This window comes from Eulemur rufifrons, chromosome 6 (assembly GCF_041146395.1).
Source record: "Eulemur rufifrons isolate Redbay chromosome 6, OSU_ERuf_1, whole genome shotgun sequence".
NCBI lineage: Eukaryota > Metazoa > Chordata > Mammalia > Primates > Lemuridae > Eulemur > Eulemur rufifrons.
The window spans coordinates 91,211,029-91,283,117 of NC_090988.1; the positions used below are offsets into that span (position 1 = coordinate 91,211,029).

A 72,089-nucleotide genomic window follows, 5' to 3' on the forward strand; every position below is an offset into this window, starting at 1 on the left:
GACTCGGGTGGGGCAAAGGCAATATATGCAACCTAAACATTTGTACCCCTGTAATATGCTGAAATAAAAAAAAAATAAATAATAAAAAAACCCAAGTGAAACCTAATGGGATGGATTGTGGAAAGGAAGACAAGCTGGAATAATTACATAATTCTTAATCACTCCACTTCCTTTATCCAGGGTTTTCTAAGAGCAATACCATTTTAGAATTAAAATATTCATCAGATATAAAGAACCCCTTCTTTTTGTCAGATGATAGGGATATTTTAGTGTTAAAACTTTGAAAATGGAGACTATAGTGTCCTCATGGTTTATGATCACAAGATTTATGATTTTAAATCATTTAAAAGGTTATTGACCAAAAGACACTATGTTGTTCCAGATTGAATACTGGAATAGAAAAAGGACAGAAATTGACAAATTAGCGCAATGTGAATAAAATATGATATTCAGTTAATAGTAATATGTCAACGTTCTTTTAATAGCCTTGACAAACATACACATGGTACTGTAAGATGGCAACAGTAAGGGAAACTAAATGAGTAGTGCCCAGTAACTCTCCAAGGTATCTTAGCAACTTTTGTGTTAATCTAAAATTACTCCCAACAAGAAGTTAATTAAAAACAAAAGAGATTCTTCAATTTGTGCTGTAAAGCACTAGCAATCTCAGCTTCATCAAGCAGTAGACGTGTCATTGAACAAATCACCACGCCTCTGCCTCCTCTACTGTAAAATAGATGGTCACACTTGTTCAAGCTGCCTGACCCATGAAAGTAAATCAGACCGTTATTATTAATGTGTTTTGCAAAGTAGAAATCAAATATTGATATCAGCATTATTTTTAAACAGCATTTTCCTTCAGACATAAAGTGGTTTGGAAAATTGAATCAGTCATAAGAATATAATATGTTTTTTACATTATGCCATTTTTCAATTATGCCCATTCTAAAATTGCAATGAAACTGCTTTATCCATGTAATCCTTTTGAAAAAAATTAGTAAATAATTTCAGAATCATCAACATGTTTGTGATTTTTATACAGGTAACCTCAACTCTAAAAATTTATTCTGCAGGTGAAATGAGATGAAGTTTTATAATGAAAGATTGTGCCATGTCATTCATAATAGTGAAACTTGAGAAACAACTAAAATATTCAATGATAGGAAGAAGTTTATCTAAATGAGGACATTATAAATTAATATCACATGGTACTTAGAAAAAAATAAAATGGACATATTTAAAATCAGAAGACTCCACTCTCTAATGAGAGTCATGATTTCTTACCCTTAATGTCCTTCCCTGTGGCATTTGTCACGGTGTCATTGTGGAAAGAGTAAATGCTGTATTCTTTTTTTTTATTTCAGAGCATTACGGGGGTACAAATGTTTTGGATACAGGGCACTTGCACTTGAATATTTATAACAACACAATTCACAATCTCAAAGATGTGGAAAAAAGCCAAATGCCACCAATACATGAGTGGATTAATAAAATGTGGCATATATATACTACGCAGTACTCTCCAGCGATAAAAAAAAAAAAATAGTGCACTAATACCTTTTTATTAACTTGGATGGAACTGGAGACACTCTGCTGTATTCTATATCAATAACTCTGTAAATTTCAGCACTTCAATTTGCTATGTTACATCAGTGTTCTTTAAATGGCCTCAGAAAATTCTGCTCTTTAAAACATCAGGATGCAGAGGCCATTAGAGAATAAATGATAAATGAGAATATTTTAGAAAGAATAAATAAAATGCTATTGGGGAGCAAGGACAAAAATATGCACTTGTTGCATTTCTAAGTTATTTAGATTTAACTTGAAAATGTAAGGCTGAAGATAGGTCTAATGTCATTAGACCTGTAGTAATTAGGAGCTCCTACCCACCTCCCCCATTAACCACACAGGAATTTGCATTCTACCAGCTGTTGTTCATTGGACACCTTATGTATCAAGTGCTGTTCTATGGACTCCACATGTATTATTTTATTTGTTTTGACATCCTTTCTGCTTGGTAATGTTATTATCCTCCTTAAGTATGAGCAGTCTAAGATCCAGAAAGGTTATGTAAGTAGCCCAAGTGTGCACAGTTCTTAAGTGATAGGCTCATGGATTGCATTACACTTTATAGCCTGACCACAACATCCACACTTGGAAACACTGCATCACAATTTGAAATCCTTTCTGAAAATGCAAAAGTGTGAATTATAAATCTCACCATTTATCAGTTCATTGAAAATCGTGGTGTTGGTAATCTCCCATTCTCCTTAGAGAAAAATCCATTAAGGGGCTGGCCAAAACATGAAGGTTGTTTCCAACCATTCCTTGTAAATATAAGGGAGACAGGAAGACCATCTCTCCCAGAGGAGGTAGAGAATGTTCTTGGCTGCTTACCAAGTACCATCTTCTACATGATTTAAGAAAAATAAATAAACAAATGTTTCATCATTGGTTTCCCATTGCAATTTATAGACGTTTCCCTGAGAAGTCATGAGCCTGTAGAATTTCTTCTCAGCTTCCCTAGGGTTTGCTCATCAGTACGATTTTCCAAACACAATTTTATATGGATTGTCTTGCTCAAGTGTTTGGAAAACTTTTATGTCTCTGATGAATTAGGGTTTTTTTTTTTCTTTTTTTTCCTCTCTAAGTTCTCCTGGGTTTCTTTTTGAAGATGCTTTCATTTTCCTTCATGTTCAGGACTAGGACACTGTGTACACTGTGATGGAATATGCAGTGTCTCTTCAGAATTCAGGCAATTGTACTTACTAAATACAAGAGCTGAATTCTGGGATAGGACAGCATGAATCCATAAGGACAACGTACATTGTTTTGGGACTAGGTAGCAATGAGTGCTTATTGATGGATAACACTTTATGTATAAGTATGCAGAGATTAATAGGTTAACCAAAACTTCCTTTTTTCCTCTCAGAAAGTGATGTTGAGATTCCAAGACTTTAAAACTATAAGCACCAGTTGTAGAGATTAAAGATTTTTTTCCGTATTTATTTTATTTGAAAGGAAGATATGTCATGTCTGTTTAAGAAAAAATGTAGCATTGAGACTGAAACCTGAAGGACAACTTTAATTTAGCTCTTCAGGCCCAGGAACCGCACCAAAAAATTTGTTGCTGTATACAGTCTTCAAACATTTTATCCTACCTATTTATAAGTCTATTTACATCCCATGGAAAAATGCAAAATTGAAGTAAGTTAAGGACCAGAGTTGCTATCACTTCAATTGTCCGTGGAATTTAGACAAAAGTGTTATTTTGTTTTAATTGAAATGTTATATGTGTGTCCTGACACAGAAGAATCACCTTATATGGACCACAGTCCTAAAAGGTGCTATTTTGTAAATATCACTCAGCAGCAAGACTTCAGAAACTCATTTTGGGACCCTGGTTCTCACTTCAAGCCACAGTTAGCATCTTCTACTTTATTCTATGTCTTTCTTGGTTTATTATTTGTTTTTGTTTAAAGACAACTGAACTTGTACGTTTATAGCAGCAGAATTCACAATGGAAAAGATATGACAATAACCCAAGTGCCCATCAATCCATGAGTGGATTAATAAAATGTGGTATAGGTATACCATGGAGTAGTACTCAGCCATAAAAAATGAGTAAAAAATTCTTACTTCTTGGATTAACTTGGATAGAACTGGAGTCCATTCTTGTAAGTGAAGTATCACAAGAATGGAAAAAACAAACATCACATGTACTTACCATTAAATTGGAACTAATAGATTAACACTTATGTGCACATATGGATATAACGTTCATCAGAAACAAAGCAGGAGGGAAGAAGGGGGATGGGATGGGTAAATTCACACCTAACGTGTACAATGTACAGTATCTGTGGGATGGGCACACTTATAACTTTGACTCAAAAGGTACAAAGGGAATTTATGTAAGCAAAACTTTTGTACCCCTGTAATATTCTGAAATACAAAAAGAAACAAATAAAAATAAAAAAATGCAAAAAAAAGTAGGGCAGATAATATAAGAAATGCCATTTTTTGCACCATTATGAAAAAATAGGCTGAATTATTTTTAATGTTTAAATCAGAAAAGAGAAAGAGACAGAGAGAGCCACTGCCAAGGAGAAGAAACAAGAGGTAGGGGCATAGTAATTTGCACTTCCAGAATTTATCCAATAGTCTGCTCATCCTACTGATTAAAATTCCATTTCATCAATTATTAAATTATAAAATTTACATTAAGTTTCCAAAGATAGATGCCTCAATTTCTGGACAAATTCTTCTGTTCATTGGAATCCTGTATCACTCAGTTCTTACCAAAATTTTTTACAAACTGGAATCTTAAGAAATGTTCTGATATCCAGTGGATCTAGTCTTCTATCTCTATGCTTCTCATATTTTTTAATTACCAAAGGCTGGTGTTCAACACAGGCTCACATCCATGTACATTATAGAATTGGCTTCTCAGTTTATGTGAAAAAATGTTTTGTCACTGGGGAGGAAAGGATGCGTGGGTATCAATTCATCACAAAATTATTATCTCTAAAATTAAGACCTCTGATGGGGTGTGCAGAGTCAGCTAACATTTTTTACTGTAGCTCTGTTTATATAATCTGTTTGATGTAAAAAAAATAAACAATTTCACTGAAGAGTAATGAGTCAGTGTCAGATGTAGTGATTTACTGATGGAGATTTAAAACTGTGAGCAGAAAGGAGGCACCTAGGTATTTGTGTGGTGTCCAATCAGAGCACTTGAAGATTCTTCTGGTGTGCAGGCACTTGTCTTTTTATTCAGGTCCAGGAACTGTCCCATCTTGTTCTTTTCAGATCTTGCTTATGTTGAAATAATGCCTCTGAAATTCCTTAGTACTATTTATATAACTCTATTTTACTTCATTAATCATAATGCTTTATTTTTTATTGGGCTTCCTGTGAATACTGGCTTCCAATGACTCTCTCAAAGATACTCTCTTAATAATGATCACAGGCACAAATATGGTGAACAAAGTATACAGGAAAATGTGAATAATTGTTTTCTTGTTCATGTCAAATCTCTCTTCCACACACCACCACCAGGAGGGAGGATAGATATAAGACCAGACTGAGGATAAAGAAAAGTGATTGGACTCATGCAAAAGGCACGTCCCTCGTCACAAATGGCTTAAGAACAACACAGGAGCACAAAGTGTTACCATATCCAATGGAATCAACAGAGAACACCAATTTGGATCAAATATTGGAGCAGGGGATGTGGAGATAAAAGTAGGGAGAGTAGGTGAGGGGCAACTAAAATAATCCAGGTGAAAAATGATGGCAGCTTGAAACTAGGTGATAGCTCTAGAGTGACTAGAAGTGGTTGAATTTGGGATATAGGTGAAGGTTGAGTCAGTAGGATTTCCTGATAGACTGGATATGGGGTATGAGATACAGATATCAAATGTGTCAGCAGCTGAGCTAGCAAGTGTTTTGAGCAGAGTAGGTTTGGAAATGGGGGCAGAACCAAGAGTACATCTTTAGACTTGTTCATTTGAGAAACCTATTAGTCATTCAGGTGGCAATGGCGTGAAAGAATTTGGATTTCCAGGTCTTAACCTCGAAAAAGAAGTGTGGGCTGGAGATATTAATTTGAGAATCTTGGTCATGTTAGGAGAGTGTGTCCATGAAAACTGGGTTAAATGTTGCTACTGGATTTCATAAAATGAGAAATGAGCAATGATTATTGAATTTAATGATACAGGGGCCATTGGTGTCCTATACAGTAATTTACTAGTTTAATAACATGTTTGAGAATGTGTGGTGTGTAAGGAATTTTCCTATCCATGTTAAAGGAGACAGAATGAGCACATATGAAACAATGCATACATGATGTAAGTTCCAGAATGGGAAAATATCAGTATGATCTACAGATTTCAAAGAATATGAAATGAGCTAGACCTTGACATGAGTGAGAATTTAGAAAATTCTAAATTTACAAATTTGCAACTTATGAAATGAGCAACAAGGGCAACAGCATTAGCAATGCATGAAGACAGAAAAGCAAGGTGTACATAGCTGAAACCTATGGACTTTGACATTACAAAAACTTAGATTATATGATAGCTCTTTCAGGGATATAATTAACTAGAGGATGGACCCTCTCTCTTAGTCTCAGTTGCTTTTCTGAGAGTGCATATTAAAGATACTAAATATCTAGCATTATGGTATAAATTTTAATGTTTAAACTTATGTATTTATTAAATATTACAATGTTTTTCATGTTGCTTATATCTCATAAAGTTAGTCACATACACCCCTGCTGGCCATAGGTGCAAGGTGCCTTGCGTACGTGCACCCAAGTAGACTGGCAATGAGAGCTATCTTTGCCTGTGTAATATTCCTGATTTTCCACATTACAGTTAGTTCTTACGTCTGAGTAGCGATTATATGACAGACAACCTCTCTGTGCCCCAGTTTCATTTTCTATAAAATGGCAAACTAATGTTACCTATCTTCAAAGGTTTTTGCAAGGATTAAATGATTTTTATCAACATAAAAGGCTTAGATCAGTATCCCCATTTCTTTTCCCAAGACGTGGAGAATGATACTGAGCACAAACTACCTTCAAGCAGGCCCCCCACCTTTGCATGGATCCCACAGACATGTGCTTACGTACACTGTTACTAAGTGCTCACCTGGTCAGCAGGGTATCAGCTTAATACTCCCCAACACACAGCTGGATGTAAGTGTTTGAATTGACCTTAAAAGACAAGTCTTCCAATACCATTTCCTTAAACAGCCTGCAGTTCTAACCAAAAGCAAAATAGGTTAAATAAAACATAAGGGTTTTCAGTGTTATTTTTATAAATTAGGAAAGTAAAGCATGGCCTATTAAAAATATCTTATATACAGTGATAAAAAGTTTGAAATCAAAGGATCGCTGCCAACCATAAGCACTAGTGATGGATAAAATTAGCTTGATTTAATCATTATGCAATTATACATACCTCAAAACATCACATTGTAGCCCATACGTGTGTATAATTATTGTCAATTAAAAATTAAGAAATAAACACTTTCGTGCACGTCCTTCAGAGGGGCATTTATAGACATATTGTATATGTACAATCATTTATTTATTTTATTTTATATAAAAGTATAGAAAATATGATGCATGAAATTTTTTTTTTATTTCTTTTAGAGACAGTGTCTCACTCTGTCAAGCAGGCTGGAGTGCAGTGGCACGATCATAGCTGCTCACTAGGCTCAAGCAATCCTCCTGCCTCAGCCTCCTGAGCAGCTAGGACTATAGGCACATGCCACCACACCTGTCTAATTATTTTCTTATTTTCTTTTCTTTCTTTTTATTTTTTTCTTTTCTTTTGCAGAGGCGGGATCTTGCTGTGTTGCCAGGCTGGTAAAAAACTCCTGGGCCAAAGTGATCGTCTCTCCTTGGCGTCCCAAAGTGCTGGGATTATAGACATGAGCCATTGCACCTAGCCTGAAATTCTAAGCTAATAGTTTCATGGGCCTCCTCCTCACTCCTACCTGCCTGATCCCTGATGAATATTACTTTCATATGTGCACATAAATGATGATCAATTAGTAACAATTTAATGGTGAGTACTTGTGCTGTTGGTTTTTCCATTCTTGTTCTACTTCACTTAGAAGAATGGGTACCAGTTCCATCAAGGTTAATACAAGAAATATTAGTTCACCATTTTTTATGACTGAGTAATACTCCATGGTATACCTATACCACATTTTATTAATCCTTTCATGTATTGATGGGTACTTGGGTTGTTTTGATGTCTTTGCACTGATTTAAATATTTCTGTTGGAGAAATTCCTAGAAATGTCATGACCAGGTAAAAAAATTCACATGCTTAGCTTTGATATATTCTATAACATCATTGTCAAAATCCTATACCAGATTTTATTCCCATCAGTAGTATATTAAAGAGTAATTGTCCACACAGACTTACTAACAGTAAATATTATTAATCTTGATTATATTCAACAAATGAGGTGAAAAATTATACTTCATTTTAATTTACCTTAATTCAATTATTTATTTATAAAATTGTGTGATAGCATAAACAATATGTGTACTGTTGGTCTTAAGATAAAGCTAAATTAAAATCAATATAAGATCTATATAGAGATATGTCTGTATACGGTCATCCATATCACACTAATGATAATTTTTAAAATCTTTCTGTGCATTACAGGTTTACATATATCACAAAAAGTATCTATCTTGTCTTCCTTTATTTATTTATTTTTTTAATTTCAGAATATTATGGGGGTCCAAACGCTTGGTCACATAAATTGCCTTTGAACCTTCCAAGTTAAAGCTGAAAGTGATCCCATCACCCAGACAAGTGCACTGCACCAATTAGGTGTGAATTTACCATCCCCTCTTCTCCTCCCACCTCTTCCATCCCCGATGAATGTTACTTCCATATGTGCACATGAGTGTTGATCGATTAGTACCATTTTAATGGTGAGTGCTGTGATGTTTGTATTCCTATTTTTGTGATATTTTAGTTAGAAGAATGGGTTCCAGCTCCATCCAGGATAATATAAGAGGTATTAGCTCACCATTTTTTTTTTTTATGGCTGAGTAGTACTTAATACATTAGTTAGCACCTGCTACGGACCAGACATTTGCTAGGACTTTATACATGTTTTCTCATTCAATCCTCACATCTGGCAAAGTGGTGGCACATTTTATGGTTGTGAAAAAGCAAACTAACATGTACCCGAATGTTTATAGCAGCACAATTCACAATAGCAAAGATGTGGAAACAACCCAAATGCCCATCAATACATGATTGGATTAGTAAGCTGTGGTATATGTATACCATGGAATATTACTCAGCTATAAGGAATAATGAAGATACGACATCTCTATGGTTCTCCTGGAGAGAGTTGGAACCCATTATATTAAGTGCAGTATCCCAAGAATGGAAAAACAAGCATCACATGTACTCACCAGAAAATTGGTTTCCCTGATCATCACCTAAATACACATCTGGGAACGACACCAATCGGATATCAGACTGAGGTGGGGAGGGGGGGAGGGGATGGGTATATGCCTACACAATGAGTGCATTGTGCACCGTTTGGGGAGTGGTAACGCTTGAAGGTGCTGACTCGGGAAGGGGGGGTGGGGAAGGGAGGGATATATACCTACATGATGGGTGCAACATGCACTATCTGTGGAACAGACATGCCTGGAGCTCTGACTTGGGGGGAAAGGCGGTACATGGGCAACGTATGTAACCTGCAATTCTGTATCCCCCATAACAATAAGATGAAAAAAAAAAAAAAGACTATACAGTTAGTATGCTATAGAGTCAGGATCTAAATCCAGGAAGTTCACTTTATAGCTCATGTGTGTATCTGGCATCTGAATTTCTTATGGGGCTAAACAATTTCTTCAATAAAATCTTGAATTGTAAGAAGGTGATAGTAATGTGTCTAGTACGGGCTCCTGGGTTGCCATTTTTTTTTTTTTTTTTTTTTTTTTTGAGACAGAGTCTCACTCTGTTGCCCAGGCTAGAGTGAGTGCCGTGGCGTCAGCCTAGCTCACAGCAACCTCAAACTCCTGAGCTCAAGCGATCCTCCTGTCTCAGCCTCCCGAGTAGCTGGGACTACAGGCATGCACCACCATGCCCAGCTAATTTTTTCTATATATATTTTTAGCTGTCCATATAATTTCTTTCTATTTTTAGTAGAGGTGGGGTCTCGCTCTTGCTCAGGCTGGTCTCAAACTCCTGAGCTCAAACGATCCGCCCACCTCGGCCTCCCAGAGTGCTAGGATTACAGGCGTGAGCCACCGCGCCCGGCCCTGGGTTGCCATTTTTAACAAGCAATCAGTGGCCCTGTGTCCTCAGAAGGTTTGTAAGCTGAGCACATGTATCATCAATAGCCTGCATCTCTAATTAAGGGCTTTCAAAGGATTATTACTGTTCATAAGTCTTCTTAATTCAGTTTGCTTTCCTCGAGAGATGAGTGGAGATAGAATTATCTACACTAGCACTTTTATAGGATAAAAGTTACTACACCATTGTAGTACAAAAATTAATGCTTTCTTGGAATGCTCCTGGATGGAGAGGGCTTAGTCCCTGAACAACCTCCCTTGATATCACCACCCCCTCCCCAGCAAATCATTAGCATCAAACTCAGCATGAACGCAGCTGCTCACAAATAAATGTGTGTTTATATTGATAAATATGTTTATAATCCAATTCATCTTTGCATTAAAAATGAAAGCCAGAATTTGAAGTATCGTTAACTAATTACAATAGACAGGGAACTACCACATAACTTCTTTCTCCAGAACTATTAGTAGACAAATAAAGATGACAGGTACGAGAGGAAAGCAGAAATATATATACTTTTTATATATGCATAGATATACATATATATATGTAGAGAGAGAGAGAGAGAGAGACACAGACAGGCAGACAGACTGACAGAATCAAGTGAAAGAAGAGAAACAGATGGTCTCTCTAAAACCATCCTAGACATACGAGTTATTCTTATTCCTCCTCTTCCTAAGAGCGCATCTCTGCAATATACACACTCTTATTTGCTAATGTTAACTACCTGGATAGAAGCCAAAAGGAAGACGCTTAATTTCTGATAACTTGCCAAAAGAGATTAAAACAAATCAAGCCAGAAATTATTGATAGCTCAAGTCTCTCCATCTCGGGAGCACAATGTGTGTATATAGATAAAATGAAAAAGTGAATTAATGACACATTTTAAATAGAACTGTGCATGTATTTAAGTGATTTTATTATTTCAACAATTTCAAAATAGTAGCTCAAATTAATAGGAACATGTTTAATCTTCAAATAAATTCTTAAGGCCACCTCCAAGACACACTAGAGTTTCAAAGTAAATCAAGACCAGCACAGGGAACAAATCATCTAATCATTCAATGGGGAGTTATTTGATAGGACTAGAGTTTATAATGATTTTTAAAAAATATTGAAAACAGATGAGTCAAGTGTCCCAGGACTTAAATAGAAAACAACCTTTGTGGTTAGCAGGGGAAATTAAATTTCATCTCCATAGGAAAAGTTGCCAAAATAATAGCCAGCTAAGCTGTTTACAAAATCACTCATGGAACTGTGCCTGCCATTTGGCTGTATTTTGAGCTTAATTTGTAAGCAGTTTCCAATCCAACTGTTAGAAGAAACATCATTGATAAGATGTTTTTCTTTGGGTAATGGACCTGGGCTATAAGAGGGCAAAGTGCCATTTTCAAAAGGCACAGAATTCCACAATGTGCAGACTTACATCATTCCAACCGCATCCCTTTGAGGCTGTGTCTCTACTGACTGAGCAGCTCATCACAGTACCAGGGAATTCCCATCCACCCTGCAGTGATTGGGTTTTCCCAGGGGCAGGGCTCCACTGGAGCCAGGCCAAGCTGATGCACCACAAGCACAAATCCAGGTCATGGTCTTATCCATTCAAAGATTCGCTGCACAGCTAAGCTCTGTTCTTCAGCAACACATGATCCTACTGCCTGAACACACAGATGAAGAAAAGGGACTAGTACTCATTTGGCCACCTAGAAATATCAGGACCGAGTTTTTCTGACATGTAGTCTGGTGCTCCCTTCACCTTTGAGATGATTATCAAAATTGTGTCATCTAACTGCAGGGTAGCTACAGTTACTAAGGATTAAAAAATGGACCTCAGCCAGAAGAAAATAAACACTAAATTTCTTCTCTGTCCAGATACTCAAATAACATGTTTTCAATTTAGAAACATTGTAAGTCACGTAAGTGGTTTAGCTGAGAAATATTTCCTTTGGTTTACCATGCAGTAATGATTCCCAATTTCTTTCCATATACCTTACAAACCATTTCCTAAAGCAGTTTTCAAAGAGGATACCAGATTCAAGAACTAAATGTACAACCAGATTTTTAATAGTGAAACTATTTTATGGATAAATTTTACTATTTGCTGTTGTAAAAAAAATTCACTTAATTGCCACTGATAATATGTAATCTAATAAATTGTCACTTTTCTAACATGTAATCTAACATATTTTATATACATCATAAATCATAATTAAATATTAGTCCCAAGATATCTGATAGTGAAAATATCATAGGATATGAAGTAAGCACATTTGGGCTCAGGGATTATGTATATATTCTATGATTAATTAATAGTTATTTACCTGTTGATCCTCCATATTTCTGTAAAATTGGAAAATTAGGTGTCAGTTTTATAAAGTTATTGTAACCATATCAGTATCTTTTTTTTTTTTTTTTTTTTTTTTTTGTTGAGACAGAGTCTCACTTTGTTGCCCAGGCTAGAGTGAGTGCCGTGGCGTCAGCTTAGCTCACAGCAACCTCAGACTCCTGGGCTTAAGCGATCCTACTGCCTCAGCCTCCCAAGTAGCTGGGACTACAGGCATGCGCCACTATGCCCGGCTAATTTTTTCTATATAGATTTTTAGTTGTCCATATAATGTCTTTCTATTTTTAGTAGAGACGGGGTCTCGCTCAGGCTGGTCTCGAACTCCTGACCTTGAGCAATCCACCCGCCTCGGCCTCCCAGAGTGCTAGGATTACAGGCGTGAGCCACCGCGCCCGGCCCATATCAGTATCTTTAAAAATTTCTCATAGGTTTAATGCAATTAATTTATCTAATCACTGACAACTTTTACTCAGTAGAGGAAACCCAACACATTTTTAAATATAAGATATATCAAGTGTGTGCCAAGAGAGTATTGGCAAGATCTCCTTTCTAAATTATAATATTAATATATTCCACACTGTCCTAGATACCATTAGGCAATACTGCTTGAATATAAAGGCACATTATACAACTCTGAATTAGAATAGTAATTTTTTTATTTGCTGTAATAAACAAGGGTTCTTATCTAAATGTTCTCTTTTTTTCCTGATACCTTTTGATATGCTTGTTTTTTATTTCAGCATATTATGGGGGTACAAAAGTTTAGGTTACCTACATTGGCCTTGCCTCCCCCTCCCCCCACCGAGTCAGAGCTTCGAGCGTGATATGTTTGAAAGAGCATCAAATTTGGATCTAGATCAATGCAGATCGGAACACGAGATCGGTTTCTGACATTGGGCTGGCTAGTTAACTTTTTTGAATTTTGTTTTCTTCATCTGTAAAATTGAATAATCATAATAGTACCTACTTTGCAAAAGTGCTGTGAGAGTTGAGTAAAAGGTGGGGAAAAGGCTTTGAAGTAATGAAATATAAAATTGAAAAGATCATGATGGAAATACAATCTTCATATTAGATAATTTATTACCTGAAATTACATTCCTGTTTCATAACATTCTGAATGCATTTTTTAACTCTGCATTCCTTACTGTGTAGATAACTGTATTTAACATGGGAGTGACGAGAGTATAAAACACTGCTATGGCTTTATCCATGGGAAAGGTGGCTACTGGTTGCAGATACATAAAAATACAGGGCACAAAGAATAAAATAACAACTGTGATGTGGGAGTCACAGGTGGAAAGGGCATTTTTCCTCCCCACAGAGCTGTGAGTCTTCAAGGAGCACAGGATGAACACATAGGATATCAACAATGACACAAAGGTGATCACAGGGATTAGCCCACCATTGGCAGCAACCAGGAGACCAACAAGGAAAGTGTCAGTGCAGGCCAGTTGTATCAGTGGGAAAATGTCACACATGAAGTGATCCATGATGTTGGGGCCACAGAATGGGAGCCAGAAAGTAACTAAAATCTTCCCGATAGAGTGCAGAAAATCTACTGTCCAAGACACCCCCACCAGAAGACAGCATATGTGGTGGCCCATCTTGGTCACATAGTGCAGAGGTCTATAGATGGCCACATAGCGGTCATAGACCAGGACCACCAGGAGGACAATCTCTGAAGCACCTAAGAAATGTTCAACGAAGAGCTGTGTCATACAGCCATTGAAGGAGATAGCTTTTGTCTCAGAGAGCAAGTCAGCTAGCATTTTAGGGATTATGGAAGAGGAATAGCATGCATCTATCAAAGAGAAGAAAACCAGGAAGAAATACACTGGGGAGTCCAAAGTCTGGCTACAGATTATGGTAACCACAATGAGCCAGTTTCCTAGGACAGTGACAATGTAGGTGATAAGTAACACCAAAAATAGAATTCTCTGCGTTTGAGGATTCTGCGTGAGTCCCATTAGAATGAATCCAGTCACATTCATTCTGATTTCTTTTATTTCAATGCTGATGGCAAATTCAGAAGTGGTGGATTAACCTGTAAAAACAAAATTCTTAATGGAAAAGGCACTATTTATTTTGGGTTTTCAGATAAGCCAAAGACATTTTAACAACAGAAACTATTTTCTTTCATGGGATGCCAGAAGAGAAGAAACATGCTTTTCTTTTTCTATTTTATAAAAAGAAAACAGAATAAATCTTTGAAGCTCTCTAATTCAGCTTCTAAGGAGGATGCTGAATTCCCAGCTGTTGGAGGACATCCAGGCAGAGAGCACTCACCTGTAAAAATTCTGACTCCTTCTCAGCTGGTAAGAAATGTTAGAAAACTCCTCCTTAAATATATTTTGAAAAACTCTTTTACAACTCTTGGTTCATGTTCAGCACACTGTTGATATACAGATTAATTCTAATTCACCTGCCTCCCTTGTTCTATTTAAATGCTCTTTAAATAAGCTGCAGAGAAGAGGGCTCTGTCTGTCTTGTTCTCCTTTTTATGCCCAGCACTTGGTTCAGTGTCTGACTCACAAAGGTATTCAATAAACATTGATTGAATAAACAAATAAGACAGAAGTCTCTACTTATTTCCTGTGTTTTTAAACTCTGTATAAGGCTTTCACCCTTTGGATCTACTCTCACTCTTTTCCACCTTGGGTGGTTGTTTTTCAAGGTCAGCTTTAACCAGCTGCCTTACACTCTGGCCAACAGGTGGATGCTAGCGATCAGGGAGGGGAGGAAAGGATGACAGGGTATTTATTTGGTTGGTTCCCTCCTTTGGCTTATCAGTGGCTTGGGTGCCTTTAATTAAGACTCCAGCCCTTTGGGAAGAAAAAACAAAAATTTAAGTATGTCTTTTTAAATAAGAACTTGATATAAAAGTAAAAATTATTGTCCACCAAAGAATCTTAACACAGTATGATTGCATAAACAGTATAAGGGATTAATTAAATCTATGGAATTCTCTTGGTCTCTAAGGGATATAGCATATTCCATTACAATAAATATTAATTTATATGGATGTTTAAGAATAAATAGGCTAAATAACCAAAAGGAATGATAACAATTATAGTGAAAGTATTCCTTACTTCTGTGAAAAAAATGAATGTCATGTTCTGCCAATAGGGATACATCCCTCATCCAACTAAGGTCACTTTTTTACTCCACAGTTTCCTCATGGCGTTTTTCATTTCTGCATTCCTCAGGGTGTAGATTAGGGGGTTCAGCATGGGAGTTATGAAAGTTAAAAACACACTCATGAATTTATCAATGGTGAGGGTAGAATTGGGCCTTGCATATAGGAAGATACAGGGGACAAAGAATAAAATGACCACAGTGATGTGGGACGCACAGGTGTACAAGGCTTTGCGTTTCCCTTCCAAACTCTGAGCCTTCAGAGAGCGTAATATGACCCCATAGGAAAGGAGGAGAATGAAGAAAGTGACAGTACAAATGGCCCCTCCATTAGCCATCATGGAAAGTCCAATGAGGTAGGTGTTGGTGCAAGCAAGTTCCAACAAGGGATATATATCACATGCAAAGTTGTCAATGACATTGGGGCCACAAAAAGGTAGCTGATAAATAAAAATAAATTGAACTAACGAATGAAGAAAGCCTCCAATCCATGCCAGCAGCAGCATGAGAACACGCACGTGCGAATTCATGATGATCAAATAATGAAGCGGTTTACAGATGGCCACGTAGCGGTCATAGGCCATCACCACCAAAAGAATGACTTCTGCACCAGCAAATAAATGATCTATAAAAATTTGAGTCATACATGCCTGAAAGGAAATGGTCATTTGCTCAGAAAGCAAGTCCGTGATCATTTTGGGAGCAATGGTGGTCGAATAGACAGTATCTATAAATGATAAATAAGCCAGAAAAAAGTACATGGGGGAACCCAGGGACGGGCTGGCCACGACGGTCACTACGATGAGCAGGTTGCCCAGAACTGTCACAATGTAGATGAGTAAGAACACGACAAACAGAACTTTCCGCCCCGCAGGGTTCTGTGTGAGCCCCAGGAGGATAAATTCAGTCACATTGTTCCTCTTTCCCATGTTCTTCTAAAGATTTTGAACTCAGGTGTCACAGCCTGCAATAAAAGGGCGGATGATGAATTTGAGATGATCGCAAGCTCCATGTCAAAAGTGTAAAGCCTTAGTCAGCAGTGTTTCCCCACAGGGCCTCACACAGGGTAGCTCATTAGAAAATATGTGTGTGGAACGTCCTTCCTCAACTACCCTCTGCATTTTCACAAATTTCTTGCTTCAGCTGCAGTGATGAGACTTCAGCATTGTAACTGGAAGGTATATAGGAGCAGATACATCTCTGAGATGATCTACTGAAATCAGGACAGCTGCTTTCTCTAGAGTGCCTCTCACAAATACTGCGTTTTCGGTATTATGTTTTTTTCTTGAGGGTTTCTTGGCTCTTTAAAATCTACCATGCAAACAGTCTCATGTTTTGGCTTTACATATGTACTGATGTAAAGTAATACCCAGTACATGGAAGATAAAATTATAGACTGATGTTCAGATATTTGCCTTTCTGAAATTTTTTACTATCATCTCAAATTGCTCCCATCATCTAGGAATAACTCACTCACAGCAATGAAAAATCCAGGCACATGGTGAGTACTCATTGAATACTTAGTATAATTAAAGTGAATTTCTAAGCTCATGACAGAGCGAGTGAATGGAGATAGTTGTATCAAATTCCTACCAGCCATGAAAATACAATGAAGACAATGTTGTATTTGAAAACATACACACACACACAAACACACACACACTGAATTGCCATTTATTGCAATCGAGGCTATTAAAGGAAAAAAAATTGATAATACAACTCAATGTGGATGGGCGTTGTACACACATTTTCCCCACATTTAAATTTTGTTTGGAATTTATTATTTTTTAACCATGATCAATTCAGAATGTCAAAAATAAGGATTTTGGGGAAAATCATGGTATAGTAGAAAGAATGCTCAAAATCTGGAAATATTGGTTGATTTTGATGTTAGCAAACTTGGGAAAATCATGTTCTGCCTTATGTTCTTATTGGAAATGTAATGATTTTTCTAGATAAACTTTCTGTGTTCTTACTGACAAATTTATCATAAATTACATGATGTCATTTATGCTGGTAGATCATTTTTATACTAATTGGTATGATTTAGCATGTGCTAAAAGTTATTTGATTTTTTAAAATAATTAATACATGAGTTATTTGTTCATTAGTTCTTGGCCACCTGAGTTCATACTGAATACAAGACATTCATTCTACCTTGAACAAAGTAAATAAACTGCTGGGTCTTTCAGATGTGAACCAGGGCCAATTTTATGTATAACATGTGCAACTTTGTATTAACATAATTATTTTAAATATGCTCCATTCTAGTGTGTACATTTGTTGACGGTCATTTTTGAAGATCAGGAGATCATTCTATCCTTTATGCCTCTAGGTGAGCCAAGTTACACTCAAGCATGAGAGGGAGAACAAAAGTGTGGACAGAAAGAAAATAAAAGATAACTGGGAAAAGGCAGATAGAAACCAGCAAAGGCCATAAGCTGAATGAAATAGGCTTTAAAATGGGCAAGCATTTTTGTTGCAGGGTCTGAAAGAGTTAAGAATAGATGAATTTCAGATTCCTGAAGCTGTCAATCAAGTGGTGGCCTGGAAGGTACAACATAAGTACCATCACTTGCCACTAGGAATCTTTATATTTCTGGGTAAAAAAAAAAATCCCCATTTAAACTTTAGGATGGATTAATAGGAAAGACCAGCTGCCTAAAGAATGAGTTCCATCTTTTGGGCTTCTGATATTGCATTGCATATGCACATAAACAAATGTCCTCATTCACAATTATGAAGCTATACCTACATTTATAATAGAAGATAAATACTCACAGTTCATATGAGTTGTCTAAACATTCAAGAGATAACTTCCAGCAGGAGGAGATCTCCTGCTCACCCCTTGAGCACTTACAAGACTTACTTGTGTATAACACTGTAAGTGCTTAGGCAATATTTCACTATTAAAAACGTCTTAGCAGCATTATTACTCTAAACTGTCAAAAATTATCAATCCATCTGAATGATACAAAATTTTATACTTTATCAATGCTATATTTTATGAAAAAAGAAATATATCTGATTCAAACATCTGTAAGATTCTTTAAATTTCTTAACATATTGACGGAGAACATATAAATCATTAAGAAATGCTAAAGAAATGTTAATCCATGGTGAGTATCCCACATGACAATTAAATAACAAAAATCAAGCAGATCTATACTATGCCAAACTCAACAACATAAGATAAAAATAAATCACTTATATAGTATGTGAGTTTTGAGTTTTCATCAAGACCCTACTGAAACATATGATCACAATCAATACCTAAATGTTTCTATTTAACTCTCTTTATAGTAAAAACTGTTTCCTCTGTAAACAATAGCTGTTTTCAATAATAGAGCATTGACAATAGATATGATGCAGGAGGAATTTCAGGTGCTAATAAACATCTAATCAGTTCATCTGATTGTTTTCTAAACAAGATAAATTTTAAAGAAATAAAACATTTTTCCAATTTAATATCTTCATAATAAAGTAAAAATGCTACCTCTAATACCTGCCTGTAGTTAGATGGACTTTGCTGACAAATAAAGAAAGCAATAATCTGAGAAGGTGAATTGCCTGTCTTGCATTCAGTGATGGTCAGTTTTGTTTTGTTCTGCTTTGTAATTTTGCAAGGGTGGGCTGGTCTACCTGCAATAGTATAGTTTTGGAGAGCTCAGGCTCTAAATTCTGGTTTGGAATTTGAGCTTCAGAATTTGTATATACCAAGTGTGTGTCCTTGGATAAATGACTTAACATCATCTCTATAATCAGAATTATAACAACACCTACCATAGAGGGTGGTTTTAAGGATTAAATAGGATAATGGAAATAAAGCTCACAGAAAATTTCCTGCCAAATAATAAACACTAAATACACTGAAGAAATTATTTAGTATTATTTGTTTCCCCATGTAATTTTAGTGCCACATTTTCACAATTAATATTACAAGAATTTTCCCGAAGTCCACTCTCCTTTGTAATTATCCAAAGAAGCATTCCCTATGGGATGGATGGATTCGTCATTATTGTGCACAGTTATGGAGGTTGTCCTTTCCATTCCCACTCACAGTACTGTGTGGGAATTCACTGTCTCTCTCCATACCTCTTTTTATTCTTTGAAATGTATCAGTAAAACTAAACTTAATGTGAGGGACCTTTTTGTAAAGGTGCATACTGTGGTGTTTAATAGTTCCATTCACTATAGCTTAAGACCTTAAAACTTCCTGGGGACAGCAGATGGTGACAAGCATTTTACTTCCTCTGTTCTCGGTGCCTTCGCACCACCATTGCTGCTGCTGCTGCTGCCGCTCTCACTTTCTCCACTGCTGATCCTGCCACCAGCAATGTCCTCCACCACTTCTCTCACTTCCCATCTCCCCTGTCCCAAAGCAGCCTCAGAAAACCAGCAGTGTTTCCAACCCCCCAAGGCTTGTGTTCAGGCTACCAGACCTCCACAGTTAATCACCTATGTGAGGTCCTTTGCAATTTTTTTCCAACTTTATTGAGGATAATTGACAAATAATGAATGTATGTATTATTAAAAAAGGAGAAGAGATCAATGCAATTAATCCACAGGCAGAAATAGATGTAGGCATTTTCCTTAAGGTTCTATAGATCTTTTACCTAACAAATTTCATAACCTCTATTTCCACAGAAACTAAAATATTCTTTCTAATAGGGCATAAGTGCAGGTTCATGAATTTAATGAGTAACTTGATTTCCCAGAACAGGATTACACATTTTGTAAAAAGGGACAATAAATTTGAATATCAAGATGTTATTTTGCGCATATGAAGAAAAGAATAGAAATAAGAGACTGGAATAAATATTTGTACATCTATGTTCATAGCAGCAACTCAAGTGTCCATCAATTAATGAATTAATAAACAAATGGTGGTATTATCTACGATGGGATATTAATCAGCCTTAAAAATGCATAAATTGTGATACATGCCCCAACATGGATGAACCTTGAAGACATGCTGAGTGAGCTATGAAGGAAACCAGACACAAAAGAAAAACACGTTATGATCTCACTTGTACAAGGCACCTGGAATAGTCCTATTCATAGAGACAGAAAGTGCAACAGTGGTTACTGGTGGTTAAGGGGAGGGGAGAATGGGGAATTATTGTTTAATGGGTACAGAGTTTCAGTGTGGAATGATGAAAATTTTTGGAGATGGTTAGTGATGATGGTTGCACAACAGTGTGTTATGGATATTTTATAAAAATAAAAAAAAAATCTACAGAAATAAAACATCTACATAGAACCAGAACATTTAAAAATACACAGTGTACAATTTATAAAGAGCTGTACTAATCCTTACTATTAACTTTAATGTGGTAAGATACATAATACATAACTGTTGAGCTCTCAAACTTATGTAAAGCAACCTAAAAGAAGTTATTGTGAAGACCACATATATCACATTATATTTCTACATTGTGTTATGCATTTTCTCTATTTCAGTTTACATTTAAACAAAGCTAGTAAAAAATTTGGGGAAAATTATGGCCATTGCACTCATTCTATAATATTGTATAAAATGAAGGAAATGTATGTACTGTCTGTCTTATTCTTGGAGATTCTGGCAAAAAACATTTGAGACCAAATGATAAAATCTTCTAAAGAAATATACATAAATCATTCAAAGTAAGCCTATTTTGCTAGTATTATAATAGCAGCAAAAAGTTTTTGTAAATATATTACCTGGGTTTTGTATTTCATCTTTGGTCCCAGAAAATGACAGCTTATTTTGATAGCAGACAAGTCAGAATTGCCACCATATAAATCCAGGTGTGACTGTGAAGAAAAGAAAAGGGCACACTCAGTCACTGAAGCTATAAATGCCTTGTCACACAGGGACATATCTCTTTGTACCTGCACAAAGAATGACAATCTTCAATTTTCTTAAACATTTTACAGTTTGGATTATGGAATTATCCAGAGTTAGCTTCAAGAATAAACAGTTGATATGACTGATGAATCATCAAATTTGAAAGCTGCTAAGAATATGTATGAAGAATTAAACATATTTAAAATCTCACCAATCTAAATAATTTGAACAAAATTTTTATACTATTTTTAGTCAGTGCACAAAACTGGAAAATCTAAAATATTAGCTTTGTTTTGTATATTTCTAAAGCATTTGCATGACTGCTTTGATATGGTTCATGTCTAGTAAGGTAATGGCTTTTATTAATATTGTGTATCTTGATGGTAACATTAATTCCCAAGGAGAAATCTTCTCCCAGGTAAGGAAAGACATTAATAGGCCCTTACCAATAAACAGCAAAATACTTCACTGAGTTGTTCATACTGTTTATCCCCAAGGCCACTTCCAAATTAAATTCACTGCGGAATCATGCCCCAGAGAAGTGAGACCTCCCTCCCACATGTTCCTTCCAGTGCATCCTATATTTCTAGAATCTCCTTCTGGAATTAAGTGTTTAAGAAGATTGAGGATGGGTCCCCAGTCCCTTCTGGCTTACAGGGTTTAAATTTGAGAAGTCTGCAGTTAGTCTGATAGATTTTCCTTTGTAGGTTATCTGTTGTTTTTGTCTTACTATGCAAATGATTTCCTCTTTCATGTTTACTTTGGCCAGTCTGATAATTATGTGACTTGGTGATTACCACTTCATCTTGAGTCTCCCAGGAATTCTGTGTGCTTCTCGTATCTGAATACCTAGGTTTCTTGCCAGGCCAGGCATATTTTTCTCTAGTATTCCAAGAAACAGATTTTCCAGCCCTTAGGTATTTTCTTCTTCTCTATCCAGGATGCCTATAATTCTTATATTTGGTTTCTTTATGTAATCCCACAATTCTTGTATATTCTGTTCTTGTCTCCTGCTTGTGTGTTCTTTTTCTTCATCTGATTTGTTTAGCACATAGGCATTATCTTCAAGCTCTGACATTCTCTGCTCTGCATGATCCATTCAATTTTTAAGGCTTTCCACTGTGTTTTGAAGTTCCTTGTTTGCATCCTTCATTTCCAAGATTTCTGTTTTTTTCTTAATATTTCAATTTCTTTAGAGTATTTTTCATTCGTATCCTGTTTTGTTCTTTTGGTTTCTTTTTTTTTTTTTTGGTATTTCCTTTTTTTTATTAATCATTTTTTTATTTCAGCATATTATTGGGGTACAAAAATTTAGGTTATGTATATTGCCCTTGAGCCCCTACTCCCTGAGTCAGAGCTTCAAGTGTGTCCATCCCCTAGATGGTGCGCATTGCACTCATTATGTATGTATACACCCATTGCCTCCCCACCCCACATCTGCCTGACACCCGATTAATGTGTTCTTAGGTGATGATCAGTGGGTTGTTTCCACATCTTTGCAATTGTGAATTGTGCTGCTATAAACATTTGGGTGCAGATGTCTTTTTCTATAATGACTTTTGTTCTTTTGGGTAGATGCCCAATAATGGGATTGCTGGATCGAATGGTAGGTCTACTTGTATCTGTTTAAGGTATCTCCATATTGCTTTCCACAGAGGTTGCACTAGTTTGCAGTCCCACCAGCAGTGTATGAGTGTTTCTGTCTCACCGCATCCATGCCAAGGTTTATTGTTATCGGACTTTTTGATAAAGGCTATTCTCACTGGAGTTAAGTGATATCTCATTGTGGTTTTGATTTGCATTTCCTTCATGATTAGGGATGTTGACCACTTTTTTATATGTTTGCTGGCCATTATTGTGGCTTCCTTTGAAAAGTTTCTGTTCTTGTCCTTTGCTCATTTATTGATAGGGTTGTTATATTTTTTCTTGTTAATTTTCCTAAGTTCTATATAGATTCTTGTTATCAGCTCTTTATTGGGTGTGTAGAAAGCAAATATTTTCTCCCATTCTGTAGGTTGTCTATTCACTCTAATGATAGTTTCATTGGCTGTTCAGAAGCTTTTTAATTTGATCAGGTCCCATTTATTCCATAACATTGAGAATAATGATATCTTCCCCAACTCATTCTATGAAGCCAATATCACCTTGAAACCAAAGCCAGGAATGGACACAACAAAGAAAACTACAGACCAATATCCTTCTAATTCAGCATCATATAAAAAAAATTAATTCATCATGACCAGGTGCGCTTTATCCCAGAGTTGCAATTTTGTTTCAACATATGTGAATCTATAAATGCAGCTCACCACATAAATAAAAACAAGAACAAAGACCATATGATTCTCTGAATAGACCCCAGAAAAGCATTTAGCAAAATCCAGCACAGTTTTATGACAAAAATTCTTAAGAAAATAGGCATAGATGGGACATGCCTTAAAATTATTAAGGCCATATAGGATAAACCCACAGCCAATATCATACTGAGTGGGGAAAAATCTAAAATCATTCCTGCTAGAACAGGAACCAGACAAAGTTTCCCAGTATCTTCAGTTCTATTCAACATAGTGCTGGAAGTCCTTTCCAGATCAATGAGACAAGAGAGAGGAATTAAGGGTGTCCAAATAAGGGCAGAAGAGGTCAAACTATTACTCTTTGCTGAAGATATGCTATTATATCCAGAAAATACCAAGGATTCAACCAAGAGATTCCTGGAACTGGTAAATGAATTCAATAAAGTCTCAGGATACAAAATTAATGCACACAAATCAGTGGCATTCATATATGCCAATAACAGTCAAGTGGAAAATCAAATAAAAGATGCAACACCTTTCACAATAGCATCAAAGAAAATTAAATATTTAGTGACATATTTAATGAAGAAGGTGAGAGACATATATAGGGAGAACTATGAATCACTGAGAGAAGAAATTATAGAAGATGTAAACAGATGGAAAACCCTGCCCTGCTCATGGATTGGCAGAATCAATATTGTTAAAATGTTCACACTACCTAAAGTGATCTACAGAATTAATGCAATTCCTATCAAAATATCATTATCATACTTTGCAGATCTAGAAAAAATAATTCTAAGCCTTGTATGCAACCAGAGAAGACCTCATATAGCCAAGGAAATCTTAAGCAAAAAGAAGAAACTTGGAAGTATCAGTCTACCAGACTTCAAGCTTTACTACAAGGCTATAGTAACCAAAACATCATGATACTGGCACGAGAACAGAGATATAGACGTTTGGAACAGGACTGAGAACCCAGATATAAAACCATCTTCATATTGTCATTTAATCTTTGACAAAGCAGACAAGAATATACATTGGAGAAAAGCATCTCTATTCAATAAATAGTGCTGGGAATCTAGATAACCACATGTAGAAGATGAAAACTGTATCCTCACCTTTCACCTCTCAAAAAAATCAACTCACAGTGGAAAACAGACTTAAACCTGAGGTGTGAAACTGTAAGGATTTTATAAGACAATGTTGGGAAAACTCCTATGGACATCAGCCTAGGCAAAGAATTTATGACAAAGACCCCCAAGGCAATCACAGCAGCAACAGAAAATCAATCCTAGATTTTTTTGAAGTGGATTCTCATAGACCTTTATTGAAATAGCTATTCTGTGTCTTTAAACAGGAGGAAGGACCCAAATTCAGGTGTTTATCTTCTTATGTTACTGTCTTAACCTCTTTTTGCCTGCCTTCCAGCACTTGTAAAAGAAAAGTTGGCATTTTAAAAACATGATGATTCATAAATAAAAAAACGATCACTCCCATTACCAAATGTAATGGCTGAGATGCTCACTGCAGCTTTCAAAGCTCCCGACTAGTTGCCCTCACTTGCCTTGCACTTGTCCTCCCAGTGCTCCTGCTCATCTGTGCTCCAGCCACGCCTGACATTTTCCGTGCCTCATAACTACATGTAGACATCACACTCCCTAAATATTCCATATCTCACAGAAGCTGAATGACCTGTCCTCTGCTATAGCCTCAACCCTCCATTTCTACCTGGGCACAGAGTACCCAGTTCAAGTACCAATTGCTTAGCAAAGCCTTCTCAGATTTTCCCAAAGAGCTCTCTCACTATTAATGGCCTTCCACTGTTAAAATGTGTGTGAGTGTGTGTGTGTGTGTGTGTGTGTGTGTTATTCATCATGTATTTCTTATGTGTATCCTTCTCTCACTTTTCCTTCAACGTCTTTTGTCCATTTGATATTACAGTATCTCACAGGCACATTGCCTTGGCTCTGCTTTGCACACTTTAGGCTAAACTGGGAGGGAGAGTATAGCAGTGAGCAGTTACCAAGGATATGGACTGGAACCCAAGCCTGAGTGATCCACAGCAATCCCTTTCTTATGCTCTGCCCACCCTGCCATGCAAGGCATCTGACTCCACCACACAGGTGGAGCCAGCATAAAGCCAAGTGTCAAGCAGACGCCAGTGTAAGCTGGGGAATCCTGAAACATTAGAATATTTGCATCATTGGGGGAAATATGTCCCTGGAACTTCAAGATTTTGAAGAGACAGAACTAGATGACAACTGCCCTAAGTTCTCCTGAGTTGGAGGCAGGAGAGAAGAAATAGTTTGGTTGGGCTTGAAAATGTACCTATTTTCCTTGTAAAAAAAAATAGAGATGACATCTGATACAAAGCTCAAAGTTTTCTCTTTTTCAATTCAATTCACTCAGAAGATAATCAAGTGCAGAATGTCTAAAAGGTGTAAATTTTACTTTAGAGTTGTTCACTCTGCTGCAGAAGCTATGAGGAGAGGAGATATTCCACAGACAGCCAATCTTTCCTAAGGAGACCCGAGTTAGACTCCAAAAATGAGTCTAAAGTACCAGGAGAAAGCTTCTTACTTCAGCTTCTAGAACATTCTAAAAGAAAAAGAAAATATTCCACTATTCTGTATAGAAACAACTCTATAAAAACAAACAGCTGTATTAATCCAAAATATTCTCCAGCAGAACATGTGAATTAGACATGTATGTTTTCTCTGTCAAATATTTACAGAGATTTCATAAAAGTTCACAAAGGCCCAGCCTCCAGATGGAGAAAGACCACATCCCTTCCCACCCAACCTTGAAGAATTTGCTCAATGAGATATTTAGCACAGTTAATCTAAGATCACAGTAAACCAGGGGCCAATTAATCCCAAGCAAGGCTGTCAACAGGCAGATTCTGTCCTCAGAGCCTGCCTCCCCTCCTCCCTATGCTAAGGGACACCTCTCACTGCAGTGACCAGCTGCTCCCTCAGGCATACCCTCAGAGTCACATTCAGGTGTAGACTACTGAAAATTGCCAAAAGATTTCTTCTTTTGGCCAAATCTTTTTGAATGGCCCAGATAAAGACTCAAATAGATGTTAATACCAATACAATTGAATTGTAAATCCATTATTTGTATTTCTATGACTTTAGGCAAGTTTCTTAACTTCTCTTAATTCCCTATTCTGGAAAATATTACCATTAAATATAATATTTAATAATCAGAAAAATAAATAATAATCAATAATAATTATTAATACTAATGATATTGATAAAATACATTATCAGTAGTTACAATGATAACAACTAATAAAACTTCTATAATTTCCAAAGTATTCTGAAATCAGTAAGTCAGTGAAGGGCAGAAAGGAAAAGAGAAAAATGGAAAGAAAAGAAAATAAAGGCTATTTTTACATCTTTTTATTTTAAATGCACCTCTTAAGGTATAATTTACATACAATAAAATATGGCATTTTAAAATGTATAGCAGCGGAGTTTTGACAAATGTATACACCCATGTAACTACTACCACAGTGGTGCATATTTACTCAAAGAAGCAGGTTTTGACTTTGTTTATGTTCTCCTCATTTTTATATTCTGCTTCTTTGCCTTCTGCTTTTTATTATTTCATTTCATTATATGCTTCCTTCTGAGGACTACGAGGGGAAATCTGTTCCTTTCCTCTCTCCTAGGTTCTGATGACTTGCTGGCAATTTTGAAATTCTTTAGCTTGCAGATGAATCACCCAATCTCTCTGCCTCTCTCTGCACGTGACAGTCTCCCCATGTGCATGTTTTTCTGTTTCCCATTTTTATGACGACACAGTTATGCTGTATTAGGATTCACCCTAATAATCTCATTTTAACTCGATCATCTTCAAAGACTTTATTTCCAAATAAGGTCAAATTCACAGACACTGGGGATTAGGACTTCAGCATTTTGAGGGGATAGAATTCAAACCATAACAACCCTATACAGCCCCTAAAACTGGGGAAAAAGTACTGCCTGATTCAGGGTCTCCAAATTTCCTCCAAAAGCTCTGCTGATGTCTCTTCCCCCACCCCACCGCCAGCAGGGGCCCTCCACCTGTGCAAAGCTCAGACTCTCCACCTCAGGCCCCTGCCAAGAATCAAGACATGTTCCCAGGGTAAACGTGGCCACAAAATTCAACTCACTTTATTGAAGATCTTGTGTCTCTAATCTTATACCTTTCAGTTTCAGTTTTCTCAGTAGGTCTCCAGTATCTCATACAAGTGATTCCTATACTGTATTTGGTGTTTCTAGTTGTTCACAGCAAGAGTATTTTTGGCCCAAGTTATTGCATCACACCCAGGAGCAGAAGCCTATTTATATATTTTTATTATTGTTCATTTATTAATTCAATACATATATATTGACCATTACTATGTGCCAGATACTGTTTTAGGCACTGGTGATCTAATGATAAAGTTTTATTATTTTTCTTAATCATCTGATATTAAGATCCCACAGTAAAGTTTTTGAGAAAGATAAAAATCCTTACTCTTGTATGTATTAGTTTCTAGTGTATACACAATAAATAAAATGAATAAACTGCATGACATGCTAGGTAATGATAAGTGTTAAAGAGAAAAATTAAGCAGAAATGTAGGAATAGGAATAACAAAAAGTGAGTGGATGAGATTTGCTATATTGTGAGGTAGTCAGAAAATGCATTACTGAGAAGATACATTTGAATAATCAACTAAGGGAAGTGAGAGGGTAAGACATGCACATACCTGGAGGAGGAATAATTGAGACACAGAGAACTATTTTACACAGTTTCTTAGGAGGTATATGCCTGAGGTCATGTAAAAAGTTGACAGGAGCAATGGTTTGTAGGTTGTGATGGGGTTAAAGAATTGTTAGAGTTGAGCACTGATAAAAGAAAGCTCGAAATAATGGATATGTGGTTGACAATTTTTGATTATTACATTCTAAGTAAATATAAATTTGAATGCTCTTAATTTACATACGTGGATACTGGGCTGCCAATTCAGAGTTGATGAGTGATCAGAGGGTGAAAATAAAATTTTCTGAGCCCCCATTAATGCTTTTTGTTATAACATTATGTTACCTTTTTCTATAGAATGTATAGTCCATAAAGTTTTTGTCCAAGACTATGTTGACTTTGTTACTCTTAATCTTGATTTTATAAAAAAAAATTTTACTAATTTATTTTTCATCAGAAACCACTAGTAATCTCTTCCATACTTTCCTCATGGAATTTTTTACCTCTTTACTCCTGAAGGTATAAATCAGAGGATTGAGCAAGGGAGTCAGGATGGCGTAAACTACTGCCACCATTTTGTCAGAGGAGAAAGCAGATGGAGGTCGTGCGTAAACAAATATGCATGGGACAAAGAACAAAATCACAACAGCAATGTGAGATCCACAGGTAGACAGAGCTTTTCTCCGCCCTTCAGAACTATGAATTCTCAGAGAGAACAAGATGACACCATAGGAGACAAGCAACAAGGAGAAGGTTATGATACAAAAAACCCCACTGTTGACTACCACAAAAAGGCCAAAGACGTGAGTGTTGGTACAGGCAAGATCCAGTAACGGCTGAAAATCACAACAGAAGTGATCAATGACATTGGGACCACAGAAAGGTAACTGGAAAGTAAAGAGTATTTGTATCATGGAATGCAGGAAGCCCCCTGTCCACGCTACCCCAATCATAATGCCACAGAACCTGTGGTTCATGATGGAAGAGTAATGCAAAGGCTTGCAAATGGCCACATACCGATCATAGGCCATCGCTGTGAGGACAATCAACTCTGCCCCACTTAGGAAGTGTTCAGCAAAAAGCTGAGTCATGCAGCCTTCAAAGGAGATGGTTTTGCTCTCATAGAGGGAGTCCACGACCATCTTCGGGGTGAAGACAGAGGAGAAGCATGCATCTAGGAAGGACAGGAAAGCCAAGAAGAAGTACATGGGGGACCCCAGTAATTCAGGGCTGTTGAGGATGGTTACTACAATTAGGGTGTTGTTCCCGACTGTTGCAATGTAGACAAACAAAAATACAACAAATACTATTTTCTGAACATTTGGATTCTGTGAAAGCCCCAGGAGGACAAACTCAGTAACAAAGCTTCGATTTTGCATGATTTCCAAGGAAAAGGTGAAACCTCCAACAGTGGTGATCATGTAGAATCTGCAATTATGATAAAGAAAAGTTTGCTTCAGTTCAATTTATAGCGTTATTATCATTAGCAGGTTAGAGCATCCATATTCAAAATTACCATGAGTGCTTGTGTTGTCACTGAGAACACAAAACTCAAAATTGTTGAAGTAGTAGTGACAGGACAGACAGAATTGGGATGTAGATAAATAACTATAACACTACTTTAAAAGAGGCCGAGTTTGAAAGGGGGGAAGGCAAGTATACACATGTGGTAGAGAAGAGAAATAGTTTTCATCTCTGTCAAGTGACAGCTTTGATCATTTACTAGTGGCTCCCAGAATGAATAATTGAGAAGGTTTCTGAAGCCACCTCCACAAGTTATGAAGAAAGGAAGACTGAATTTATTGGCCATGCCTGCCACGGGCATGAAATGCGGGCATGAGTGATCAGCATGCCACCCTAATCTGCACACTGCCTCACCTACAAATAGAAGACAAAGTAACATGCATTTTAAAAGCTTCTTGAAAATCATGGCTATTCCTCAAATATTTCTTTGAAAGTCCGAACTGTGTGGCGCCTTTAAATGAATTAATTCATTCCTCATAAAAGAGAATGATCTGGGGAAAATGTCAGTCTATATACTTAATACATAACAAATATTACTAATTGTTGAGTTTATTTTTAATCTGTCATTTAACAATGAGAATAGAAGTTTACAAAAATCATAATGCATATAGGAGAGTGTTGTCATGGTGACTAAGTGTAGTAAAGTGGGGCTCAGGACCCACTGCCTAGAACACAGTCTGTGATAGTCCTATGGTCCCTGTTTGATTGGTGGGAAGCTCATGCTTAAAGAGGTTAAGTTCAAGCAAACAACAGATGCTGGATGTGGGGTTTGAACACAGAACCTCTGGCCCCACTGGATGAACAGGGAAAGGAGTGGGACTTTCCTTTTCAGCAAGCATTTCAGAGCAGGGGTGATGTTTCTGCAAGCACTTACATGTACAAATTGGCAGCCACTACATAGGCAAGGAAGAGAAACAAGTTGCATATAAGATAGAGTCTTGAGGCTTTATTAATTATTTGCCAATTATTCACACAATGTGTTCAGGTCTGATCCAGTATACCTACTAAGGATATACATGTTTCAAATGTATTTGACATTATCTTTAAGCAGAGGGGTGTGTATATATTAATAGCTCACCTGCTCATCTCCTGGGATTATAAGGCGGGTCAAATTTGAAAATGTGAAAATATTGCTTGTGATGAAGTGCCCTTATCAATGTAGTGACTAGTAACTCACTTACAGAGCCATCCACCTTACCCACAGAAAGGTTTGGAACGAATCATCCAGAACATTCTCCAGCCTTTGAGTTCATTTTCCATAGGTAGACACAGTTTCACCAGATGATTGGATGCTCATCTACACGCATACCTGAAATGGATCAGTCAAATAGCACATATGTGTATCTGCATGTGTTAATATTTGTCTATGTATACCTATATATTACTTCTGAAAAATAGGTGAATAAAAGAGGGAATTATTATGAGATTTACACATAAGCTGATTTTTACATACACATGGTAATATAAGATGGTAAGAGTATGAGAAACTAAGTGAGTAGTGCACAGGAACTCTCCAAGGTTTCTTAGCAACTTTTCTGTTAATCTAAAATTACTCCCAAGAAAAAGTTTAATTAAAAACAAAAGAAGTTGTTCAGTTTGTGCTACTAAAAAGCTAGCAATCCCAGCTTCATCATGCACTAGCCATGTGTCATTGAACAAACCACCATGCCTCAGCCTCCTGTGTTATAAAATAGACACTAACACTTGTTCAAGCTGCCTGACCCATGGAAGTAAAACAGACAGTTATTATTAATGTGTTTTGTAAAGTAGAAATCATAGATTGATGTTGGCATTGTTTTTAAGCAGCATTTCCCTACAGACGTAAAGTGATTTGGAAAATTGAATGAGTCATAAGAATACGTTTTTTACATCATGCTATTTTTTAATTATACCCATTCTAAAATTGCAATGAAACTGTTTTATCCATGTAATCCTTTTGAAACACATATTAGTAAATAATTTCAGAATCATCAACATGTTTGTGTTTTTTATACAAGGAACCCCAACTCTAAAAATTTATTCTGCAGGTGAAATGAGACGAGGAAGTTTTATAATGAAAGATCGTGCCATTGTCATTTATAATAGTGAAAGCTGAGAACAACTAAAATATTCAATGATAGGAAGAAGTTCATCTAAATCAGGCTATTACAAATTAATGTCACGTGGTGCTTTAAACAAAATACTAATAATATGAGGAGATAGAAGGTGAAGCATCTTTATAACAGCGAGAAAAACAATAAAAATTGTAATAACTCTGCTCATTTATACAGATATTTTCAATATAATATTATAATCTAGAAAGAAACATAAAAATTATAGTGAAATTTTATTTGCAATGTATATATTATTATCGTTAAGATATTTGAAATTAAACAGGTTTAAAACCCACAATGGCATATATTTTTATCATCTAAGCAGTTTAGAAAATGGAGGTGGGGTTTGGGGATAAATCATTTGCATAGATGGAAGTAACATGCTAACATAAAATATAGTCTTACATTAAAATTATAAACTCTTGTATACTCTTCATATATGGCCATATCATGTGACTAGCCCTCTGTGTCCTCTATGCATTCACTTTGATATCAATATTAAATTCACATTCTCCTCTAGGTAGCAGCTTATTCTGTCCATATTTCTCCTAGAACCTCCCATGGTCTTTCCTTTCCTGACAGCCACACCCTTAATATGCTGGGGCTGCACCTCAGAGTGCTCAGGTCCACTCAAAGCATCTTTTAGAGCTGTGAACTTGGGAAGTTGACCTTCTCATGCCCCACTATCCACATTGCCTACTATTTCCTTCCCATCAGTTTTTGCAACAAAACTAAATCTGGCATCATTCATTACAAAAGTAATGGATTTTCTGTTTCAAATTTGAAATATACATAACATTCAGAATTATAAGAGGAATTAGTAGTAAGGTTGTCATTAAAAGTAATGTTTTGTAGTTATATTTCAAGCAGTAAACTTTAGATGCATTTATCTACATATGTGTGTATATCATTCACTTTTGCATACTTTTTTCAAATAAATATTGTTATTACAAAGAAAAAGAATAAAGTAAAATCCTATTTGTAATTACCCTCCCTGTTAAATTCCTTAAATCCACCATATTTTTGATCCAGGATTATTTTTCAGCAAGAAAAGATTTGTTCCTTGCCTGTCTAGCAAAACACATTCCTTTCCCTGGAAACCTGATAAATATGTTCTCCAATTTCAGAATTACAGATCCTTTTCTCTGCCCTCAGTGTTGCTCTGTAAATTTACCTAAATCTCTCAACTTTTATACTCTTACTGTTTCTGGAATTTGGAAATAACAAACTTCCTCTGTTCCACTGGTGTCCTTGCCGATGGACGCCTGGACCTTCTTTTTTCCCATTGTCTTAGTGATTTAGCTCATTTTAAGGAAGAGCCAAAGCCGTGACAAGTAGCACTAAAGCAATTTAAATTTTCCTAAATAATGCTGAGGGAGGAGCTTAATGCTATTTGTGACATTTCAAATGTGCATAGGGAAAATAAGATGGACGAAGTTAAAATCAGAAGACTCCACTCTGTGATTAGAGTCATGATTTCTTACTCTCGATGTCTTTCCCTGTGCCATTTGTTAGGGTGTCATTGTGAAAATAATAAATGCTATATTCTTTTTTCTTTTTATCTCAGAGTAATATGGGGGTGCAAATGATTTGATTACAAGACACTGGCACCTGAATGTTTATAGCAGCACAATTCACAATCTCAAAGATGTGGAAACAGCCCAAATGCCCATCAGCACATGAGTGGATTAATAAAATGTGTTGTATGTATACTATGAAGTACTCTCCAGCCATAAAAAAAAATAGTGAACCAATACTTTTTTACTAACCTGGGTGTAACCGGAGATCACTCTGCTGTATTCAATATCAATAACTCTGTAAATTACAGCACTTGAATTTACCATGTTATATCAGTGTTCTTTAAATAGTCTCAGAAAATTCTGCTTTTTAATCTAAAACATCAGGATGGAGAGAGCATCACAAGATAAATGATAAATGAGAATATTTTAGAAAGAATAAATATGAACTTGTTGCATTTCTAAGCTACTCAGATTTAACTTGAATATGCAAGGCTGAAGATAGGTCTAATTTCATTAGACTTGACGAAATTAGGAGCTCCTACCACCCTCCTCCATTAAGCAAACAGGAATTTGCATTCTAACAGCTGCTGTTCATTTAACACATTCTGTATCAAGTGCTGTTCTATGGACTTCACATGTATTATTTTATTTGTTTCCACATCCTTTCAGCTTGGTAATGTTATTATTCTCCTTAAGTATGAGCAGTCTGCGAGGCAGAAAGGTTATGTAACTAGTCCAAGTGTGCACAGTTCTTAAGTGATAGGCTCATGGATTGCATTATACTTTATAGCCTGTCCACAACACCCACACTTTGAAGCACTGCATCACAAGTTGAAATCCTCTCTGAAAATGCAAAAATGTGAATTATAAATCTCACCATTTATCAGCTCATTGAAAATTCTGGTTATGCTAATCTCCCATTCTCCACGGAGAAAAGTCCATTTGGTGGCTGGGCAAAACGTGAAGGTTTTTTCCAACCCTTCATTCTACATCTAAGAGAGACAGGAGGAGCATCTCTGCCAGAGGAGGTAGAGAATGTCCCTGGCTGCTTACCAAGTGCCATCTTCTACATGGCTCAAGGAAAAATAAATAAACAAAAGTTTCGTCCTTGGTTTCTCATTGCAATTTAAAGATGTTTCCCTGAGAGGTCATGAGCCTGTAGCATTGCTTCTTCGCTTCCCCCAAGGTTTGGAAATTTCCCCTGAGTATGATTTTCCAAACACAATTTTCTGTGGATTGTTTTGCTCAAGTGCTTGGAAAACTTTTATATCTCTGATGAATTAGAGGATTTTCTTTTCTTTTTTTCTTTTTGATGTTCTCTTGGGTTTCTTTATGAAGATGCTTTCATTTTCCTTTATGTTCAGGAATAAGACACTGTGTATACTGTGATGGAATCTGCAGTGTCTCTTTGGAAAATTCGGGCAATTGTAATTACCAAATAGAAGAGCTGAGTTTTGGGATAGGACAGTATGAATCCATAAGGGCAACACCCATCGTCTTGGGACTAGGGTAGCAATGAGTGCTTATTTAAGGAGAACAATTTATGTATAAGTATGAAAAGATTCAGAGGGTCATCAAAATTTTATTTTTTCCTCTCAGAAACTGATCTTGAGATTCCAAGACTTTAAAACTAAAAGCACCATTTGTAGAGATTAAAGGATTTTTTTCTCTATTTATTTTATTTGAAAAGAAGATATATCATGTCTGTTTAAGAAAAATGTAGCATTGAGACTGAAACATGAAGGACAACTTTAACTTACCTCATCAGGCCCAGGAACCACACCAAACAATTTGTTGCTTTATACAGTCTTCAAGTATTTTATCCTATGTATTTATATGTCAATTTCCATCCCACAGAAAAATGCAAAACTGAAGTGAGTTAAGGCCCAAAAATACCATCACTTCAATTGTCTGTGGAATTAAGACAAATGTGTTATTTTCTTTTAACTGAAATTGTATATGTGTGTCCTGACACAGAAGGATCACCTTATATGGACCACAGCCCTAGTCAGGATGATATTTTGTAAAAATCACTCAGCAGGAAGACTTCTGAATTCATTCTAGGCCCCTTGTTCTCACTTCAAGCCACAGTTAGCAGCTTCTGCTTCATTCTATGTCTTTCTTGGCTATTTGTTTCTGTTAAAAGACACCTGCAGTGGATTGTTTATAGTAGCACAATTTGCAATTGGAAAGATGTGGAAATAACCCAAGTGCACATCAATGCATGAGTGGATTAATAAATGTGGTATATGTACGCCATGGACTACTACTCAGCCATAAAAAATGATGAACTAATACTTCTTGTGTTAACCTGGATGGAACTGAAGTCCATTCTTCTAAGTGAAGTATCACAAGAATGGAAAAAACAAACAGCACATGTACTCACCATTAAATTGGAACTAATCGATCAACACTTATGTGCACATATGGAAATAACACTCATCAGAAATAAAGCAGGGGGGAGGAAGGAGGAGGGAACAGGTAAATTAACACCCAGTGGGTACATTGCACAATATTAGGGGATGAGCACACTTATAACTTTGACTTAAAGCGTACTAGAGCAATTTATGTAACCAGAATGCTTGTGCTGCATAATATTGTAAAATACAAAAAGAAAAAAATAATAAAAATAAAAGAAATGCAAAAAAGACAAAGTATTGAAGGTAATAGATGAAATATCATTGATAAGATATTCTCCTTTGGGTAATAGACCTGGGCTATAAGAGGGAAAATTGCCATTTTCAAAAGGCACAGAATTCCACAATGTTCAGAGTTACATCATTCCAACTGCATCCCTTTGAGGCTGTGTCTCTACTGACTGAGCAGCTCATCACAGTACCAGGGAATTCCCATCCACCCTGCAGTGATTGGGTTTTCCCAGGGGCAGAGCTCCACTGGAGCCAGGCCAAGCTGATGCACCACAAGCACAAATCCAGATCATGGTCTCATCCATTCAAAGATTTGCTGCACAGCTAAGCTCTGTTCTTCAGTAACACATGATCCCGTTGCCTGATCACACAGATGAAGAAAAGGGACTAGTACTCATTTTGGCCACCTAGAAATATCAGGACCGAGTTTTTCTGACATGTAGTCTGGTGCTCCCTTCACCTTTCAGAGGATTATCAAAATCATGTCATCTAACTGCAGAGTAGCTGCCATTACTAAGGATTAAAAAATGGACCTCAGCTAGAAGAAAATAAACACTAAATTTCTTCTCACTCCATGATACTCAAATAACATGTTTTCAATTTAGAAATATTGTAAGTTATGTAAGTTGTTTAGCTGAGAAATATTTCCTTTGGTTTACCATGGAGTAATGATTCCCAATTTCTTTCCATATACCTTACAAACCATTTCCTAAAGCAGTTTTCAAAGAGGATACCAGATTCAAGAACTGAATGTACAACCATATTTTTAACAGTGAAGCTATTTTATGGATAAATTTTACTATTTGCTGTTGTAAAAAAACTGCATTTAATTGCCACTAATGATTTTTAATCTAATAAATTGTCACTTTTCTAACATATAATCAAAAAATATTTTATATACTAAACCATAATTAAATATTAGTCCCAAGATATTCTATAGTGAAAATACCATAGGGTATGAAGTAAGCACATTTGGGATCAAGAATTATGGACATGTTCTATGATTTATTAGTAGTTATTTAACCTTTTAATCCTCCATTTTTCTGTACAGTAAGAACATTATTAGGTGTCAGTTTTATAAAGTTGTAACCATGTGAGGACATTTAAGAATTTCACATAGATTTAATACAATTAATTTTTATAATCATTGACAACTTTTACTCAGCCGAAGAAACCCAATGCATTTTTAAATATGATATATCAAGTGTGTGCCAAGAGAGTATTGGCAAGATCTTCTTTCTAAATTATAATATTAATATATTCCACACTGTCCTAGATACTAGTAGCCAATAATGCTTAAATATACAGGCACATTATACAACTCTGTAGTTAGAAGAGAAATATTTTTTTCCTGCAAAATAGAGGGGTTCTCATCTATGTGTTCCATTTTTTTCTGATACCTTTTGATATGTTTGAAAAAGCACCAAATTTGGATCTAGATCAATGCACATCTGAACACTGGATCAGTTTCTGACATTGGGCTGGCTACTTAACTTTTCTGAATTTTGTTTTCTTCATCTGTAAAATTGAATAATCATAATAGTACCTACCTTGCAAAAGTGCGGTAAGAGTTAAGTGAGAGGTGGGGAAAAGACTTTAAAGTAATGAAATATAAAGTTGAAAAGATTATGATGGAAATACAATCTTCATATTAGATCATTTATTATCTGAAATTGTATTCCTGTTTAATAACATTCTGAATGCATTTTTTACCTCTGCATTCCTTACTGTGTAGATAACTGGATTTAACATGAGAGTGACAAGAGTATAAAACACTGCTATGGCTTTATCCATGGGAAAGGTGGCTACTGGTTGCAGATACATAAAAATACAAGGTACAAAGAATAAAATAACGACTGTGATGTGAGAGTCACAGGTGGAAAGGGCATTTTTCCTCCCCACAGAGCTGTGAGTCTTCAAGGAGCACAGGATGAACACATAAGATATCAACAATGACACAAAGGTGATCACAGGGATTAGCCCACCATTGGCAGCAACCAGGAGACCAACAAGGAAAGTGTCAGTGCAGGCCAGTTGTGTCAGTTGAAAAATGTCACACATGAAGTGATCCATGATGTTGGGGCCACAGAATGGGAGCCAGAAAGTAACTAAAATCTGCCCAACAGAGTGGAGAAAACCTACTGTTCAAGACACCCCCACCAGGAGGCAGCACCTGCGGTGGCTCATCATGCTCACATAGTGCAGAGGTCTACAGATGGCCACATAGCGGTCATAGGCCATGACCACCAGGAGGACAATCTCTGAAGCACCTAAGAAATGTTCAACAAAGAGCTGTGTCATGCAGCCCTTGAAGGAGATAGCTTTTGTCTCAGAGAGCAAGTCAGCTAGCATTTTAGGGATTATGGAAGAGGAATAGCATGCATCTATCAAAGAGAAGAAAGCCAGGAAGAAATACATTGGGGAGTCCAAAGTCTGGGTATAGATTATAGTAACCACAATGAGCAGGTTTCCCACGACCGTGACAATGTAGGTGATAAGTAACACCAAAAATAGAATTTTCTGTGTCTGAGGATTCTGTGTGAGTCCCATTAGAATGAATACAGTCACATTCATTCTGATTTCCTTTATTTCAATGCTGATGACAAATTCAGAAGTGGTGGATTAACCTGTAAAAACAAAATTATTAATGGAAAATGTGATAAGCACTCTCTATTTTGAGTTTTCAGATAAGCCAAAGGCATTTTAATAACAGAAGCTATTTTCTTTCATGGGATGACAGAAGAGAATAAACATGCTCTTCTTTTTCTATTTTATAAAAAAAAAGATATGAGACTAAATCTTTGAAGCTGTTTAATTCAGCTTCTAATGAGGATTCTGAATTCCCATTTGCTGGAGGACATCCAGGCAGAGAGAATTTACCTGTAAAAAATCTGACTCCTTCTCAGCCAGGAAGAAATGTTAGAAAACTCCTCTTTAAATATGTTTTGAAAAACTCTTTTACAACTGTTGGTTCAGGTTCTGCACACTATTGATATACAGATGAATTCTAATTCGCTCCCTTTTTTTTAATTTAAATGCTCTTTAAATTTTTGGCAGAGAAGAAGGCTGTGTCTGTCTTGTTTTCCTTTTTATGCCCAGCACTTGGTTCAGTGTCTGACTCAGAAAGGTATTCAATAAATACTAAGTAAATAGATAAGTCGGAAGACTCTACTTATTTCCTCTGTTTTCCTTTTTCCAGGTAAGTCCAAAAAGGGGGGTTCACAATCTTAGAAAACAATTGAATAAACTTCTGGAAAGGAAACTCTATATATTGCTTTTACTCCTACTCTTTTCCACCTTGGGTGGCTATTTTCCACCTTGGGTGGCTATTTTCCAAGGTCATCTTTAACTAGGTGCCTTACCTCTGGCCAACAACAGGTGAATGCTAGTGATCAGAGAGGGAAGAAAAGGATGACAAGGCATTTTTTGGTTGGTTACCCCCTGTGGCTTGTCAGTGGCTTGGGTGCCTTTAATTAAGATTACAGTTCTTTGGGGAGGACCTTTGCTACTCACTTCCTTTTGGATTCCTATAATCACCTTCTCCCCTTACTCTCTCCCTCCTACCTGTGGTAATGGTTGCCTACTGTTACTAGCTCTGGGGTGCTTTATCATGCCTTAGTAGTTTTCTTTAAACCTAGCCATACCTTCAAAAGTAATCTTCACTAAACCCTCTTTAATCTTTCATTCTGAGTATGCTGTTTCTTGCCAGGACTCCAAAGGATGCAAAAAATTTGTATTTTTCCCCTGTAAATACAGTTAATCCTTGAACAACACAGGTTTGAACTGACTGGGTCCACTGATTCGTGGATTTTCTTCTGCTTCTGCCACCTCTGAGACAGCAAGACCAATCTCTCCTCTTCCTCCTCCTCTGTAGCCTACTCAGCATGGAGACAAGGAGGACGAAGACCTTTGTGATGATCCGCTTTCACTTAATAAGTAGTAAATATACTTTTCTTCCTTATGATTTTCTTAATAACACTTTCTTTTCTCTAGCTTACTTTAAGAATACAGTATATCAAATGTATAGCATACAAAATATGTGTTAATCGACTGTTTATAAGTAAGGCTTCCCATCAACAGTAGGCTATTAGTAGTTAAATTTTGGGGAAGTCAAAAGGCATTTGTGGATTTTTGACTGCACAGGGGCTGTCACCCCCACCCCCCGGCTTTGTTTAAATGTCAGTTGTAAATAGAAATAAATAATAATAAAAGATTTTCCTTTTACATAAATTTACTTTATTTAAAAGTATCTGTACTTCTTTTGATATATAATGGCTAAATATATTTAATTTTTGTCAGGAAAAATATTGCAAAAGACGTTTAAATGTAATACAAAAATCACTAGATATCTTCAATCTCTGTGTTTTCTTAGCCTTCTCTTTGGGGCTAGATGATTCTATGGAGTTTGTGCCTTTCACTATCTTTGAGCTATTTTACAACTCTTTAAAATATTTAAAGTCCATATATTCTTACCCGGTTTGTTATTTCATCATGGGTTTTTCTGTTTTATTGTATTTGGGATTTATTTCTATTTAATCAACTTATAAAGATTTCTTTTCAAGCTTGCTTTGAAGTCAAATGGAAACAAAACATGCTATTAAAGAACATTCTTATTAACATTATTCTATTCCTCATATTAGACTTCGCTAATATGAATATTCTTGTCCATAAAGTACATCCAAGCTGTTGAACAAATTATGTCATTTGGCCATGGCGTTTGCATGTGTGTGTGTTGGGGTGGTGGGAAGGGTTATCTAATAGATTATAGTTTTAAGTTTTATTTAAAAATAAATTTATAAGTTCAATTCCAAATATGTATTGATTATCTACTATATTCCTGGCACTCTAGGAAGTGGAAATATAGCAGTAAAAAAAAGAAAAACAGATAAAGTCTCCATTTTCATGTTCTAGAATGAGAGACAGTAGGTCGTAAATTAAAAAAAAAACAAAGAATTATATAGTACATCCAATTTTAATACCTGCCATGAGAAAAATAAAGCAGAGTAAATGATACGTGGAGGCTGTATAGAGGGATCATCTTCCGAAAGGTAGTCGGAGAAGGCTTGCTGGAGAGGGAATACATAAGCAGGCCTGAAGGAATTGAGGAAGGAGCCAAAAAAGATATCTAAGGAAAGAGGTTCCAGGTAGAAATATCAGCAAATGAAAAGTCTCTGAGGAGGAAGCATGATTAGTACCAGTGATCTGAGGATGCCAGTGTCGCTGGAATGGCAGAGGCCAGGACTGGCTGCTGGAAGATCTTGTAAGGCCTTTAGATCATTGTAAGGGGTGTAACTTTATTCTAAATGAGAAATAGGTTTTGTGCTTTGGAAAGTTTTCCATGTCAGCAGAATGACATGATCTGACTTAATTGTCCATTGGATTATTGTGGCTACTGTAAGGAGAATAGGCTATAGAGGAACAAGAGTAGAAGCAAGGTGATGAGTTATGGTGTTATTGTAACTATCCAGCTGAAAGGTGATAGTGGTTTGGACCAGGGAGGTAGTAGTGGAAGTCGATGCATGGTGAAGGTGGATCCCATAGAATTTTTTTTCTTTTTCTTATTTCAGCATATTAAGGGGGTACAAATGTTGAAGTTACATATATTGCCTTCGTCCCACCTGAGTCAGAGCTTCAAGCATGTCCATCCCATAGAATTTGCTGATGGCCTTGAAGTAAGGTATAAAAAGAGAAAAGAATAAAAATTACTCCAAAGTTTTTGGACTACACAACCTAAAGACAATGTTGCCATTTATTGAGAAACTTTTATATATAGAAGCCACAACTAACACAGCCAACATTTTCTTGGGTTGTGCCACACATAGTCAATTTTTATGTCAACATTGAGTCAGACATAATTATTATCTTAATTTAACAGCTGAAATAACTAAGACTTAGTGTAAGGAAGTTGTTCAATGTTACTTAGTAGGCTGTAACTCCAGCCTCCCATTGGTATAAAGAGCAAAGGCAATTCTATAAAATGTATATAATCTCTGAAACTCTCTACTATTTTCTGTAAAGTGAGGATTATTTGCTCAAAACTGTGAGAGTAAAAGGGATACTAGCTCAGTAATTGACACAAAGTAGGTATGAATATAAAGTAAGTAGCTGCCAATATCAGCTATTTTAATGCATATTGAAATTTGTAAGAGACTATGATATCATTATTGACTGAAAACAGATGACATTTTATCATGACTATTAAAATTATAATGTTCTTTCTATGAGGCTGGATCTGTGTATGCCACCCAAAAGCAAAGGATTATTAAAAAGAATGACATGTTTGTCTATCATTTATCTGCATGGATTTTAACCATTCAACATTTTTTTTTTCTTATTTACCAGTGTGACTGTATGCTATTTAACACACACATACACACACACATATACATCACACACATCAGAATTATTGGTTATTTTGACATTAGGCAGATACAGATGGTGTTTCTCACACATGATTACATTTTTAATATGAATGTCAAATGTAATTTTCTGACATAAAGAAATATATTTACTCACAAGAGTTGTCATTCACTGATACTCTTTCCTTTAAATCATTTTTTTCTACCTTACCTCTCAGCAACCTCTCTCTACTGCAAAAAAAGATCTCTGCCTGTTCACTGCTCTCCATCACCTTCTGATGCCTCTAGATGTGTTTTCATGCTGAAGATAAAGTGAAACGTTGAAGTAGGAAATAGTATAACTTTGTAACTGCCTAATCTTGAAAGATCCACCTGAGTTTCCCATCACCTCAAAAAGCAAATGAGTGCTATTTCTTGCATAAAGATGTTAAGAATTTGGAAACATTAAGGCTCCAACTATTTCCTATATATTTTCAAGCAAGAAAATTTCAACTCATACACAGAAGTCCTTGTGTTTCATGGCTTTTACATTTGATACTAGCAGCCACATCTGTCACCGATAACCATAATGTTTTCACAAACCTCTCTCATCTAGGAACAGATATTGAATAACCAAGAGCACCTTTCCAAGCAATGCTCTTCCTCACTTAGAACCAAACTACATGTGTGTAGAGAATGAAAAGTTCTACTAAGCATTTAATTAATACAAAAGCTATAAATCATTTCAGTGTGTTTAAATAAAGCATCGATTTTTGTCTTTAGGAATTAGGGAAATATTTCTCCAGTCTTTCAACTTACTGGAGATATAGATACACACACACACACACACACACACACACACACACATATATATGCATTTACTATATTGTTAAAGTTTATACATTTTTGGAAAAACATAGGCAAATTATACAAAATTGTTCATGGAAAAATAAAGAAAATAAATATAGCAAACCAGCATTATTTTATTATAAAACTGAAATATTTTTCTGATTCCTTTTATTTATCTGTATTTAATATTTTTCTGCATTATTATTAACATATTATTCTCACCTTAGGAAAGACAGCTTTAAAGAAATTTTGATACTCTTCTGAATGCTCCAATAGTTCTTTCTCATCTCTATTTTCATTTTCGTGGTCTTAGAAATATAGAAATTTCTGAGAAATTTAAATACTAAGGAAATTAAGGATAATTTCCTCATAAGAGAGGTGAATAATGTATTGAATTATAAACTTCTGTGTGAAGGTTTGCCATTATTAGTACCTGTAATTATCAAAAGCTAATATTAATAGACTGCTTCACACTCATTAGGCACTGTGAAAAGCACTTCATATAGATTATTTCATCTAATATTTTTTAAAAGAGGCATATGTGGCAGGAAGGCTCCTTCTTCTGTTTTACAGATAGAAACACTGAGACTTGGGGAGGTGAGACCTTGTACTCTGGGACGTGCAGGTAATGGAGGCCAGACCTGAAGACAAAGCGCAAGTCTGTCAGGCCTCAAGTCCTGATCTTAGCTTGGCTCCCCAGTGCCGCCCATGCAAAAACTTACCTAGGTCGTTAGCACTATCCCTCTTTAAACTCCATCTTTCAAAAAGGCTTTAAGGAGACTATTCCTCATCCTAACTCCCAGGCATCAAAAATTGATTTTAACAACACTTGGGAATTTGAAACATGTCAACTTCTGAGATTCCTCTAAGAAATTCCTATCTCCCCTCTCAGGAGAATGCAGAATTATTAATTTACTTACAATTACACAGATAAGGAAAACTCCCATCTATTTCTTGGCACAGCAGCTGCCTGAGACCCCCACCCCTCAAAGAGGACCCACATTAGCATATCACTAACCTATCACCTGGTACATTAACATCACTAACCTAACATTTGGTACATTAGCATAACACTAATCCTATTGCCTTGTGCAGACACTAAACTTATTACCTGGCGGGCATTGTCACCTGAGACAACCCCTCCCCTTGGATCACCCCAACTTAATAAAAACGGGAAAAATTAGGTAGACGAGGCTCAGAATTTGGTGTCCAGACCCCTCTGAGCCCGCCGACGAATAAACGTTGATTCTCTGACTCTCTGTGTGCCGCTCAGTTTGTCCTGGGGACCACTCGCTGTAACACTTGCCGTAACAACACACTGCATAAGGACATTTCAATCAATAAAGAGCACATATGGAATGGTTGTCCATTAAGATTATAGTACCATATTTTTACCATGCCTTTTCTATCTTTAGTTATGTTTAGATATGCAAATACTTGGCATTGTGTTGCAATTGCTTACAGTATTCAGCACAGTAACATGCTGTACAGGTTTGTGTCCTAAAAGCAATAGGCTCTACTATATAGCCTAGGTGTGTAGTAGGCTAGAGCGTCTAGGGTTATTTAAACATACTCTATGAGGTTTGCAGAATGACATCGCCGAATGATGCATTTCTCAGAATATATCTTTGTCATTAAGTCACACATGACTGTATTTATTTAAGTCAGTTAAAAACAGGATTTTTAACCTGTTCTAAATTCTATATTAAAAAGAAATATACATAGAGCACTCATTATTTGTAAGGAACTTCTATATTGATCTCAAAATAACCCTATGAGATGAGTACATTACTCCCAATTCATAGATAGAAAAGGCAAGGCTTAGAACAGTTTATTTCATTTATCCAGAATGGTGTACCTAGTAAATGGTAGAACTACAAGCCAATTTCTGCTCTTTCAGTTCCACCATGTTCTCTGGCAAATTTAAGAGCTCTCCAAAATGCAAAATATCTGGAAAGTGTTGGACTATGTTTCATCTTAAGCAAATTCATAATCCTGGATTTCATATTATATTAAAAGAGAGTTTTCTGAGAATTCAAGCACATGGAGGCCAGATTTGATCTATGAATAGGTAAACCAATAGATGTATGTTTTTGTGACTGGGGGAAGACTATGGCAATATAGTATCATGTTGTATATGCTCTTCCAGATCATTGGCATTTCCATATCAAGAGGTAGGGCCTATCCTCTCTACTGGAGCAAGATGCATACTATATGACTATCTTGACGAATGGAATATGGCAGAATTGATTGTATTAATATGTAACTTCTAAGGTTAATTAAAAAAAAAGACAAAGATAACATAACTTCTGCTCAACTCACCCTCTTGGGATGCATACGCTAAAGCCCGCATACCTGAGAGACCATGTGGAGAAACCACATAGAAATAGGGGCATATACCCAAGGAGCACCAGCTATTTTAGCCCTCACTATCCCACCGTTCAAGACTTTCAAACCTATGTGCAGACATGTGAGTGAAGAAACTTTTTAGGTGTAATCAGCCTATTCCTGATTGCAACCTCATGAGACACCCTGAGCCAGAAATACCCAGCTGAGCTGATTACAAATTTATGACCCACAGAAAGTATCTGAAATAATAATAAAGTTGTTGTTGTTGTTTTATGGCACTAAATGTTTGGGTGACTTGTTACACAGCAACAGTATCTAAAACACTACAATAATTTAGACATTGTAGTATTGGCTCCTGAATAGATAGACTAATTGAACAAAATAGAAAACTAGAAAAAAGAATAATTGATATGTAAAAATATATGAAGGTGGTAGTATTGCAGGATAGTGCAAAAGTGAATGATTATTCAATAATTGTACTGGGAAAATTTAGTTATTCTTATGAAAAGAAAGCAAAGTGTATATTTCTACCTCACACCTTACCTGAATATTCAAACCCTATATGGATTAAATAAGTTATTGTAAAAAGAAAAACTGTAAGTTTTTAGAGAAGATTATTTCTATGTACAAATCATGGCAAGAAAGGACTTTGAGAAATATGTGCAGAGGACTTTCTTCCTCAGTTCAGCTTCCTCATATCTGCATCTTGGCTTGGGTGGTGAATCCTTGATCCCAACTGTGTTTCCTCCAGTATCCAGGATGCCAGATTCTCCAATTGCAATAATTGTGAAGTTTCTAATTTCTCATATTGGATTCCTTTTTCATTAAAAAATCTAGAGTAGATTCTATTTCCTTCACTAAAGAATAAATAAAATTTCAGGGTGGGCTTTTATTCAACCTATTCAATCTGTTGAAGTACTGAATGCACTAATATTAAGTGCACTAAGTAAATGTCTTATAAATTGACACAAGGATTAAAAAACACAACTTTTTGCTTTATTGTATATACTGTGGGTTGATTTTTCTAGAAGGCAATATGTAATTCAAGAACCTTTAAAAATTAGCTTTGTAATACAGTATTAGTTCTTCAAACCTACTATAGAGCTATTGTAAACACAGAAGATACCTTTGATCTATCTAAAGTCAATGAGAACATGCAGTTTACAGATAATCAGAAAGGCATTCATTGTGCAAAACAAAACAATATGTTCCCAAAATGTTTAAAATTCATAGTGTTTTTCTCTTTTTAAAAAGTGCACCCAGAGAGTTAATTTAACGTAGGCAGATTCTATGGACTCTACTGTGATATGAATGACTTAAACACATATTTTAACTGTTGGAGGAGGCCAATTGATCTAGATATACATAGAGTGTGGCTGAACATTGTTCTATCCAAAAATTGGTCAGAACATATCAAATCAATCATATGCTACCTGTACATCTTAGCTCTGTAACTGTATACAATTAATAAACTTCATTTCTCATGGAGTTATCCTCACCTATGAACATACTATGTGAATCTTTAAATCAATTAATTTGACCAAAACATTTATTTTTACTGTTAGATTAACATGTTTTAGCAATGTGAAATTTTAAGTTTAAAATATCAATCTCTTTAACTAAAAGGAATAAGTTCTATTAGGTCATGTTTTTACGTGCTAGAGAGGTACCACAGCCCACAAACAAGAATAGATTTTTCATGCTCTCACTACGAAAAATGATAATTTGGTGAAGTTATAGCTATGTTATTTAGCTTGATTAAGTCTTTCTATAATGGATACATAGCTCAAAACATCACATTGTATCACATAAATATATAATTATTATTTGTCAATTGAAGATAAATAAGAGAAAAAAGATAAATTGAAATATTTTTTAAGAAAATAAGAACTTGAAATAAAACTAAAAATTGTGTTCACCAAAGAATCTTAACACAGTATGATTACATAAACAGTATAAGGGATTAATTAAACCCATGCAATTCTCTTGGTCTCTAAGGGGTATAGTGTATTCCACTTCAATAAATATTAATTTATATGGCTGTTTCAGAATAAATAGGCTAAATAACCAAAAGAAATGATAACAAAATGGAGAACTGATAGCGAAAGTATTCCTTGCTTCTGTGAAAAATGAATCTCATGTTCTGCCATTAGGGATACAGCCCTCATCCAACTAAGGTCACTTTTTTACTCCACAGTTTCCTCATGGCGTTTTTCATTTCTGCATTCCTCAGGGTATAGATTAGGGGGTTCAGCATGGGCGTTATCAAAGTTAAAAACACACTCATGAATTTATCAATGGAGAGGGTAGAATTGGGCCTTGCATATAGGAAGATACAGGGAACAAAGAATAAAATGACCACAGTGATGTGGGACGCACAGGTGTACAAGGCTTTGCGTTTCCCTTCCAAACTCTGAGCCTTCAGAGAGTGTAATATGACCCCATAGGAAAGGAGGAGAATGAAGAAAGTGACAGTACAAAAGGCCCCTCCATTAGCCATCATGGAGAGTCCAATGAGGTAGGTGTTGGTGCAAGCAAGTTCCAACAAGGGATACATATCACACAGGAAGTTGTCAATAACATTGGGGCCACAAAAAGGAAGCTGATAAATAAAAACAAATTGAATTAATGAGTGCAGAAAGCCTCCAATCCAGGCCACCAACAGCATGAGAACACACACCCGCCGATTCATGATGATCAAATAATGAAGTGGTTTACAGATGGCCACGTAGCGGTCATAGGCCATCACCACCAAAAGAATGATTTCAGCACCACCAAATAAATGATCTATAAACACTTGCATCATACAAACCTGAAAGGAAATGGTCTTTCTCTCAGAAAGCAAGTCCATGATCATTTTGGGAGCAATGGCGGTCGAATAAACAGTATCTATAAATGATAAATAAGCCAGAAAAAAGTACATGGGGGAACCCAGGGATGGGCTGGCCACGACGGTCACTACGATGAGCAGGTTGCCCAGAACCATCACAATGTAGATGAGTAAGAACACGACAAACAGAACTTTCCGCCCCTCAGGGTTCTGTGTGAGCCCCAGGAGGATAAATTCAGTCACATTGTTCCTCTTTCCCATGTTCTTCTAAAGATGTTGAACTCAGGTGTCAGAGCCTGCAATATAAGGGCGGATAATGAATTTGAGATGATCCCAATCTCCATGTCAAAAGTGTAAAGCCTTAGTCAGCAGTGTTCCCCACACGGCCTCACACAGGGTAGCTCATTAGAAAATACGTGTGTGGGACATCCTTCCTCAACTACCCTCTGCATTTTCACAAATTTCTTGCTTCAGCTGCAGTGATGAGACTTCAGCATTGTAACTGGAAGGTATATAGGAGCAGATACATCTCTGAGATGATGTACTGAAATCAGGACAGCTGCTTTCTCCAGAGTGCCTCTTACAAATACTGCGTTTCGGTATTATGTTTTTTGCTTGAAGGTTTCTTGGCTCTCTAAAATCTACTATGCGAACAATCTCATATGTTTTGGCTTTACTTATATACAGATATAAAGTAATACCCAGTAACACCCAGTACATGGAACATAAAATTATAGGCTGATGTTCAAATATTTACCTTTGTGAAATACTCTACTATCATCTCATATAGCACCTATCATCTAAGAGTAACTCACTCACAGCAGTGAAAAGACCAGGCACATCATGAGTGCTCATTGAATACTTACTATAATTAAAGTGAATTTCAAAGCTCATGAGAGACCAAGTGAATGGAGATAGTTGCATTAAATTCTTACCAGCCATGAAAGTCCAATGAAGGCAATGTTTTATTTGAAAATACATATTTACATACACATACACATACACACAGACACACACACAAAAACTGAATTGCCATTTATTGCAACCTAGGCTGTTAAAGGAAAAAAAATGGATAACAGAATTCAAAGTGGATGGGCCCTGCACATTTTCCCCAGCTTTCAAATTTGTTTGGAATGTATTATGTTTTAACCATGATCAATTCAGAATGTGAAAATAAACGTTTTGGGCAAAATAGTTGTATAATAGAACAAATGCTAAAAATCTGGAAATGTTAGTTGATTTTGATCTTAGTCATCTTCGAAAAATCATGTCCTGCCTTATATTCCTTATTGGAAATTTAATGAGTTTTCTAGATACACATTTCTGCATTCTTCCATTGGCATCTTTATCCTAAATGACATAATATCATTTTTGCCAGTAGACTGTTTTTATATTAATCAGTCTGATTTAGCATGTGTTAAACGTTATTTGATTATTAAGATAATCAGTACATGAGTTATTTGTTCATTAGTTCTTGGCTATCTGAGTTCATGCCGAATATAAGACATTCGTTCTATCTTGAGTAAAGTAAATAAACTGCTGGGCCTTTCAGATGATAACCAGGACCAATTTTATGTATAACATGTGCAACTTTGTATTAGCAGGATTATTTTAAATATGCTCCATTCTAGTGTCTACATTTGTCGATGGTCATTTGTGAAGGTCAGGAGATCATTCTATCCTTTGTGCCTCTAGGTGAGCCAAGTTACACTCCAGCATGAGAGGCAGAACAGAAATGTGGACAGAAAGAAAATAAGAGATAACTGGGAAAAGGCAGATAGAAACCAGCAAAGGCCATAAGCTGAATGAAATAGGCTTTAAAATGGGCAAGCATTTTTGTTGCAGGGTCTGAAAGAGTTGAGAATAGAGGAATTTCAGATTCCTGAAGTTGTCAATCAAGTGGTGGCCTGGAAGGTAATAGCATTAGTACCCTCACTTGCCACTAGGAATCTTTATATTTCTGGGTAAAAAAAAAAAAAAAAAAAATCCAAATTTAAACTTTAGGATGGATCAATAGGAAAGACCAGCTGCCTAAAGAAAGAGTTCCATCTTTGGGGCTACTGAGATATTTAATTGCATATGTATATAATTAAATGTCTTCACTCACAATTATGAAGCTATATCTGCATTTATAATACAAAATAAATACTCACAGTTCATAGGAGCTGTCTGAGCATTCAAGGGATAACTTCTAGCAGGAGGATGTCTCTTGCTCACCCCTTGAGCACTTACAAGACTTACTTGTATATCACAGTGTAAGTGCTCAGGCAATATTTCACTATTAAAAAATGTCTTAGCAGCATTATTATTATTCTAAATTATCAAGCCATATGAATGATATAAAATTCTAGGGTTGGGCGAGGTGGCTCATTCCTGTAATCCTAGCATTTGGGAGGCCGAGGCTGGCGGATCGTTTGAGCTCAGGAGTTTGAGACCACCTGAGCAAGAGCGAGACCCTGTCTCTACTAAAAATAGAAAGAAATTATATGGACAACTAAAAATATATACAGAAAAAATTAGCCGGGCATGGTGGCACATGTCTGTAGTCCCAGCTGCTTGGGAGGCTAAGGCAGTAGGATCACTTGAGCCCAGGAGTTTGAGGTTGCTGTGAGCTAGGATGATGCCATGGCACTCTAGCCCAGGTAACAGAGCGAGACTCTGTCTCAAAAACAACAGCAACAGCAACAAAAAAAATTCTATACTTTATGAAGATTATGTTTTATGAAAAAAGAAATATATCTGATTCAAACATCAGAGATTCTTCAAATTTCTTAACATATTCAGTGAGAACGAATAAATCATTAAGAAATGCTCAAAAATGTCAATCCATGGTGTATCCCACATGACAATTAAAATAACGTAAATCAAGTAGATCTATACTATGCCAAATTCAACAAGATAAGATAAAAATAAATCACTGGTATAGTATGTGAGTTTTGAGTTAAATTGAAATATATGATCATAATCCATACCTAAATTTTTCTATTTAACTCTCTTTACAATAAAAACTGTTTCCTATGTAAACAATAGCTGTTTTGAATAATAGAGCATTGATCATAGATATGATGCAGGAGGAATTTGAGGTGCTAATAAACATCTAATCAGTTCATCTGATTGTTTTCCAAACAAGATAAATTTTAAAGAAATATCATATTTTTTCTAAGTTAGTATTTTCATAATAATGTAAAAATACTATCTCTAAAACCTAGGTGTGGTTGAATGGACTTTTCTGACAAATAAACAAAGCAATAATCTGAGAAGTTAAATTGCCAATCTCATATACAGTCATGGTCAGTTTTGTTTTGTTCTGTTTGTAATTTTGCAAGGGTGGGCTGGTATGCCTGCATTACTATAGTTTCAGAGAGCTCAGGTTCCAAATTCTGGTTTGGCATTTGAGATTCAGAATCCATATACAGCAAATGTGTGTCCTTGGATAAATTATTCAATATCATCTGTGTAATGAGAATTACAATAGCACCTAACATGAAGGGTGGTTTTAAGGATTAAATAGGACAATGAAAATAAAGCTCACAGAAAATTTTCTGGCGAATAATAAACACTAAATTCAAGATACTATTTACTATTATTTGTTTCCCCATATAATTTTAGTGTCACATTTTTACTATTAGTGTTACATAAATTTCTCCAAAGTCCACTCTGCTCTGTAATTATCCAGAGAATCATTCCCTATGGGATGGATGGATTGTCATTATTTTACATAGCTATGGAGGTTGTCCTTTCCATTCCCACTCACATTACTGTGTGGAAATTCACCGTCTTTCTCTATACCTTGTTTCCCTCTTTTGAAATTTATCATTGAAAGTAAATTTATTCTGATCTTTTAGGAAATTAGAGGGTCAGCTGAGTGCATACTATGGTGTGTTCAGTTTCATGCACTACTTTCTAAGACCTTAAAAATGAGAAAATATCCATGCAATTAACCCATAGGCAGAAAGAGATGTTGGAATTTTCCTTTAGGTTCTGTAGAGATTATACCCAACAAATTTCATAATCTCTATTTCCATGGAGACTAAAATACTCTTTCTAAGAAGGCATAAGTGCAAGTTTATGAATTTGATGAGTAACTCGATTTCCCAGAACATTTTTCCACATTTTGTAATAAGGAGCTATTAATTTACATATCAAAATATTATTTTGGTTATATGCAGAAAAGTATTTATAAGAGACCAGAACAAATATTTGTACATCAATGTTTATAGCAGCAGTATTCACAATAGCCAAAAGGTAGAAACAACTCAACTAATAAATTAATAAACAAATTGTGGTATACACACACATTAGGATATTTGGCATGGATGTGGAGAGATAGGGACACTCATACACTGCTGGTGAGACTGAAAACTAGTGCAACCTCTGTGGAAACTAATATGAAGATACCTCAAAGAACTACAAAGAGAACTACTATTTGATCCAGCAATCCCATTACTGGGCATCTACCCAGAGAAAAAAAAGACGTTCTATAAAAAAGACATCTGCACTAGAATGTTTATAGCAGCACAATTCACAATTGCAAAGATGTGGAAACAACTCCAGTGCCCATCAATACATGAGTATTAATAAAATGTGGTATATGGATATCATGGTGTTCTGCTCAGCCACAAAAAAAACAGTGGTGACGTTGCACCTCTTATTATCCTGGATAGAGCTGGAGCCCATTCTAATAAGTGAAGTATCACAAGAATGGGAAAATAAACACCACATGTACTCACCATCAAATTGGTATTAACTGACCAACACTTAAGTGCATATATGTTAGTAACATCCACCGGGTATCAGGCAGATGGAGAGGGAGGAGTGGATGGGTATATACACACATAATGGGTGCGGTGTGCACCATCTGGGGGATGGACATGCTAGAAGCCCTGACTTGGGTGGGGCAAAGGCAATATGTAACCTAAACATTTGTAACCCTGTAATATGGTGCAATTAAAAAAAAAAGCCTTAAAAATGAATAAATTATGACACATGCTACAACATGAATAAACATTGAAGACATGCTGAGGTATGAAAGAAACCAGACACAAAGGAAAAAACACGTATGATCTCACTTTTATGAGGCACCTGGAATAGTCCTATTCATAGAGACAGAAAGTGCAACAGTGGTTACCAGTGGATAAGAGGAGGAGAGAATGTGGAATTATTGTTTACGGGTACACAGTTTCAGTGTGGAATGATGAAAAGTTTTGGAAATGGATAGTGGTGATGGTTGCACAACAGTGTATTATGTATGTTTTAGAAAAATAAAAAAAATCAGCAGAAATAAAACATCTGTACAGAACCAGAACATTTAAAAATACATATAAAAGGTACAATTTATAAAGAGATATAGTAATCCTCATTATTAACTTTAATGTATGAAGATACAAATAAATAATTGGGTTCTCAAACTTATATAAAGCAATCTAAAAGAATTTATTCTGAAGACCAAATATATGTCATGTTATATTGTTATGTTGTGTTATGCATTTTCTCTATTTCAGTTTACATTTAAATAAATCTAGTAAAAATTTGGACAAAAGAATGGCCATTGCACTTATTCTAATAATATCCTATACAATGAAGCAAATGTATGTGCTACCTTATTGTTGGAGATTCTGGAAAAAAACATTTGAGATCAAATGATAAAACCATCTTGTTAAGAAATATACACAATTCATTCAAAGTCTATTTTGCCAGTAATATAATAGCAGTGAAGAGTTTTTGTAAATATGTTACCTGGATTTTCTAGTTCATCTTTGGTCACTTGTTACAAAGCCAGGCTTCTGCAATTTTATCTTTGGTCCTAGAAGATGACAGCTTCTTTTGATAGCAGGCAAGTCAGAATTGCCACCATATCAATCCAGGTGTGACTGTGAAGAAAAGAAAAGGGCACACTCAGTCACTGAAGCTGTAAATGCCTTGTCACACAGGGACATATCTCTTTACCTGCCCAAAGAATGACCATCTTCTTCAACTTTCATAAACATTTTACAGTTTGGATTAAGGAATTATCCAGAGTTAGCTTCAAGAATAAACAGTTGATATGATTGATGAATTATCAAATTTGAAAGGTGTTGGGAATATGTATCAAGAATTAAACAAATTTAAAACCTCACTTACTGACCTAAATAATTTGAACAAAACTTTGATACTATTTTTAGTCAATAGTGCACAAAACTGGATAATCTGAAAAATGAGCTTTGTTTTGGATATTTTTAAAGCATTTGTATGACAGCTTTATTATGGTTCATGTCTAATAAGGTAATGGCTTTTATTAATATTTCATATCTTGATGGTAACATTAATACCCAAGGGGAAATCTTCTCCCTGATTGGGAAAGACATTACTGGATACTTAACAATAAACAGGAAAATACTTCACTGAGATGTTCAAACTGTTTATCCCCAAGGCCACATTCAAATTAAATTCACTGAGGAATCATGCCCCAGAGAACTGAGACCTCCCTCCCACATGTTCCTTCCAGTGCATGCTGTATTTCTAGAATCTCCTCCTGAATAATAACTTTAAGACAATTAAGTGGAAAAAAAAAAAAAAGAAATCCAACAGCAAAGTGTAAGTCATTTATTTAACAGCAAAGATATAAGTTTGCAGAAACAAGAATTCTTTTTTTAAATTAATCAGCATATATTGTAAAATCAAAAACCAAGAAGACACTGGAGTAAAAAGAAAAGCACGAGGGTTTGTGTATTGCAAACATACTTAAAGGGAATGGCACAAGATCATAGCTAATCAACTCACTAAAAGTTTCAATGAAATTCAGATGAGATAATATCCATATATCAAATACAAGTTAGAAGTTTTGTCCAGAAGAAAAGAATCTTTCTAAAAAAGAAATATAGAAATTAAGACCTATAATTTAAAAGAGATTATTATGAAGTTATATAAGAAAAAATAAAAATAAATACAGAAATTTTTTCACACTTGATATTCAGATGTCTTTTGTATAATAATGGCAGCTCCTTAAATCTAACTATCTCTACGCATCCTCCAAAAAAAAAAAAAAAATACATATAAGTATATAATGTCTCACAGAACTAGGATATTCACCATAACTAAGACACTGAGAATACTATGAACTTCTAATTACCTCTATATACAGAAAGTAACATTAAATCCCAGCAGAGATACCTCTGCATCTCATGATTCAAGCATGAGAGGAAAGTGAAGGAAGCCTGAAGAGACCATGAAGAAGAGGAGAGGGAAGAAGAAAGCCCAAGAGAGATGGAGTACAGCCTGAATCACCCAGAACATTGTAAGTCACACTAGTTTTGACGTCACTAAAGAATGAGGTCTGCGGTCTGGAAAATCAATGTGGAGTACAGGGATGGAATGAAAGTGTGGAGGATCTATGATGACATATTCAAAAAGCATCACTTCTGGGGAAGATGAAGATGAGTAGCAATGAAAGGCCCTGTTGGGAGAGTTGGTGGTAAAAGCAAAGAAGGGAGAAGAGGAAATTAGGATTTCAGGAAGCAAAGAAAAATGACAAAATCTAAGGTACTCTAATCCTTTCCTCACTTAAAAAGTATTACTGTACTAAAAGAAAATAAACAGAGGTCATTTATGAACGAGACATCTTATTAATACAAGACACCCAAAACCATGGACTTTCTCTCTACCCAAATAGCAGACTTATGTCAGGACTTCAAAATGAACAGAAGACAAAAATCAGTGTGACTCCATACAAAGCCATGATAAGAAGAAACCAGAAAATGAGAAAATAAGAACTCAACTCCTGATACTTCCAAAATCAAGAAATAAAGAAAACTGTTAGAAAAATTTGTCAGTTGGGTTTTCAAAGAAATAGTTTCTAATAGAGGTTTGTATGCAGTGTTTAATGGTGTGTGCCCTAGGGAATAGCACTTGTAACAATACAGTGGAAAGTACATTGGACAGAGGGAGAAACTAACATGAATGTTGCTACATCAAAGGCCCATATCACAGGCAATTTTGAGATAGGGATGGGCTCAAAGATGTCCAAATCAAGGTAAATAGGCTGGACCTTTGTACCCTTGATTCAATCAGTAATTATATGCAGGCAAAGATGAGCCATGATGTAGCATGCCTGTAAGATGCACAGAACTTTAATGTCATGATAAAGAAATTATCAGATTGAGATTGACAGAAACTCTCCAAACAAACAGGAGCTGCTCGGTAAAGTGGTAATAAGTAATAAGTAATAAAAATTCAAAGAAGTAATAAAGAACTATAAAGTGAAGAGATATAGCAACTAAATTCAATGCATAATCCCATATTTGACCCTGGGCAAAAAAAAAATCCACACAAACATTATTGGAATAGTTCTTACTATTTGAATATGGACATATATTGGCTAATATTAATAATATTGTATAAATGTTACTTACTTTGATAATTCTCTGCCTTTGTGTAAGAAAATGTTTTTGTTCTTATAGAATATATACATTGAAATAATTAGGAATACGGAGTCACATTGTCTCATTTCCAGAATGTCTAAAACAACCTTTAAAAAGAATTTCCTTGTTTCCTTTCTACTGATACTACTGAAAACCATAGTAAGCAAGACAGTGTGAACAGAATTGACTCTGGAAACAAACCCTTACATTTATTGTCAATTTATTTTTGATAAGGGTGCCAAAAAAAAAGCCAAGGAGGTGGGGGGAGATTAGTCTTTCCAAGAAATGGTAATAGAACTCTTGATATCCTCATGTAAAACAGTGAAGCTGGATCCTTACCTCACAATATACACAAAATTGACTTCAAATGAATCAGGGACCTAAAAGTAAGAACTAAAAACATCAAATTCTGAATTACATAGACTAAATATTAATGATCTTGGATTAGACAATCATTTCTCAGATATGACCAAAAACAAACAGTAAACGATTAAGTAGATAAATGGAAAATTATACAAATTTAAAAACACTGAATTTCAAAAGAATCTTTCAAAGAAAGTGAACACATCACCCAGAATGGGAGAAAATATTTTCAAGCCATTTATATGATAAGGGAGGTTTCACAACTCAAAAATTAAAGAAAAAACAAATAAAAGATAGGCAAAGGGTTTGAATAGATATTTCTCCCCCCAAAATATACAAAAATGACCAAAAAGCACCTGATAATGGAATTAACATCATTATACATTAGAAGCTGCAAATCAAAACCATATTGAAATTGAAGCAGAAAATCAACAAACACTTGACTTAAATGAAACTCTAGAAGAAATGGACCTAACAGATATTTACAGAATATTTTACCCAATAATTGCAGAATATACATTCTTCTTATCAGCACATGAGACATTTGCTAAGATTGATCATATCATAGGCCATAAAACAAGTCTCAGTAAACTCAGAAAATTAAAAATCATACCATGTATCTTCTCAGATCACAGTGGAATGAAACTAGAAATCAATCCCAAGAGAAACTCTCAAACCTACACAAAGTCATGGAAGTTAAACAACCTGTTGCTAAATCATCCTTACGTTAATGATGAAATTAAGGTGGACATAAAGATTCTTAAAATGAATGACAAAGAGTACATAAAATTTCAAAATCTACATAGTGAAAGCATTGCTAAGAGTAAAATTCATAGCCTTAAGTATTTACTTTAAAAAAAGAAAGATCACAAATTAACAACGTAATGTAACTTCTCAAGGAACTATCAAAAGAACAAACCAAACCCAGAAGTCAGCAGAAGAGAAGAAATAACAAAGTTCAGAGCAGAACCAAACAAAATGAAAGCGAAAATATTAGAAAGATTCAACGAAACAAAAAGTTGGCTCTTCGAAAAGATAAACAAAATTGATAAGCCACTAGCCAGATTAACTAGAGTAGATGAGAAAGGATTCAAATAATTGCAACCAAAAATGAAAAAGGAGAGATTAAAACTGATACAGAAATACAAAATATCTTCCATGAATACTATGAAAACCTCTACTCACACAAACTAGAAAACCTAGAGGAAAAGGATAAATTTCTGGAAACACACAACCTCCCAAGTCTGAATCAGGAAGAAATAGAAATCCTCAATAGACTGATAACAATCAGAAGTAATAAACAAATCTTCTAAGGAAAAAAGGCCCTGAACCAGACTCACAACTGAATTCTAGCAGACCTACAAATAAGAACTAGCACCTATACTAAAGAAATCATTCCATAACATTGAAAAGGAGGGAATCCTTCGTAACTCATTCTATGAAACCAGTGTCACATTGATACCAAAGCCAGGAAAGGATACAACAACTACAACGAACACAAAACAAGAGCCAATATCCCTAATGAATATAGATGCAAAAATCCACAACAGAATACTAGCAAACTGAATTCAACAGTACATCAAAAAGAGAATTCGCCATCATCAAGTGGGTTCCATCCCAGGAAGCAAGGATAGTTCAACATATGCAAATCAATAAATGTAATTCACTACATAAGCAGAAACAAAAACAAACACCACATGATCATCTCAATACATGCAGAAAAAGCATTTAATAAAAACCAGCATGATAAAAATCCTTAACAAACTAGGCATAGAAGAAGTATTTGTCAAAATTATAAATGCAATACATGAAAAACTCACAGCCAACATTATACTGAATGGGGTAATGTTGAAATCATTCTCATCAAGTACTAGAACACGATAAAGGTGCCCACTGTCACCACTTATAGTTAACATTGTACTGGAATTCCTAGTCAGAGAAATCAGGGAAGAGAAAGAAATGAAGGGCATCCAAATTGGGAAAGAGGAGATCAAACTACCCCTGTTTGCTGAAGATATGATATTTTATCTATAAAACCCTAAAGATGCTACCAAAAGACTCCTAGAATTGATAAATAAATTCAGCAAAATCTCAGGTTAAAAATATACACAAATCAGTAGCATTTCTATATACTAATAAGAGTCAAGCTGAGAGACAAATCAGGGACTCAAAACATTTGTAATAGGTACAAAGAAAATAAAATATTTAGGGATGTACTCAATCAAGGATGTGGAAAATCTCTACAATGAGAACTACAAACACTGGTAAAGAAAGAAATCATAGATGACACAAACGGATAGACATCCCATCCTCATGGGTTGATATAATCAACATTGTTAAAATGTCCATACTGCCCAAAGTGATTTACAGATTCAACACAATTCCCATCAGAATACCAACATCTTATTTCAGAGATCTAGAAAAACTAATTGTAAGATTCATTTCAAACCAAGAAAGCCTGAACAGCCAGAGCAATCTTAAACAAATCGACTACTCTGGACGTATCACATTACCTAACTTTGCATTATACTAGGAGGCTTTAGTAAGCAAAACATGGTACTGGTACAAAAGTAGAGACATAGACCAATGGAACAGAGATCTCAGAAGTAAAATCATGTAGCTACAACCAATCAATCTTGAGCAAAGCAGATAAAAACATACACAGAGAAAAGACACCCCATTCAATAAATGATGCTGAAAAAATTGGATAGTAATATGCATAAAAATGAAACAGGACCCATATCTCCCACCATATACAAAAAGTAACTCAAGATGGATCAAAGACTTAGATGTAAGGCATGAAATCATAAACGTTCTAGAAGAAAATGTAGGAAAATCTCTTACAGACACTTGCCTAGCTAAATAATTTATGACTAACACCCCAAAGCAAAATACAGCAACAACAACAACAAAAAAAATGTGACTTAATTAAATTAACTTCTGCACAGAAAAGGAAATAATCAACAGAGTTAACAGGAAAGACAGAGGATGGGAGGAATTATTCACAAACTGTATATCTGACAAAGGACTAATATCCAGAATCTACAAAGAACATGGTAACTATAGTTATTAACAATGTATTTTATTTGTGAAAGTTGCTAAGAGAGTAGATTTTAAGGGTTCTCAATACAAAAAAATGATAAGTATGTGAGGTAATGCATATATTTAATAGCTAGATTTAGCCATCTCTCAATGTGTACATATTTTTAAAACAAAATGTTGTACATAATATATCTATACAATTTTATTTATTTAAAATATTAATGAATAAAAAGATAAAAGTAAATAATTAAATTCTTATTCATCAAATAAAATGATAAAATTATAAAGAAGGAAAATCACAAACTGAGAAAACACAGAATTGTATGAAGAATACATACAAACAAGAAAGATTTAGTATACGGGATTGCTAAAGAACTCCAATGAATCAATGAATTAATAATAATGGGAAACTACCAGTAGATAAATTAGCAAAAGACATAAATACACATTTCATAGAAGATTGGAAAAAAATGGAGATCCAATATGAGAATACACTCAACATCAAAAGCAGTAATGATTATAAATTAAAACCACAGTGAACTCACAGTCTTAAAGCCATTACATTAGCAAAAATATCAAACATCTCACCATATCAGGTGTTAGTAAAGATTTAGAGTAATAGAACCGTTACGCCCTGCTGGTAGAAATGTAACTTATAACACAGCATTAGGGGAAAACTACAGCCATCTGTAAAAGTGAACATATAAACATTCTACTTAATAAAAAAGAATTGCTTTCAGGATGTCCATAGCAGTACTGTGCGCAATACACAAAACTGGAAACCATCCAAATGGTCACTGATTGAATGGTTACATATTCACACGTGTAATAACACACAGCAGGGGAAATAAGACTAAGGCAACATGCAGCAATGTGATCATATTTTAGAAAGTTAACATTGTGGATAAAAGTAAAATTCAGAAAATTATGTACCATAAATGTAATTTTAATAATGGTAAGGAATAATAAAATCTAAATGATATAGTCTAAGGATAAATTTAGTGTTGGTATTATCTCTGGGGAAAGGCAGAGAAATAGCATCAGGGAGGTACACACAAGTATTTTCAATTACATTGATAATATTTCAGGTAATAAACTACACAATTTATGAATAAATTCCATCTATTATCAGATATGAAAAAATCATTTCATTATTTTATTTTATTCTTTTAAAAGAATTTATTAGTTGCCCACCTATGCCCCTTTCAGGAAAGTTTTATTGCTGCCATTTGGGAAAGGTCATTTTCTTCAGCCCTCAAGCCTTTGCCTTCCCTTCTAATAATGCAGTTGTTTCCTGGTCCTGGCCCCATGAGCAACAGCAGGCCTTTGTCTGAGGCTGCCGCAAAACCCACGTCAGGGTCTGAGAGCAAGTTTGTGTCCAGCTCTGGGAAGCAGAGGGAGGCTGGAAAGTTGGGTGTGTGTATGTGGAAGCTGGGCAGAGCCCTGGCTAGAGATGTGTGGGCAAGGTGAGCTGGCCCCATGTTCACCCCAGCTCCACTTAAAATAATAAGAGTTTTAAAATATGTTTTCATTTAGTAAAGTAAATTTGTATTTTAGATCTCTAGATTCATTGATCCTCCTGTCTTCTTCTCCTACTTTGTATCCTCTGACTAATGTAGAACATGAGGACTATAGGTAACAAAATTGTACTGCATTTGGAATTTATGCTAAAGGAGTATATTTTAGCTACTCTTTTCACAAAAACAAAAAAATGGGTAACTGTCTAACATGATAGATAAGTACATTTGCTTTACTGTAGTAACCCTTTTTACCGTTTATGTGTTTCCCATAACACCATGTTATATACCTTAAATATACAAAATAAATTTTGTTCATTAAAAATGTAAATTTTTACAAAGCATAGATAATGTTCCATATTGAAATGAAAGCAATTTTATATTCTTCCTGGTTTCTGATATTCCAAGATGGCTGCTGTTTGATAAAAATTTTTTTATTATAAAATTGAAAAAGCAGTTATTCATACTGCAACAAATCATTTTTAAGTGTATAAGTATTTAAATTGAAATTAACATTTAGGGAAACACATTGCTTATGCATACTAACACATGTCTTTACCAATATCTTCAGCATCATGAAGACAAAATAAGAAGCTTTACTGAAGAATGGCAAAAATGCAGTTGATAGCTAGTGAGAAAATTCACAAAAATGAACCAAAGTGAAGTATCTATATCATAATTAAGAACTAGAATATGTTTTCTTCACCATCCACATTCCAGCCAACAGAATTGTCCACTGATAGTTTCTCTAAACACAATATTATCTGTCAACCAAATGTCCTGAACTAGAAATGGATAGACACTGACCTATTGGAACAGAAGTTTTCTTAAGGCAAAATGTATGGAAATGCTACAGAAAGCTGCTTTGCTGATAGAATAATGAACATTAAAACTTAAAATCCACTATTTTGGCCCTAGAAACTTGTTCTGTATGTTAACTAAATTGCTTTTTCTTAAATGAGAGTGATAGTAAATTTTTGAAAAACAGCTTGTTTCTCCTTTGAAAAAAAAAAAACTACATTCTTCTAGGCTCCATTTCAATATAAACTAAGAAAAATAAAGTTACAAGGTGAGCTTAGTTTTATTTTTCTTATACCAGGATACCTATGCCTTTTATTTATCTTGCAGAATTTTTTTTATTTGTTTCTAATCTCAAAAGCTAATTTATTCTGCTTTTCTGATGATGTCATATAAATAAAGAGAAGCATTCCTACTGAATCCATTGAATTGACTACAAAACCCACTGTTAGAATTTACTGTTTGTATCTTAGACCTGGTAATACACATGTTCAGTGTGGAAGACATTCATATTCCATCTATAGTTAACTTTTTACACCAGAGTTTTTCCATAGCATTTTTCATCTCTGAATTTCTCAAGGTATATATTAAAGGATTCAACATGGGAGTGATAACTGTGTAAAATACGGTTATGAGTTTATCACTAGGAAAGTTGGAGACAGGTCTAACATACATGAAAATACAGGGAACAAAAAAGAGGACAACCACGGTGATGTGGGAGCTACAAGTAGACAGGGCTTTAGCCCTCCCTTCCTGTTTGTAACTTTTAAGGGAACTTAGAATGACTCCATAGGAGATGAGTAGAAGGACAAAGACAACCATGCAGATGGCTCCACCATTGGCAACCACAGTCAGACCTAAAAAGTAGGTGTCAGTGCATGCAAGTTCCAGTAACGGGTACATGTCACAGCCGAAGTGGTTGATGACATTGGGCCCACAGAAGGGGAGACTGTACACAAAGACAATTTGAACAACAGAGTGCACAAATCCACCACCCCAGGCCACCACCAACAAAAGGATGCAAACCCGTCGGTTCATAATGGTCAAATAGTGCAGAGGCTTACAGATGGCCACGTAGCGATCATAGGCCATTGCCACCAGAAGGAAGACCTCAGCTCCACCAAACAAGTGTTCTATAAAGAGCTGGACCATGCATGCTGGGAAGGAAATAGTCTTTTTATCACAGAGTAGGTCTGCAAGCAATTTGGGTGAAATAGCAGTGGAATAGGCAGCATCCATGAGTGATAAGGAGGCCAGGAAGAAGTACATTGGGGAGCCCAAGGAGGGGCTGCTGATAACAGTCACCACGATGAGCAGGTTGCCCACCATTGTCACAACGTATGTGAGTAAAAACATGACAAATAATGCTTTTTGCTCATCAGGATCCTGAGTGAGGCCCAGGAGGACAAATTCTGTCACATTGTTACTCCTTCCCATATAGTCTTCTGTAAGACTTTACCAGAGCTGAGAGCTCAGGAGAACAGCACCTGTAATGAAATGGTGAACAGGACTGTGAACACACTCATGGTGCCATGGAGCACATCATCATCATACCTTCTACAGTGTTTACGCACAATGAACATTTAATAAGTATCCAGTGAGTTCCTCTTTTAAATCTCATCCAGACCTTCCTTTAACAACTCCATTTTCCTCAGATGTTATTATTTTGCTCCTACAAGCAAAAGTTTCTTATCTCTAAGTCTTAGTGGATATTCTATAGAGAAGAATAGTTAAAGGCCTAACAAACATTCATACATTTATTAACTCCTTATGTAAAATATGTTACATCTTGTCTCAGATACCAGCTGTAAAGAACAGGGAAAGGGTTCTGGCTCTCAAGAAACTTACTCTCTGGTGGTGACAATAATCTTTAAACAAATAAATTGGCATAGAGTCAGTCCTTTGAATTTGCAGCAGTATGGTATCTTTACAATATGATCCGTGTAGCACCAAACATAACCTCTTCTGAAATATCTCACCCAAATCTATGGTAATCACTATCATATCTTCGACACCTCATGACTGAAAGGGTATTCTATCTTCATGAATCTCTCATTAAATATCAGGAAACTGGACTTTGAACTGTATTTTGGAACTATCTATGATACTATCAGTGCAGCCCTATTTTATTCTACTCTGCTGGGTTTTTTTTTTCATTTTTCTTTTTTTTATAATAAAATAGCAATTTCCCAGATTATCACTGTTCCTTGCAAAATGTAAGCAAGTGGCAAATGGGATTTGATCATTACAGTGGGCAAATAATGACTCTAAATTTCTCATCAGAGCGTACCTATTTAAGGTACAAGACATTTTTGGAGAGAGAGCACAGCACAGTAGTGAATAATGTGGACTCTGGAGCCACCCTGCCTCTGCCACAATCCCAGCATCACCACTTATTGTGTAACTTTGAGCAGCGTAATAAACCTCACTGTGCTTCTTTCAGTGTCGTTGTTTTTAGAAGGAGAATACCCATAGAATGAGGATAACCCTCTTAGGGTTGTTGTTGTATTACCACTAAGTAAAGTGCGTGGCACCTGGTAAAGCCTCCATAAGTGAGAGCTATTATTAGTGTTCTTCAATTTGTCACTGTGAACATTCAGTAAGAACAAATCATCTGGATCTTGGTTAACTTGAAAAGAATTATAGAAATAGTCCAAGATAAAATGAATAGTTCACCAATAACTCATTAATTTCTTTCCAGGAATAAAATAAATTTATATATCTTAGGAATTACCTACCTAATTATATGTGGGTAATAATTATACCTGTGCTGGGATGAGCTTTGATGAGAAGCATGCAGAATAGTAGGGGGAAAGTTGGACCCATCACCAGAGGGAAAGCTGCATGGTATAAAATGAAAGAAAGGAAGGATCAAGTCAGGAACTGAAAAATTATAGTTAATAAATGAATGTCCATAAGTAATAAGAATATTAATGTGATAATTAAGTGAGGCTATTATTCTTTTAAAAATCTTTTTCCGAAAGATTTATTTCATGAGGAAGTACTGGGAGCCCAATCTCCTGAGAGTCCCTGGGGATACATAGGAGGCTTCATGGGGCAGCCATAACAAATAAACACAGACCAGATCCTTGTAAAGTAAACCTTTAAAAATTCAGGAAGAAAAATTCTTTGATTTCCTAAATTTTCTAGATCTGATGGTTAAGGACACAGTTACAGAACAGAGAATAATGGGAGAAGTATAGATACAAACCCCAAATTTCTGGTTATTTACTGCTGAGGAAAATTACAAAATTAATAAACCTCCCATGAAGACAATATGATTCCATTTACAGGCATTTGACATTGGGGGACATCCTCTGAATGAAGTGTTCGAGATCTCTCTAGAAACCAGTACCAATGAACATCCTATACATCTCATTGACATAATTCAGGAGTTCTGTCAATTTTGAAGCTATAGACTGCTAAAGGCATAACTGTCAAGAAACATAACTGTATAAGGTAGTCTGTATCCAATTCTCCTTTTTATCCACACTGTACTTTCTGCAAGGTTTAGTGCCTTTCCTTTCTTTAAACAGCAATGACAGATTAAACCAGGGTAAATCTTCTAGTGGGCAATTTAACTATTAATATTTACTTATTAAAATAGGGCACATAATCTATCCTCTAAAGTGGAAGTTATCAAAGATCTAATACTTTAAAAACCAAACAATAGTATTACTAGGCTTTCAACTTAAAACAGTAAGTTAACACATCCCTAGAGGAAAAATAATTTAACATAGTTTCTTAAGAACATGACATTTTGAAAGTTAAATTCCCATTTAGGAAAAATACTCTCTATAGTATTTTAAAATTACAGCCTTGTACATCTTTCTAAATGACAGTAGACAAGGAACTTCCCTGAGCAAGAGTTTCTTTATACACACAAACACACACACACACACACACACACACTAACAGATTCTGTGATAATTTTTAGATTCCTACATTAAAGCCCATATCTTGCCTCCAGAATATACTATACATTTGTTCTGTTACACTATAACAAGTTTGGTAAGATATGCAATTTTAAATTCTCCAATTCAAATATATCTGAAATAATTCTACAGCTTTGTCAATACATCATGTAAAATATCATATCCCAAAAACTGACATTATAATCCATTGGTTTATATGCTATACACATAATATTCAATGTTTTTCTCTTTTTATTCGACAAACAGGGAAATAAAACACCTATCAGGCTGTATATTAAAACCAAATACACTTTGCATATGCGGATTAATTTCTGTTTTGCTAGATTAATTTTTCTAATTCAGATTTATCAAATGAAAACATATGATATTTAAGACATTAGGTATATTTCAACACATCACAGGAATTTTCAATGAGTATCTCATTTCAGTTGTTTCAAAAACTCACTTCTTGGGGCTTGTCCTAGTTCTGGAAAAATCAATGCTTCTTTCACTGACTGTAATGGTGGATACCTCATGCATCCATGTGTGATCATGAAACACATGGTGATATGAAGATGATCAGTGAATCTAGAAATGGATCCAAGTGGCTACAGTTTCCACATCTACGTAAGCTTCCTATTATCATATTCTTTCAGAGAGATGTAGAAGTATCCAAAGCACATACCTAAAATATAAAGACAAGTTACTTAAACATAATGCCAATATTTACTGTAAAAAGGTAGTTGAATATTCTCACCTGATGAAAAATTTGTTAATAGAAAAACAGAGATGCTATGTTTTATGACTATGTAAAAATTGACCTACTTGACCTAATTAGTGGAAATTAACATGGCCAACTCCATTATTTGGTGGCAAAAATAAACAACAAATTTATAAAACTAAATTTATTTACTGAATTTTTCTCTTCTCAATTATGATGAAACAACCAAAAAAGCACTTTACTTTGATGGAGCATTGATTATAACATTCATCTGCTTAGCTACTAACTTCTGTACCTAACAAGGAAAATGCTGGGATCTAACTTCTTGGAAAAGCCAATAACAGAACTTTCTCACAGATAGAAGAAAAAAATCTTTAGTTTTTCAGTCCTTCAAATAGTATACCTCCATGACCACTGCTTTCCTAATAAAAAATATCTTCCTCTATCTTCCCAATATCATCCCAGGAAATATAAACCTTCTACAAGTTTATACAAGTAATGAAGTACATAACAAGAAAACATCACAGGAATGGGAATAGATAGTAACTGAACATATACTCCAGTTTTGGATAAAAATTGAGTTTCAGAAATCTCTTGGGTTATTTTATCAGGGTAATAATTTTTCCATTTATATGTGCAGACACAGTTTATGACTTTTCAAATCATCAGTCTTTTAAATGAAAGAGACTGTAAGGTCATTACACATGAGTTAATTAGAATATTTGGAACAAATTCAGATGAAGTAATCTCTCTGAACAGTTTTCTTCCCTAGAACAATCCCTAGAGGAAAAAGACTTGGGTCTTGCCAAGAAAATGGAGCTGCATGCCAAGGAATGTGAAAAGCCTGTAATATGAAAAGAAAAATTCTAAAGTAAATTGAATAATAAATTATGAGTTTCACATTATGAAATATTTAGGTTAGGCAAGTCATATTTAAAGCAGAATGAAAGGGGAAGCAGCCCAAGTTCCCTTCCCCAACCATGTTCCCAGTAAAGGAGAGTTTTACTCTGTTAGAAAGTCTCTGCCCAAGAAGCCGTGAAGCTCAGAGACAGAGAGCCCTGGATCTAAGTTGATATTTTAAATCTTGGAAAGATAGGTAATGTTAGTTCTGCAGTTTTAGGTTGAGGTAAAAGCCATTGATGAAGGTCTACATCTGTGTCAGATGTAGCCATAGTGATCTTTTGACAATTAACTCAATCCTTCATTTTAGTCTAATTTCAAGTTAGTAGCTGTTTCTACAAGAAAGAAACTGTTCTTTTCCAAGTTCTTAGGAACAGCACCTAAGAACTTTCACTGTTATTTCCTTAACTATGGATATCATAGGCTCCATTGGGTATCTTTATCTTGTCATATGTTTAGTTAAATATTGGATCTCCTGGGTCATAAGGGTCTTAGATAAACAGTCACATAAATACCTATCTGAACCAACTAAAGTCCTTATCCACCAAAAATAGGCAGTTTTTAACTTACATAATAAATGGATTGAATCCAGGAAACCCAAATATCCTATGTATTATATCTGAGATTTAAAGAGCACATCTAAGCACTATGCCTCTCTTATTGATAAATGCTAAAAGATGCACAAACATATTTTAATTCTGAAGAACTATCTTATGTGATCAAAGTCACTGTGGATTAAATTATGACTCCAAGAGGAACAGCTAATATATGCATAAGGCATCATTCCCTGTGTCCCTTCCAGCTGAATTCAAAGAACTACTAGTGTTTTCTGCTTATGAAGCAAACGTGTTTGCTAGAATGGATGATGTCCACAACAACCAAAAATCTGAATTTATTTACTCCAATAAAGAATACACTGAAAATATTAACTGATGTACATGTTGCCTCAAAATATGCCATAGTCCACCGTAATTCTGTATAATCAATCTCTATAGGCAACCTAGTAATCCAAATACAGATCTAGAAAAAATATTTTTTTTTTACCCCAAATCTCCAAAATAAGTGACCAGGGGAGCTGGAAAAATGTAATATGCATGAGCTTGAAAGCACTTTAAAAATGAGCAAGTCACAAAGGATCTGTGGAACCAATATTTTGAAGGGAAGCCAGAGAGCTAGACTCTGCATGTGGGATCTCTTTTCTCTAAAAGTATAGGGTAATTCTAAAACTCAAAAAGGAAAGCCTGCAAAGCTGGGAGGACCTTTCTATAAATGCTTTACCCTGAGGGACAAGTGAAATTCAAGGTTTATCAAGGAGAAGAGTCCTTTTTCAATAGCTGAGCTTTCATCTGAGACCATTTGAGGGCATTACTCTTGGAGTGGGGAAGAATAGACCACAGAGTGGTCCTCCAAGGAAATCAAGCCCAGCTTCAATCATCTAATTTCTTCATTGAATTAATGTTATCTGGGATCTTCACATCTGCAATCCTAGTTGTCAGCTAGAAACACGGAAAATCCTCTCTTAAATAAGGAAACATTGTAAAACGTCTTGAGTCATGTGACAGCATTTTATATATAAAATCTAGCACTTAAAAATAATAAAATATGGGAGAATAAAAGGCCTGATTGAAAGTCATGAGCAATAAAAATAGACATAGATGATTGAATGATAAAAAAAAACAAGCATTTTAAAATAAGCTTACTATGTACAAAAATTAAAACACAACACAGACAAATAAGAAAACTATAATAAAATATATAACAACTGAAATTAAAAACTCAATGATTGGCTTTAACAGTATATCAGATACTGATAAGTAGAGGATTAGTAAATTAGGAGAAAGATTAGAAAAAAATATGTAGACCAATGTTGAGAGCAATAAAGTAAATGCAGAAAATAGTATAAAATAGGTATGCATGACACAGTGCAAAACTCTCACATATATTTAATGTAATTACAACTCCAAAAAGAGAAGAGAAAGAGAATAGGGTAGCCAAAATATTTGAAAAGATACAACTGAAAATTTTCTAAAACTATTGAAAGACTTTAAGCTGTAAATTCATAGGGTGTTAAAAGTTTTGTGAAGAAAAATTTTTAAAAAGAATAATTTTAAAAAGATAAATAGAAAAAGTAAAGCACAGTGAGACTAAAAGAGAAAGAAAGACGATTGAGGACAGAGTGCATTGAAGAAATTAACAGTAAGACTGACAACCTATTTCTCAAAAAGAAGTGGAGAAAACCAGAAGATGAAGTAAATAGATCTTTACAGCGCTGACAGAAAATACATGTGCATATAAAAATAAATATAAATTTTAAAATCTTATGGAAATGTAAAAATGCAGGCATTTTCCTGGTGAAATTAAAAAAAAATAGTTAGAGATTTTATAAACAGCCAAATGATACTTTATAGACCTCTGAAGACTGATCTTCATGAAAAAGGAAAAAGCTCTGAAGTGGTAAGAAGGAAATGCAGGCAAGAATGAAGACTATGAGAAAGAGGAAATATGGGAGTAAGTAAAATTGAATATGAACTATACGCAATATTTATAAATGTAAAACAAATAGGAAGATGGTGAATTCAAATCCAAATATATGGTTTCTTTGCATTTCAAAAAGTTTGCAGAGTACAAGTGTTTTTGTTACATGGATGAATTGAATCCTATGCTAAAGTCAGGGCTTTCAGTGTACCTGTTACCAGGAGAGTGTACATTGTACATGATAGGGAGCTTTTTATCCCTTCCCCCTTCTTAGTTTTCAATGCCCATTACCCCACTTTATGACCATGTATATCCCGTTTAGTTCCAACTTGTAAGCAAGAATATATGGTATTTATTTTTTAATTCCTGAGACACTTCACTTAGGATGATGGTCTCCAGTTCCACCCAAGTTTCTGCGAAAGACACTATTCCATTCCTTCCAATAGCTGAGTAGAATTCTATGTTATGGATATGCCACATTCTCTTTATTCACTTATGTTTGTTCCATATCTTTGCCAATGTTAATTGTGTGTAATAAACATTCTAGTCCAGGTGTCTTTTCTATAAAATGACTTCTTTACCTTTGGGTAGATATCCAGTAATTGGATTGCTGGATCTAATAGTAGGTCTACTTTTATTAGTACTTCTCTGAGGAATCTCCATACTGCTTTCCATAGTGGGTGTACTAGCTTCCATTATCATTAACAGCATATAAGTATTTCCATTTCACTGGATCCATGACAATATCTATTATTTTCTGACTTCTTAATAATTACAATGATTAATAATATTTTAAAAAATAAATGAGTAAATGTCATCTGTTTACATAAAACAAAGCTCAATGGTAAGAGCCTTACACAACAAATCTTAAATAAGAGGCTAAAAAAGGTAAAAATAAAATAGTAGAATAACCTACATAATCTCTAACCAAAAGAATAGTTTCTCTACCAGTATCAGGCAAAAACAGACTGCAAGACAGGATTAAAAGCTAGATTATCCTAAAGAAAGAAACAGACAAATCAGCAACAGTACAAGACGATTTTTAGCTTAACTCTCAGTAAAGGTGAGACAATGCCCCCCAAAACATTTATAAAGACATTTAAGATTTAAATGACACCATTCACAAATGTCACCTACTGATACAGGAGAAGAATGCATCTAGCATCTGTAAAATACACATTCTTCTCAAGCGCACATGGAATGTTTTTCAAAATCAATCACATGCTGTTCCATAAAGCAATTCTCAACAAATTTCAAAGATTAATAATCATAAAGTATGTCTCTGAACGTGAAGAATATAAGCTAGCAAATAAAAACCTAAAATTAGCCAGATAATTTCTGTATGTTTGAAAATTAAGCAAATAATTTCTAAAGAACCCATTGGCAAAATAAATAACAACAGAAGTTAAAAATAATTTGAGCTTAATGATGGGGATATAACATATCAAAGCTTGTAAAATCAGCCAAAATCTTACTGGCATTTATTAGCACTAATATCAAACATGTTACAATATCAAATGTTGGTGAAGATGTAGAGTAATGGGCGTGTTATGTCCTGCTGATAGGAGTGTAACTTATAACACAGCATTAGGGAAAACTGCAATCATCTGTACAAGTGAACATATAA

At 35.3% G+C, this 72,089-nt stretch overlaps 5 protein-coding genes and 1 pseudogene across 5 annotated transcripts; all 6 read right to left on the bottom strand.

Moving 5' to 3' along the window:
• Positions 1-13,295: 13,295 nt before the first annotated feature.
• On the bottom strand, positions 13,296-14,574 carry LOC138384938 (olfactory receptor 4C46-like). The gene is made up of 2 exons (XM_069470580.1): positions 14,561-14,574; positions 13,296-14,205 (listed from the first exon to the last, which is right to left on the bottom strand). Exons 1-2 carry the CDS (start codon positions 14,572-14,574, stop codon positions 13,296-13,298), a joined length of 924 nt encoding a protein of 307 aa, XP_069326681.1.
• Positions 14,575-15,329: 755 nt separating this feature from the next.
• LOC138384436 (olfactory receptor 4A15-like) lies at positions 15,330-16,256 on the bottom strand. The gene has a single exon (XM_069469939.1). The coding sequence runs from the start codon at positions 16,254-16,256 to the stop codon at positions 15,330-15,332; it is 927 nt and encodes a 308-aa protein (XP_069326040.1).
• Positions 16,257-28,628: 12,372 nt separating this feature from the next.
• Positions 28,629-29,564, bottom strand: LOC138384437 (olfactory receptor 4C15-like). Its single transcript, XM_069469940.1, has one exon. It carries the CDS (start codon positions 29,562-29,564, stop codon positions 28,629-28,631), a length of 936 nt encoding a protein of 311 aa, XP_069326041.1.
• An 8,062-nt stretch (positions 29,565-37,626) lies between these two features.
• LOC138384939 (olfactory receptor 4C12-like) lies at positions 37,627-45,510 on the bottom strand. The gene is given in 3 exon segments (XM_069470581.1): positions 37,627-38,566; positions 44,373-44,475; positions 45,480-45,510. Coding segments are annotated over 3 exon segments (1,074 nt in total).
• A 2,160-nt stretch (positions 45,511-47,670) lies between these two features.
• Positions 47,671-48,597, bottom strand: LOC138384438 (olfactory receptor 4A15-like). Its single transcript, XM_069469941.1, has one exon. It carries the CDS (start codon positions 48,595-48,597, stop codon positions 47,671-47,673), a length of 927 nt encoding a protein of 308 aa, XP_069326042.1.
• Positions 48,598-62,818: 14,221 nt separating this feature from the next.
• Positions 62,819-63,889, bottom strand: LOC138384940 (olfactory receptor 4A5-like; annotated as a pseudogene).
• Between the last annotated feature and the right edge of the window lie 8,200 nt (positions 63,890-72,089).

Excerpts from the sequence above, each read along its gene's own strand:
- LOC138384436 (XM_069469939.1), bottom strand. The coding sequence starts at position 16,256 with ATGGGAAAGAGGAACAATGTGACTGAATTTATCCTCCTGGGGCTCACA.
- LOC138384437 (XM_069469940.1), bottom strand. The coding sequence starts at position 29,564 with ATGCAAAATCGAAGCTTTGTTACTGAGTTTGTCCTCCTGGGGCTTTCA.
- LOC138384438 (XM_069469941.1), bottom strand. The coding sequence starts at position 48,597 with ATGGGAAAGAGGAACAATGTGACTGAATTTATCCTCCTGGGGCTCACA.